The following is a 72,089-nucleotide window of genomic DNA, read 5'->3' as shown; positions in this document are numbered from 1 at the left end:
CATGTAAAGCAGCTCATGAGATTATTGTATTGAGGTACATGGGAGAGAGATGAACCACATAGCTACAGCGAAGCCCTCGGCCTCGGGGATGGATTACTCCCTCCTCATCATGGAGGCGGCGATGGCGGTGAAGATGGCGGTGGAGACGGCGGTGGAGACGGCTCCGGGGGCAATTCCCCGTCCCGGCAGGGTGCCGGAACAGAGACTTCGTCCCCCGAATTGGAGTTTCGCGATGTGGCGGCGCCCCGGAGTCTTTACGGAGGTTCGTCTTTTCCGTCGATGTTTTTAGGTCACGACGGCTTAAATAGGCGAAGAATCGGAGTCGGAGGGGCCACGGGGTGGTGCCACCATAGGGGGCGCGCCCCCTTTGGGCCGCGCGGCCGGGTGGTGTGGGCCCCCACGGCACCCCTCCGAGCTCTTCTCCGGTGCTCCGGAAGCTTCCGGGAATTATAAGGCCTTCGGTCTTGATTTCGTCCGATTCAGAAAATATTTCTTTACTAGGATTTCTGAAACCAAAAACAGCGAGAAAACAGCAACTGGCCTTTCGGCATCTCGTCAATAGGTTAGTTCCGAAAAACACATAAAAATGATATAAAGTGTGAACAAAACATGTTGGTATTGTCATAAAACAAGCATGGAACATCCGAAATTATAGATACGTTGGAGACGTATCGGCATCCCCAAGCTTAGTTCCTACTCGTCCTCGAGTAGGTAAACGATAAAAGATAATTTCCGAGGTGACATGCTACCAACATAATCTTAATCATACTATTGTAAAGCATATGAGATGAATGCAGCGATTCAAAACGAGTGTTAATGCAATGAGTAAACAATTGAATCATATAGCAAAGACTTTTCATGAATAGTACTTTCAAGACAAGCATCAATAAGTCTTGCATAAGAGTTACTCATAAAGCAATAAATTCAAAGTAAAGACATTGAAGCAACACAGCGGAAGATAAAGTTTAAGCAGTTGCTTTCAACTTGTAACATGTATATCTCATGGATAGTTGTCAATGCAAAGCAATATAACAAGTGCAATAAGCAAGTATGTAAGAATCAATGCACAGTTAACACAAGTGTTTGCTTCTTGAGGTGGAGAGAAATAGGTGAACCGACTCAACATAAAAGTAAAAAGAATGGTCCTTCAAAGAGGAAAGCATCGATTGCTATATTTGTGCTAGAGCTTTTATTTTGAAAACATGAAACAATTTTGTCAACGGTAGTAATAAAGCATATGAGTTATGTACATTATATCTTACAAGTTGCAAGTCTCATGCATAGTATACTAATAGTGCCCGCACCTTGTCCTAATTAACTTGGACTACCGGATCTTTGCAATGCACATGTTTTGACCAAGTGTCACAATGGGGTACCTCCATGCCGCCCGTACAAAGGTCTAAGGAGAAAGCTCGCATTTTGGATTTCTCGCTTTTGATTATTCTCGACTTAGACATCCATACCGGGACAACATGGACAACAGATAATGGACTCCTCTTTAATGCATAAGCATGTGGCAACAATTATTATTCTCATATGAGATTGAGGATATATGTCCAAACTGAAACTTCCACCATGAATCATGGCTTTAGTTAGCGGCCCAAAGTTCTTCTCTAACAATATGCATGCTCCAACCATGAAGGTGGTAGATCTCTCTTGCTTCGGACAAGACGGACATGCATAGCAACTCACATGATATCCAACAAAGAATAGTTGATGGCGTCCCCGAAACATGGTTATCGCACAACAAGCAACTTAATAAGAGATAAAGTGCATAAGTACATATTCAATACCACAATAGTTTTTAAGCTATTTGTCCCATGAGCTATATATTGCAAAGGTGAATGATGGAATTTTAAAGGTAGCACTCAAGCAATTTACTTTGGAATGGCGGAAAAATACCATGTAGTAGGTAGGTATGGTGGACACAAATGGCATAGTGGTTGGCTCAAGTATTTTGGATGCATGAGAAGTATTCCCTCTCGATACGAGGCTTAGGTTAGCAAGGTTGTTTGAAGCAAATACAAGCACGAACTAGTACAGCAAAACTCACATAAAAGACATATTACAAGCATTATAAGACTATACATCATCTTCCTTGTTGTTCAAACACCTCACTAGAAAATATCTAGACTTTAGAGAAACCACTCATGCAAACCAAATTTTAACAAGCTCTATGTATTTCTTCATTAATTGGTACAAAGTATATGATGCAAGAGCTTAAACATGAGCACAACAATTGCCAAGTATCACATTACCGAAGACATTATAGCAATTACTACATGTAGCATTTTCCAATTCCAACCATATAACAATTTAACGAAGAGGAAACTTCGCCATGAACACTAAAAGATAAAGCGAAGAACACATGTGTTCATATGAACCAGCGAGCATGTCTCTCTCCCACACAAGCATTTATTCAAACAAAAACAAAAACAAAAGCACACAGACGCTTCAAGTAAAGTACATAAGAGTTGGCCGAATAAAAATATAGTTTCAAGAGAAGGAACCTGATAATTTGTCGATGAAGAAGGGGATGCCTTGGGCATCCCCAAGCTTAGACGCTTGAGTCTTCTTAGAATATGCAGGGGTGAACCACCGGGGCATCCCCAAGCTTAGAGCTTTCACTCTCCTTGATCATAGTATATCATCCTCCTCTCTTGACCCTTGAAAACTTCTTCCACACCAAACTTTAAGCAAACTCATTAGAGGGTTAGTGCATAATCAAAAACTCACATGTTCAGAGGTGACACAATCATTCTTAACACTTCTGGAAATTTCTCAAAGCTACTGGAAGGTAATGGAACAAAGAAATCCACCCAACACAGCGAAAGAAGCAATGCGAAATAAAAGGCAGAATCTGTCAAAAACAGAACAGTCCGTAAAGACGAATTTTAAAATGGCACCAGACTTGCTCAAATGGAAAAACTCAAAACTAATGAAAGTTGCGTACATATCTGAGGATCACTCACGTAAATTGGCATAATTTTCTGAGTTACCTACAGAGAATTAGACCCAGATTCGTGACAGACTGAAATGCTGTTTACTGCGCAGCAATCCAAATCTAGCATCAACTTTACCATAGAGACTTTACTTGGCACAACAAAACATAAAACTAAGATAAGGAGAGGTTGCTACAGTAGTAAAAAACTTCCAAGACACAAATATAAAATAAAGTACTGTAGCAAAATAACACATGGGTTATCTCCCAAGAAGTTCTTTCTTTATAGCCATTAAGATGGGCTCAGCAGTTTTAATGTTGCGCTCGCAAGAGATAGTATGTGAAGCAAAAGAGAGCATCCAGAGGCAAATTCAAAACACATTTAAGTCTAACATGCTTCCTATGCATAGGAATCTTGTAAATAAATGAATTCATGAAGAACAAAGTGACAATCATAGGAAGATAAAACAAGTGTAGCTTCAAAAATTTCAGCACATAGAGAGGCATTTTAGTAACATGAAAATTTCTACAACCATATTTTCCTCTCTCATAATAACTTTCAGTAGCATCATTGATGAAATCCACAATATAACCATCACTTAAAACATTCTTATCATGGTTCATATGCATAGAAGTATCATTAAATTTGGCATAAGAAGAGTTATTCTCATTAATAGTAATTGGAGTGAGATTATTATCAAGAATTTGAACATGGTAAACAAATTGCATATTAAGGGAATTGTTTTTAGTAATCCAATCATGACTATGACAAGTTTCATAAGGATAGTTAGAACCTATATCATAGCATTCTTTATAATAATCATCAGAGATCGGGAGCACAGTGTCATCGTAGGAAATAGAATAGTTATCTTTCACAGTCGGTTTATCTGTGTCCACACCATCATTGTTATTAGAAGGAGATGTATCAAGAACATAATGACCAGTAGCTAAAGGATTTTCAAACTCCTCTTCCCCAAGATTTGAGCTTTCTATATCATTATGGGAGGAAGCATGGATAGTACTGACACTATGACAATTATTATCATCATTTTCAGAATTAGTTTCCCAGAGATTTGTAATATCAAAAGTAGTGTGCTCATTCAAATCATGATCGCTAATGTATGTAAAGGGCATAGGAAGATCATCGTATTCAGATTCATTGTCACAATAATCATTAGGAGCAACATACTTACGGTTACCTAGCGTTATCTCATTCACGCGGGGATACGCCGTTACCTCTTTCTTTTTATTCTCCTTCTTCTTCTTCTTCGCTCCCTTCTTCTTCTTCTTCTTCTCTTCCTTCTCCTCGTTCCCTTTTTTAGGAGGAAGAGGCTTGAAGGGTGGCTTGTCCGCATAACCTGATTTACTTTCGGAAACAATAGAAGAAACTTGGGAGGATCCCTCCTTTTCATTAATTAGTTGAAAACACACAGCGGTCCTATCATATTTTGGCAAGGTGTCATCTTCTAAAATATTTTGTATGCAAGTATTTGTATGGCTATTATCAATGCAATAAGAAAAACACCCATGCGAGGACATCATCAACATCAAGATCACTCATATGTAACAAAGAGATTTTTCTCGACAGTTCTTCACACCCCAAAAATAAAGTAAGTTCATCATGCTGATTAGGAGTAATTTCATCATCACAATACAAATTTGCAGCACTCATTGGGTTCAAATTATCATTGGAGGAGCATTGAAAATTAAAATGACCCACTTCATGGCAAACTTCACAAATAAAAGGATAGAGGGCACAAACTTTTTTACCAAGATCATCTAGAGCCCTAAACCACTTTCTAGTTTTTTCATTAGCATGATGGATACAATATTCATCTTTGATTTGATTAATTCCACAAGGTCTATGTATTCCACAAAAATTAACATGCTTATAGGAAATAACATTCCTAGGAGTTTGAGCATGCTTATTACAATAATTAACAACAATTTCATTCTTCATGCAAGCCTCTTTAAAAGGTTCATGATACTTATCAAAATTCTTTTTAGGCAATTCAAAATGAGAAGCAAAGGATTTATAAAGATTTGCAGCAACTTGAGAGTCAAGACCATAAGTAGCACTAATATTTCGAAATTTATCGGTAACCATAAAAGTTTCAATGCATTCATAATCATAATTTATACCTGACTCTTTACCTTTGTCATTCTCCCAATCTTCGAGCGTTCTCCTTAATCCGATCAAGAAGGTCCCTTTTAAACTCTTCTTTGTTGCGCGTGAATGATCCGGAACAAGTAGCATCCAGCAAGGTCTTATCTTGAAAAGAAAGTCTTGCATAGAAATTATCAATGATGATATTACCTGGAAGCTCATGATTGGGGCATTTGAGCATTAAAGACTTCAATCTCTCCCATGCTTGGGCAATACTCTCTCCATCATGAGGCCAGAAATTATATATTCGGTTTCGGTCTTTGTGAATTTCACTTGGAGGATAGAATTTAGAATAAAATAGAGGCACAATATCCTTCCAATCAAGAGAATGCTCATCTTTTAGCGAGTTTATGCCAATGCGCCGCTTTACCAGACAACGACATAGAGAATAATTTCTTCTTCACTTCATCCATAGAGATACCTGCGCACTTGAATAACCCGCATAATTCATGCAAAAACAGTAAATGATCTCCAGGATGCACAGTTCCATCCCCTTCATAGCGGTTATCCATAACACGTTCAATAATCTTCATAGGTATTTTATATGGAATACTTTCAGTAGGTGCATTTAAAATATCACAAGCATCATTAGAGTTATCGCATATGGGAGATAAAGTGTTATCGAGCAAATTTTCTCACCTAAAGATGGGAAGCTAAAAAGTTCACAAAAACTAGCTTCCCCAAGCTTAGACTTCTCCATAGCATTAGCCAGTAATTGCATTCATACTAATAACATCGCTACTAGCATGCAAATGAGGTTCCATTGGTTTTTTAATGTTTGCACCAAACAATTATAAATCAGGAAAAAGATTAAAAAGCTCACTAAATTTTTTGTTGTTTTCCATTACGCCTAACTAGTGTAAACAAGAAACAAAAAGATGCAATTGCAGGATCTAAAGGAAATAGCTTCGAGCACAAACACAATGGCGCAAGAAAAGTATTGTTACTGGAACCGGAGTATGAGTGCCTTTTTACCTTTCCTCCCCGGCAACGGCGCCAGAAAATAGCTTGATGTCTACGTTCCCCTCCTTTCCCGTAGACGATGTTGGGCCCCCAAGAGCGAGAGGTTTGTAGAACAGCAGCAAGTTTTCCCTTAAGTGGATCACCCAAGGTTTATCGAACTCAGGGAGGAAGAGGTCAAAGATATCCCTCTCATGCAACCCTGCAACCACAAAGCAAGAAGTCTCTTGTGTCCCCAACAGCCAACACACCTAATAGGTGCACTAGTTCGGCGAAGAGATAGTGAAATACAGGTGGTATGAATAAATATGAGCAGTAGTAACGGCGTGTAGTTGATGTTGGTAATATGGTAGCAGTAGTAACGCAGCAGTAGTAACGCGATAAATCGAGTAAACAAGCAGCGATAGCGATATTTAGGAACAAGGCCTAGGGATTACACTTTCACTAGTGGACACTCTCAACATTGATCACATAACAGAATAGATAAATGCATACTCTACACTTTTGTTGGATGATGAACACATTGCGTAGGATTACACGAACCCTCAATGCCGGAGTTAACAAGCTCCACAATAATGCTCATGTTTTAGTAACCTTTAGTGTAAGATAGATCAACGGACTAAACCAAGTACTAGCATAGCATGCACACTCGTCACCTTCATGCATATGTAGGAGGAATAGATCACATCAATATTATCATAGCAATAGTTAACTTCGCAATCTACAAGAGATCATGATCATAGCATAAACCAAGTACTAACACGGTGCACACACTGTCGTCTTTACACACGTGCAGGAGGAATAGAACTACTTTAATAACATCACTAGAGTAGCACATATATGAATTGTGATACAAAACTCATATGAATCTCAATCATGTAAAGCAGCTCATGAGATTATTGTATTGAGGTACATGGGAGAGAGATGAACCACATAGCTACAGCGAAGCCCTCAGCCTCGGGGATGGATTACTCCCTCCTCATCATGGAGGCAGCGATGGCGGTGAAGATGGCGGTGGAGACGGCGGTGGAGACGGCTCCGGGGGCAATCCCCGTCCCGGCAGGGTGCCGGAACGGAGACTTCGTCCCCGAATTGGAGTTTCGCGATGTGGCGGCGCCCACGGAGTCTTTCTGGAGGTTCGTCTTTTCTGTCGATGTTTTTAGGTCACGACGGCTTAAATAGGCGAAGAGTCGGAGTCGGAGGGGCCACGGGGTGGTGCCACCATAGGGGGGCACGCCCCCCCTTTGGGCCGCGCGGCCAGGTGGTGTGGGCCCCCCTGGCACCCCTCCGACTCTTCTCCGGTGCTCCGGAAGCTTCCGGGAATTATAAGGCCTTCGGTCTTGATTTCGTTCGATTCCGAAAATATTTCTTTACTAGGATTTCTGAAACCAAAAACAGCAGAAAACAGCAAGCGGCCTTTCGGCATCTCGTCAATAGGTTAGTTCCGAAAAACACATAAAAATGATATAAAGTGTGAACAAAACATGTTGGTATTGTCATAAAACAAGCATGGAACATCAGAAATTATAGATACGTTGGAGACGTATCACAGTGCACAGTGGCGAAGTCTTCAACAGAATCGGAATACATAGCGGCTTCAGAGGCTTCATCAGAAGCGGTATGGATGAAGAGGTTCATAGTTGAGCTTGGTGTGGTTCCTAGTGCATTGGACCCACTAGTCATCTATTGTGACAACATGGGTGCCATCACCAATGCACAAGAACCAAGGTCACACAAGAGGCTGAAACATATCAAGCTGCGTTATCATTCGATTCGCGAGTACATCAAAGATGGAGACGTAAAGATTTGCAAAGTACACATTGATCTGAATGTAGCAGATCCGTTGACTAAAGCTCTCCCTAGGGCAAAGCATGACCAACACCAAAATGCCATGGGTGTTAGGTACCTTACAATGTAATCTAGATTATTGACTCTAGTGCAAGTGGGAGACTGTTGGAGATATGCCCAAGAGGCAATAATAAAGTTGTTATTATATATCTTTGTGTTTATGATAAATGTTTATATACCATGCTATAATTGTATCAACCGAAACATTGATACATGTGTGTTATGTAAACAACAATGAGTCCCTAGTAAGCCTCTTGTATAACTAGCTTGTTGATTAATAGATGATCATAGTTTCATGATCATGAACATTGGATGTTATTAATAACAAGGTTATGTCATTATGTGAATGATGTAATGGACACACCCAATTAAGCATAGCATAAGATCACGTCATTAAGTTATTTGCTATAAGTTTTCGATACATAGTTACCTAGTCCTTTCGACCATGAGATCATGTAAATCACTTATACCGGAAAGGTACTTTGATTACATCAAACTCCACTGCGTAAATGGGTGGTTATAAAGGTGGGATTAAGTATCCGGAAAGTATGAGTTGAGGCATATGGATCAACAGTGGGATTTGTCCATCCCGATGACGGATAGATATACTCTGGGCCCTCTCGGTGGAACGTCGTCTAATTAGCTTGCAAGCATATGAATGGTTCATAAGAGACTACATACCACGGTACGAGTAAAGAGTACTTGTCGAGAGACGAGGTTGAACAAGGTATAGAGATACCGATGATCAAACCTCGGACAAGTAAAATATCGCGTGACAAAGGGAATCGGTATCGTATGTGAATGGTTCATTCGATCACTAAGTCATCGTTGAATATGTGGGAGCTATTATGGATCTCCAGATCCCGCTATTGGTTATTGGTCGGAGAGAGGTCTCAACCATGTCCGCATAGTTCGCGAACCGTAGGGTGACACACTTAAGGTTTGATGTCGTTTAAGTAGATATGGAATATGGAATGGAGTTCGAAGTTTTGTTCGGAGTCTCGGATGGGATCCAGGACATCACGAGGAGTTTTGGAATGGTCCGGAGAATAAGATTCATATATAGTAAGTCATATTCCAAGTTTGGAAATGATCCGGTGCATTTATGGAAGTTTCTAGAAAGTTCTAGAAAAGTCCGGAAGAAATCACTATGGAAGGCGGAGTCCCGAAGGGACTCCACCTAGCATGGCCGGCCAACCCTAGGGGGTGGAGTCCCAGGTAGACTCCACCAAAGGTGGCCGGCCACCCCCCCTCATGGAAAGGTGGGAATCCCACCTCAAGTGGGAATCCCACCTTGGGTAGGTTTCATGTCATATGGAAGGTTTTGGTTTGGGGTCTTATTCGAAGACTTGTAGACCAACTCTTGGGGGTTCCACCTATAAAAAGAGGGACAAGGGGAGGGGGCCGGCCACCCTAAGACCACAAGCTGGCCACACCCCCCTTGGCCGGCGCCCCACTCTCCCAAACCCTAGCCGCCCCTCCTCCACCACCTCTCCCGCATACGCTTAGCGAAGCTCCGCCGGAGATCTCCATCGACACCGCCACCACGCCGTCGTGCTGCCGGGATTCCAAGGAGGATCTACTAATTCCGCTGCCCGCTGGAACGGGGAGAAGGACATCGTCTTCATCAACACCGAACGTGTGACCGAGTACGGTGGTGCTGCCCGATTGTGGCACCGTCAAGATCTTCTACGCGCTTTTGAAAGCGGCAAGTGATCATCTTCTGCAACAACGAGATCTAATCTCGTAGGCTTTGGAAATCTTCAAGGGTTAGTCTCGTTCATCCCCTCGTTGCTACCGTCTTCTAGATTGCATCTTGGCTTGGATTGCGTTCTCGCGGTAGGAAATTTTTTGTTTTCTATGCTACGAATCCCTACACTTCTGTCCCCCGGATCTTCTCTTCAGCGGCGGCGGAGCTACATGAATTTTCGTGGACGGAGGCTAGTATATTTAGGGTTTTCAGGTCGGGAGGCATTTATAGGCGGAAGTGCGAGGTCAGTGGAGGCCAGGGGCCCCCAGACCACCCCTAGGTGCGGCCAGGGCCTAGGCCTAGTCTGGCCGCCCAGTGGTGCCTCCTCGCTTCTTCTCTTGACTTTGTCTTCGTTACGGAAAAATAAGATCTTCGGCTTTTGTTTTATCCAATTTCGAGAATTATTCCGGTACAACTTTTCTGAAATACAAAACAACAGAAAATAGGGAACTGACATTGTGGCATCTTGTCAATAGGTTAGTGCCGGAAGATGCATAAAAGTGGCACAAAGTATAAACAAAACATATAGCAATTGATATTAAACAAGCATGGAGCATCAAAAATTATAGATACGTTTGCAACGTATCAGCATCCCCAAGCTTAGCTCCTGCTCGTCCTCGAGTAGGTAAGTGATAACAAAAATAATTTTTGAGGTGACATGCAGTCAACCCAATCTTGATCAAATTATTGTCAAAGCATTGTGAGCTGGGATCATAGTACTCTCAACATAGACATGATAAATATTAGTCTAACAATAGAAGTTAGCAACTATGTTACAACATGAAAAGTAACTCAAACAAAGGATCATGGATAATTGTGCACTGAAAGCAACTGTTTTTTTATGAGCATAGAGAAAACATAACAAAGTGGTACTCAGCTTGTCCTTTATGAAGTAGCAAAACATAAATGCTAGGACACTTTTAAAGTTCAAAGGGTGACTAGATACAAGTAATTTGAGAACAAGCAACATCATAATCATGAATCAATCAATAATAAATTTTGGGACTATGCATATTATACTCAGAATGACAAGTATGCTCTCTTAGTGGTGCATAAAGCAAGAAGATAAAGACTCAACATCAAAGTAAAAGAAGGGCCTTGCGTAGAGGGAAACAAGATTACTCGTGTGCTAGAGCTTTTTATTTTGAATGCAATAGGAGTGTTGAAAAAAAATATTTTGAGAGGTATGCATGTCTATATCAACGAATGGCATCAAACAATCTATCATCCTTTCATATAGCGACCTCAAGAGCGGCTCTCATGTAGTTCTCCATTGCACACCATTATTTAGGATCTCTCTAGTACATAATGTGCAAAGCATTATTTGTTTATTTGTTTATTTTATATTTTATTTGGGATGGGTACCCAGTTGCCTTGCTCTTTTTGCAATATTAAGGACCAACACATTATTCATGCTAGTTACGAAATGAAGTCATGAAAAGACAATAAACCATTCAATACTTCCTCATGAGCTAAATCAAAACACAAAACATGTAGTATTGTTGAAGGTTTAATGGTAGCACAAGCAATTCACTTTGGAGTGACGGTGAAATACCACATATAGGTTTGTATGGTGGACACAGTTGGCACTTTGGCTTTTGGTGGTTGGATGCACGAGTAGAGCTCATACTCACTACAGGCGAAGGCTAGCAAAAGACTGGCATCGACAAACTAAGAGAGCAATAATGGCCATATCAAAGCATAAAGTGATATTACAAGTCAAAAACTAAATGATCATAGAGACTTTAGGTGACTGGTTTGTAGTCATAACATGGTGTAAGCATGTGCCAAGTCAACCCAATAAAGTATCGAAGGAGAATACCATAATATTATGCTTTGTATGATGAAAACAACACATGATTCTTTCAATGGCACATTATGCACTCTCAGCTATTTGAGACAAGTCATGCTACATCAATAACTACTAATCATATGATAAGAATAACATCCAACATGACATGCTAAAGTCTATGCGACAGTCTAAACAAACTTCCTTTTGCACCACTATAAGCATGAAACATTTTACTCGTCTCCAACACCAATCAACTTATTTGAAACAACTTTCATAGATAATAATCAATAAATACCAGAGAGCTAATCATACATAAATAAAGAAAACTAACAAGCTCTGAACAAAATAAGAATAGAAAACGAAGAGCTAAATGCAGTACTAGCAAACTAGAATATGCGCAGAACAATAAGAGGGAAAACTAGAGTGTTACATGCAATGAAAACGGAGTGTGTCTCTCTCCCACACAAGAATTCTAGGATCCAACCATGTGCTACAGCAAATAAAACAAAATAAAACTAAAAACAAAAATAAATACGCTCCAAGAACAACACATAGCATATGAAGCAATAAAAATTTAGCGTATAGAAAGATGACCTGATGCTTTGTTGATGAAGAGGGGATGCCTTGGGCTGAAAATTTTCTCCTCAATAGTAGGTGAACTGAAAATAACATAATCATCATTGTAATCATCATATATTGGAGGCATAGTATCATCATAGCAAATTTACTCCTCTAAAGCTAGGGAACTAAAAAGATCATTTTCATAAAAACTAGCTTCCCCAAGCTTAGGTTTTTCCATAGCATTAGCAATAATGGTGTTTAAAGAATTTATACTAATAAACTTGCTATTAGCATGCTGATGGTGCTCCGGTGATGGCGCCAGACAATCTTGGTGGCGGTTGTTGTGGAAGCGGTTGGGAAACCCCAAGAGGAAGGTGTGATGAGCACAACAGCAAGTTTTCCCTCAGTAAGAAACCAAGGTTTAATCGACCACTAGGAAAAAAGCTTGACTTCTAAAGGTGTTGCTAGCTGACTAGTGGCAGGGCGCACTACCGGCGTCAGCAACAACGTGGAACCTGCACACAACACAACCAAAGTACTTTGCCTCAACTTACAGTGAGGTTGTCAATCTCACTGGTTTGTTGAACACAAAGGATTAGATGTATCGAGTGGAAAGAGATGTTTGCAGTAATTAAAAGAGAACAGCGCTTTGTAGTAAGTAACAGAACAGGATTGCAGTGGTTGAATTTATCAGTGTAAAGAAAAGGACCGGGGTCCACATTTCACTAGAGGTGTATCTCCATAAAGATAAATAACATGTTGGGTGAACAAATTACAGCTGGGCAATTGACAGAATATCGACCATACATGACAAGATGATTACTATGAGATTCGTTTGGGCATTACAACATAATACATAGATCGTAATCCAACTGCGTCTATGACTAATAATCCACCTTCCGGTTATCGTCCGAACCCCTTCCAGTATTAAGTTGCAGGCAACAAATTATCGCATTAAGCAATGTGTGTAAAGTAAACAACAGAATTACCCCCGGATAAAACATTGTTGTTTTCTCCCTAATAGCAACAACACATCTACAATCTTAGAAGTTATTGTCACTCTTTCAAAAAACTAGAGGCATGAACCTACTATCGGGCATAAATACCCCCTCTTGGAGTCACAAGCATCTACTTGGCCAGAGTATCTACTAGCAACCGAGAGCATGCAAGATCACAAATAACATATGACATGAATATATAATCGACCTCAACATAGTATACACTATTCATCGGATCCCAGCCAATACAACATGTAGCATTACATAAAGATGATCTTGATCATGTATGGCAGCTCACAAGATCTAAACATGAGGCACAAATTGGAGAAGACAACCATCTAGCTACTGGTACGAACCCATAGTCCAGGGATGAACTACTTACGCATCACTTCGGAGGCGGGCATGGCGATGTAGATGCCTCCGGCGATGATTTCCCCCTCCGAAGGGTGCCGGGAAGAGCTTGAGAACCCTCCCGAGCTAGGGTCTGCAATGGCGGCCGCGATGGAACTTCTCGTGGATGGAGGCTCGGGTATTCAGGGTTTTCCCAAGATCGTGATTAAATAGGCGGAGGGGCGATGTCGGTGGCCACCTGGGTGGGCCACACCATGCCTTGGCATGGGCCCATGCCTGGCCACGCCAAGGGGTGGCTTGGCCCCCCCGTGGCTCCTCTTCGTCTCTCCTTCGGACTCTGTCTTTGTTATGGTAAAATATTGACTTCGACTTTTGTTTCGTCCAATTCCGAGAATATTTCCTGTACAAATTTTCTGAGATACAAAAACTACAGAAAACAGGGGACTGGCACTGTGGCATCTTGTTAATAGGTTAGTGCCGGAAAATGTATAAAAGTGCAACGAAGTATGAGCAAAACTTATATGAATTGGTGTAAAACAATCATGGAGCATCAAAAATTATAGATAGTTTGAGACGTATCACATGCAAATAAAGTTCCATAGGTTTTTTTTAATTTTCTCTTCAAACACATCATGTCCTAACTCAAGATAAATACTATAAAGCTCTCTAATTTTTTGTTGTTGTTTTCCATTAAGCCTAGCTAATCAAAATAAGAACAAGAAATAAAAAGATATAATTGCAGAATCTAAAGGAAATAACTTCGAGCACTCACCAGCAACTAAAAAACTTAGAAGCCAGAGGATGTGAGTACCTTTTACCTTACCTCCACGGCAACGGCGCCATAAAAGAGCTTGATGTCTACGCACGCTTCTATTCTTGTAGACAGTGTTGGGCCTCCAAGTGTAGAGGTTTGTAGAACATCAACAAGTTTCCCTTCAGTGGATCACCCTAGGTTTATCGAACTCAGGGAGGTAGAGGTCAAAGATATCCCTCTCAAGCAACCCTGCAATTACGATACAAAAAGTCTCTTGTGTCCCCAACACATCCAATTGAAAGGACGAGATGCCGCCTAGAGGAGGGGTAAATAGGCGTTTAAAAACTCTTACGGATTTGGCTTGTAAGAATGCGGAATTAAACTAACGTTTATTTTACAAGCAAAAACCCTAAATATGCCAGGCTCAACTAAGTGCAACAACAACAACTAGAGCTAAGCAAGATAGGCACAATATATATATGAACAACAAGTGATAGCAAGATATAATAAATACTTAAAGCTCGGTGGCTATCACAAGGGAAAGTAAACTCGGGTATAGAAATAACCGAGGCACGCGGAGACGAAGATGTATTCCCCTGTTCCCTTCCTTTGCAAGAAGGTACGTCACGTTTGGAGAGGTGGGGATCCGACGAAGTATTTCCCAATGCCACGAAGGCTCACCTTATTCTCCGAGCCTATCCCACGAAGTAATAGCCCCTTTCCTTATGGTAAGCTTTTCCTCCACTCCGGAGATGGCAAGCTCCACAACCACTTCACAAGCTCCACGAAGGAGAAGTCCGAGCCCCTTCACAATCTTCCACGAAGGAGGAACCGGGACACCAACCAAGCCAACTAGAGGTCACCCTCCAAGAGTAACAAGCTCACGGTCTCTCACTCGAACTAATCGTGCTGGAGAGGTCAACACTATGCAATGATGCAAAGCAAGAACACCAAAGGTGTTCAAATCCTTCACACTCAAATCCCACCAAAGCAACAAATGCTAGGATGAGATTAGAGAGGAAGAACAATGGAGGAAATCAACAAATGACTCCAAGATCTAGATCCAAAGGTTCCCCTCACTTAGAGGAGAAACGGATTGGTGGGGATTGTAGATCTAGATCTCCTCTCTTAGATCCCTCAAGAATGAGCAAGAATCATGGGGGAAACAAGAGATAGGGCAAGTTCTTCAAAGTCAACAATGGAGGAGAGAGAGTGGAAGAACTTACCTAGCCCAAGGTGGAAGAAGGCCTATTTATAGCCTAGGGAAAAATAGAGCCGTTGGGGAGAAAATTGGGCAGAAAAACGACCCAGCCGGCCAGCCAGCCGGTCCACTGGCCCGGGTGCCGGATAGGCCGACGCACAAGCCGGCAGTGCCGGCTGACAGGCCGGACTGGGCAGGCAGGCCGCACAGCAGCAAAAAGGGCCCAACCGGTGGGGGGCTGGTCGACCGGGCGCTAGGCTGGCCGGTCCGGCGGCCACCGGGCGGGGTGCCGGACATGGGCCGGGAAACCCCCTGAAGTGGGCCGGTGTGCACAAACCCAGCAGTCGGTGTGCACTGGACGGGCCGGTGGCAGGCTCGGCGGGACTGGGAAGTGGACCAGAAACCGCAGGACCCCTGAAAGTCCAAAACCTTTTTATTTTTCTTTTTAAATAGAAAATGCTCCCAAACTCCGATTGACATGAAACCAATTTCGTTGTAAAGATAATGTTGGAAATATTGAGACTCGTCACAGAATATTTTAGATGATTTTAGAGAGGGAGTATCCCAACGTCAAGAAACGGTAAGGACGTCCAAACTCGAAAACGCAATAGAAGATGCATGCGGATTCCATTTTCGATGAACTTGGGCTTGTTGAAAAGCTAGCAACAAACAACCCGCTTGATCTTGATGACAACGCTTCAATTTCCATCAAGATGGAGTGCATCACTTGATCATTGTTGTTTCGTGAAGACTCATGATTTGCTCCCCCATACGCCATTATGGGATAGATTCATTAAGCACATCTTCGCATGTCCATTATCATTAAATGGGCGGCAAGCTTCAAGCATGTAATCCTCTTGAGATGCTCAACTTGAACTTGCCCAACTCAACCTTGATGACGATCACCACTTGATGTCATCCTCTCATGGGCTATATGAGATCTCACTTTTGATGTATGCCCATGGAAAGATACCTAACCCACATAGACAACACAAGAGCACATATATGATGGGTTAGTTCATAAAAAATAATTGACGAGGCTTACCATACCACACGACTTTACGTGGCACATTCTTCATGCTTCATGTGTTGACCAAACTTGAATCTATCCTTCACTCTTTGTATTGGTAAACCTTGTATCTTCGCATGCTCTATCATACTATCTTGAGGTGTATAAAGAACTCTTCATTTGTTTGCATGCTCTAAATCTTAGTCAACCCTAGCTCAACTTATGAGTCTATCATGACACCGACTTAGAGCCATATCTTGAATTCTTCACTTGGAATCAAGCACTCAAGATCTTGATCATTCATTGCTTATCACATAAGCTAGAGCATGGCTAATATTGATTTTTACATAGGAACTCCATCTTCATTTCTTCTTCTTGATCATATTGCCAATACTCAAGGTATATCTTTTATCTTCATGGCATCTGTACTTGAATCCCTACAAGTATTACCTATGGAATATTCCTTCATATAAACTCAATGAAAACATTAGTCCGTAGGGGTTGTCATTAATTACCAAAACCACACATAGGGGCAATGTAACCTTACACCAATACACTTGTCAGGTGTATAGGTGCACTAGTTCGGCGAAGAGATAGTGAAATACAAGTAATATGGATGATTGTAAGTAGTAATTGCAATCTGAAATAAAAATGGCAGCAAGCAAACATGTAGCAGAACTGGTTGTAAACGGTGTTTCGATGCTTGGAAACAAGGCCTAGGGATCATCTTTCACTAGTGGACACTCTCAACAATGATACCATAATTGAATACATAGATATTATCACTTCACCACGCTACTCTAAATCACTCTCGGTTTGATAATAAACACAAATTCACTGCGTAGGGTTGCATAAGCATTCCTTAAAGTACGCATTCCCAATCTATGGACACCCCACGCTGTCACTTTGAGCATACAAAGATGATACTAACTAGACACCATAATTCATAAGTATTTTTGTAAATTAAGCTTACGAAATAAACACGGTGTGCACACTGTCACCTTCACATCGTTGGACATGGTGTTCCCGGAGATCACATAATAAAACCACTTGAGTATCACAATAGTTGAAGAATAGCATCTACTTATTCAACTATAATACAAAGCTCATGATCACATAAAGATCATACATGGAGAGATAGATAGACCACATAGCTACTGGTAAAGCCCTTAGCCTCGGGGGAGAACTACTCACTCCTCATCATGGGAGTCAGCAACGGCGATGAAGATGGCGGTGGAGTCGATGGAGATGGCTCCGGGGGCAATTCCACATCCCGGCAGGGTGCCGGAATAGAGACTTCTGTCTCCCGGATCTTGTCTTCGGCGGCGGCGGAGCTACAAAAATTTTCGTGGACGGAGGCTTGTATATTTAGGGTTTTCACGTCGGGAGGCACTTATAGGCGGAAGGGCAAGGTCGGTGGAGGCCAGGGGCCCCAGACCACCCCTAGGTGCGGCCTGGGCCTGGGCCTAGGCCTCGCCTAGGCCTGGTCTGGCCGCCCTGTGGCGCCACCTCGTCTCTCCTCTGGACTTCATCTTCGTTACAGAAAAAGAAGATATACGGCTTTTATTTCATCCAATTCCGAGAATATTTTCTGTACAACTCTTATGAAATACAAAACAACAGAAAACATGGAACTGACACTGTGGCATCTTGTCAATAGGTTAGTGCCGAAAAATGCATAAAAATGCCACAAAATGTAAACAAAACATATAGCAATTGGTGTAAAATAAGCATGGAGAATAAAAAATTATAGATATGTTTGCAACGTTTCAGGCTCCACATGTCGCCCACTTGCCCCGTCTACCGCGTTACCGTAGTCGTCCTCTAGAGAAGCGAATCCCTGGCGGGAGACGGCATCGAGACACGAGAGAGGATTTTCTAACGGAGCCGGTTCCTACCGGTCATCATCCGACCAGTAGTGGCTTCATGTTTCGTGCTGATTTGTTCTAATTTATTACCCTTTTAAATGCGATATGGTATACCTACGATATTTATTAGATATGAACAAAATTGTACTGAAATTTTGGTATTTCAACCATATTATACACTAGATGATAGGCGAGCTTCGCCCCGCCGCCTGCATGACGCTAGTTAATAGTGTTATACTTGGGAGCGCTTTAATTTGTGTCACAGCCAGACAATTTTAGCGACAGTGTCAATGACCGCACTCCATGTCTCCATTCCTTCCAGCTGGATAACTAAAAGACAGATTAGAATGAATGGGGCAGTGTTGGTCTTGTTATATTGATGATTGTGACCTAGATATGACTCAACTTGTGAAGAAAAACATCGACACTTTCTTTCGAGCATGTGCAAGAACCTAGCAAGTGAAAAAAAATCACATCAACAAATATAGTTGAAGAATTCACAATATTTAATCAAATGTATCAGAATATTAAATAAAAAATCACATCAGCAAATATAGTTTAAGAATTAAGAATATTAAATAAAAAAATCACATCAGCAAATACAACCGGTGTCCAATGTACCCCCACACGAAAAGAATCTAGTACAACAAGTTCTTTTAGAAAGACAAGAAAAGTGGATCGGAAGAAAGAACCTTCCACCGAAGCTCCCTTAGAACCATGCATTTTGAACATAAGAGGATGGAATAGATTGGTTATATGATTGCAAGCTTGTTTGTCCATATCTCCAGTAAAAACTGAAATAGTATACTCCATCAGCAATTAAAGCAGGTGCAACACCAGCAGAAAGGTCTGAAGGTCTGATAATCCTGTAACGGAAATTATCGAACTTCAGAAATTTATGGTTGCAAAACTAATAAAACCGGTTGCTAAAAAAACAAAAACATGCCACCGGCTGTTGATCTGAATGGTTAGACATGTAATAACATGTTTAACAGAGATACAATGACATAACAAAATCATCTATACAGACTACTGATGCGCTCTTTTTTTGCTGAAGATGAGGATTTGTACTTGACTATATATCACTTCACAGGAACGTGATTAGTTGGAGCTGCTCTAAAATTCGTAGAAGCGGGACTTGGCGTGACAATTCCAAAATTCGTTCCTGACAGGAATCGAACTCCGATCGTTGGGGTGCGCCACTGCGACCCCAACCACTGGGCTAAGCCCACGTCGTCTGCTCTAGAATAACTTAAAACAATCACACATGTGAAGTACCACTCACATATCAACCTTAAATACCGGCATGATGGAAATAGGCTGTTTATAATGATCAATAAGAAATCATGCTAACCAAAGGGAAAATAACAAAATTATTTTCATGCTGACCAAAGGAGTAGAACTCACACAAAATTGTTGTCATGAGTGTTAGAAGGGGCAAAGGATCAATATAATCTCGAAAGATAACCTTCATCCATGCTTCTTTTGTGTATTTCGTAATAAATACATGAATCGTTACTTTCTAGCTTCAGTCACTTAGCAAAGTCTCAGTAAAATACCACCAGGGTAGAAATTTAAATTCGTGCTTTTTTTCCTTCAATTCCTACTGGTACAGAAAAGCTAAGTAACACTTGTAGCCACTGTTATATGCCAATAATAATGTAGTGTGGGCATTTAAGAATAATGAAAATCAGAGGTAGACTACAATAATAAAAAACAAAGTGCATGTATATGTCCACATAAAATGAATGTAATATCTACCCAAGGAATCTTGAGGCGAAAATACATCAAATCATGTAAGAACTGGACAGATGGCATATACTGGTATCACAATAATACTTCATCAGGCAGTTACACTGAAAACGAATTGCACATCCGAGAATCTGCATTCAACCATCCATTCAAGTAACAGAGTCTAGATGAAACCTTGAATTTATAACGTTTTATTGTATGGGAGCTACAACACATCATACTAAAGTAACATTATGTACCTGCTTTTTTATTTTTATATTTCTGAATTGCATGAGCAGCTCCCCTTCTGTATCTATACGGCTGAAGCAGACTGAACAGTTAGAAACAAACAATGGCAATTCAGAAAATTCAGAAACTTCAAAGAGAGAAGAATGGATCATAGATGGACAAGTGTTCGGCCATTCTCTTTGCGAGAATCGTGGGACTCGTAGCTAGAAACACAAGAACCTGCAACTCAAAACATGGTTTATGAGTAAATCCGGCATAGAACAATCAGCTCTTTAGAGCATCCCCACTCGTTGGCGCTCTCCACACCCAAATCCGGCGAAATTTTCGTCCGGATTGGATGAAGATTTGGCGTGGGGAGCGCCGAAGTTCCAGCCGTCCCCCGGCAGGAAACCCCCAACCTCGACCATTTGACATATTTCAAACAAATTCAACATAAAATTTAACAAGTTCGGCAAACAAGAGTACGAAAATTGCTGAAACAAATTCGGCGATAATCAGTACAATGTTTAACAAGTGCTGAAACAAATGAAGCACACAATTTCACAATTTTTCAAACAAATTAAGACAGACTAGTTGGCGTCGGCGTTGGCGTTGCCTCGGAGCCTCCATATGTGCTCCACCAGATCATCTTGCAGCAGTTGATGCATTGTAGAGTCTCGAATCTCCTGGCGCATAGCAAAGAAGGCGGCCCATGATGGAGGCACCTGGTGATTAGGCTGTGCAAGAGGACCCTCTCTCTCATATGGTGCTTCTTGCTCAGCCAGAGGAACCGGATGCTTTCGCTCATCTTCAATAATCATATTGTGTAGGCACACACAACAGTTCATCACCTCCCACATCTGATCTTTGGACCAAGTCATAGCGGGGAACCGGACGACAGCAAATCTCTGGCTGGAGGACACCAAATGCTCGCTCGACGTCTTTTCGGCAAGCTTCTTGTTTCTTGACAAACTCGCAAAGTTTGGGGGTGCCAGGGTTGGAGATAGCTTCACAAATGTTGCCCACTTTGGATAGATACCGTCTGCAAGGTAGTATCCTTTGTTGTAGTGCCGACCATTGATCACATAGTCCACCGGAGGAGCATGACCCTCAACAAGCTTGGAAAAGACCGGGGAGCAGTTTAGGACGTTGATGTCATTGTTGGATCCAGGCATACCAAAGAAAGAGTGCCAAATCCAAAGATCATGGGTAGCCACCGCTTCAAGTATCACAGTGCAGCCTTTTTGTGACCCTTGTACATTCCCTGCCACGCAAACGGACAGTTCTTCCATTGCCAATGCATGCAGTCAATGCTTCCAAGCATCCCCGGAAAACCCCTAGCTTCATTTGTTGCAAGGATCCTCTGAGTGTCTTCGACCGTGGGTGATCTCAAGAAATAGTCCCCGAACACTCGCTATGACGGCCCTGCAGTAACCGGTAGAAACAATCAAGGGCGGTGGACTCCGCCATCCGAAGATAGTCATCTGCAGTATCACCGGGAGCTCCATACGCCAAAGCATCCTCATAGCCACTATGCACTTCGCAGTGACGAAAATCCAACCAAACCAAGTGCAATCCGCCTTGCATCCGAAGTAGGGATCAAAGTGGCGGATGGCATACACAATTTGCAGAAATAGCTTTCTGCTCATCCCGAAACGACGCCGGAAAACACTCTCACCGTGCAATGGATTGTCGGCGAAGTAGTCGGCGTACAACATGCAGTAGCCCTCCATTCGCTGTCTCGGCTTGCACTTCCGGCGACCTCGTGCCGACCCACCACGTCGACGAGTTGCCAGTCCGGCGTACATGCTTGCCAAGCAACCAAGGATCATCATGTGCTCGTCGTCTTGGGCGGCTGCTGCCATCTCTTCTTGCATAAGCTCGACGAACATCTGCTCCTCCTCTTCATCCGAGTCCATGGCCGGCGAGGCAAATGGATGAACACCTGACGGGCGTGGTCGAGGCAACCCGAGCCGCGAGCGACGACGAGCAAGCAGGCCGGAAAACAGGCCGACGGAAGAGCAGCCAGATAGGCCGTCGTCCAAAGAAGGCGGAATATAGGCAGGTGGGGAAGGAGGGGCGGCGGAATCTGGGCAACAAGCCGGCGGGGTGGTGCCGGCGGCGAGAGAGATACGAGGGGTGGGGGAGATTTTGAGCGACGTGGCGGTGGGGTTCGTGCGTCGAGTCACCGACGGATCGGGCCCTTCCCCGCTTTTCACTCGTCCGGAGTCCCCGAGCGCCCCCGGGGGCCGGGGGTGGCGTGGCTCGCCGGATGGATGAAGGGCCAAATCCGGACGAAAACGAGGAACCGGGGGCGCGACTGGGCCGAATTTCGCCGTCCGGATGGAAAAAACGCTCGCCGGGGGCCTCGACGGGGGCACGAGTGGAGATGCTCTTAGGGATCAACAACACTAGAAGAAGACCAAACAACCGGAGGCGCTGTCCGCTTCACTCCACTCCGCAGGCATGTACCAGCGGTGACATCATCTATTAGAAGAACGACTCTGCTGCATGAAGGATGAGATCCACACGCTCCAGCTTGCAGGTGACATGGAGCAAGCAGGCACCATATGCAACGGCAACTCGACATGGTGCACTTCAAAGTGAGCCAAGGGATGTCCGCGGTGGACTACATCCCCTCGGAGGTGGTCGAACAGTGCACTCCTCAACAACTCATCAACGCCCGTCCAGCCTCGAATCCCACAGTTCAACTCCCCCCATCGGCGCCCTCGCGACACTGCACGCAAGACCCGGCCGAGCGCCACTACCCCGCCCACGAGCGCAGCGGCCTAGCTGCATCCTGAGTCGGCGCCCCAAAGAGTCAAGGTACTGCCGCACGCCGCTCGCCATGGAATCAAAGATGCGCCGGTGTAGATCAAGCTCCACCCTGAGCGCGCTAATGGTCCGTCCTGGCCCCTGCTGAGAGACCGTCACCAGTTCGGGTGAAGACGAGGAGATAAAAGGAGAAAAGGAAAAAAAAATAAACAAATGCAGAAAGGGGAAATATCAGGAAGAATTAACACACCACGGGTAACCCCGCCGGCCGAACGAACATGCGAAGAAAACCCGCCGGAGAAACGCCCCGTCCAAACCAAATCGCAGAAGCAAGAACCATAGTACGGCAACAGGCAAGATCCCCCAGTGGAGAGAAAGGACCGGCCAAAATCGAGAGCAGGCAAGATCTAACAGCGGAGAGAGAGGAGCGGCCAGAATCGAAGAGCACAGCTGCCGTCGGCCAGGAAGAACACCAGAAATTGTTCTAATGCGCTTGGTCAAACCGCCTACTCACCAGGCACCGATGGAAAGAGTACCCCAACTCAACAGTCAACACGTGGCGGGCATGTAGCAGCGGGCCAGGCCCATACAGCGGCACGCGCACCGACCTGGCCCACACAGCGACGTTCGGCGCCGTCCAATCGCTGAGAACGCACGGAATGTAACAGCCTTAACTTGTTTAGATAATGTATTCCACACATATTTTAATTATTATAGTTCTTTCTCTAAATTATTATATTATATGAACATAATACACACTAGATATAGAAAGGGGACCCACGAATCGCGAATAAGTGAATGGTAGATGTCTATCTAGCAGTTACCAGTTGCGTTTTTTTCGAAATGGGGATGTGCCCCAGCCTTTGCATCAAAAAGATGCATACGGCTGCTTTTTTACCTTATTCAAGTTCAGTTTTAACCTTATTACAACTCAAGTCTCATGTCTAGTTATATGAAAATCAACCAACGAAAGAAAAATAAAGCAATAGACAAAGCAGCATCACAAAGTGATCCTATGATCAAGCTGCCACCCACACCGGGTGAAGAAATCTCGTGCTACCGTCGCCAGTCGGTTGCAACCATACTCCATGACATCCCGCTGCTCCTCTATAAGACCACATACAGATCCAGTGAATAACCATAGGGAGAACCTGCAAGAAAGGTTGTTTTGTCAGTTTGTTAAAAACAGTATTATTGCGCATATTTCAAATAGCCCAAAGAACAAATCCTTCTTGGCAATACCGCTTAACCAATTACAAAAGATATTTGTAATTTTTTCTTGGATGGGGGGCAAACTGAAAGTCATAAAACTAATGCGCCATATGATTTTAGCTAAGGGGCATTCAAAAAACAAGTGTTGGATAGATTCATCTTTGTCACAAAAAACGCATTTCTTACAGCCTTGCCATTTCCACTTAACGAGATTATATTTTGTTAAAGTAACTTTATGATGTAGGAACCACATAAAAATCTTGATTTTTAGTGGCACTTTTATCTTTCAAATATACTTTCTATGGTACATTGTGTCATCTTCTAACAAATCAAGATACATTGATTTGACGGTAAAAACACCCAAATTTGTAAGATTCCAAATGAAAACATCCTTATCCTCAGATAATTGAGATAATTGAACATGCATTAAACGATGCACTAGCTCTAACCAAAGCGCCCACTTGTTGGGTGTTAGAGTCCTCCGAAATATTATCCGGAGTGGTTGATTTTGTAGGACATTAGCCACCGTAACTTGTTTTCGGTCAACTATATTATAAAGAGCCGGATATTTCTGAGCTAAAGAAAAGTCACCTAGCCAGCTATCTTCCCAAAACATAGTATCTTTGCCATGTCCAACTTTAAACGATCCCCAGCTGAAAAAATCTTCTTTAACTTTCATTAAACCTTTCCAAAAGGGTGAATCAAAGGGTTTAGCTGTAACCTGCGATAAGGTTTTAGAATTTAGGTATTGGTTTCGCAATAATTCCTGCCATACCCCATCTTCGTTGATTAATTTAAACAACCATTTACTAAGGAGACACATGTTTTTTAACTCTTAAACTTCAATCCCTGTCGTTGCCTAATCGACGGTACCTCGGAGGAGGGATCCTCACGAGGGGGAGAAGAAGTAGGGGCCATAGGGAGGAGTGCACACGGGACGGTGGTACGCGATTTACCCAGCTTCGGAACACCTGCACGATGACAGGGCCTACTGCTGCTTGTCTGGAATTATCTGGGCGCTTTCGTGTTGTTACAATGAGTTGTGGTTGTGCCTCTAGGGCTCCCGGGATCCGGCTTATAAAGGCGCACGGATCTAGGGTTTACATGGAGAGTCCTAGCCGGAATACAAGTTGCCTAACTACAGTACAATGTCTTGCCGTGTATGTCAAGGATCCGCCTTCCTCTAAGAACGTGCTGGATCCGGATACTTCATGGGCCGTCACGGATCCGGCATCCTTCGTAGGTCGGTTAAGATCCGGCTTCCTGTTCCTGGGCTGGACTTCATCCTTCGGGATCTACAACAATCGGGCCGCCCGATGGGCCACATGCCTCATCACCAACTATGGGCCACCCGGGCTTGCCGGATCTAGGCCATGCCGTTGATATACCCATAAAATATACCCACAACAGTAGCCCCTGAAGTTCTCCGAGATTCATCATTCCTCCGACTTCATTAGTTTGGATCCGAAGAGAATCTCGAAGAGCTTCAAAACTTTTACTTGTTTCCGGGTTCATCTGCTCGGAAATCCTTTGTCTTCGGAATTGGTAAAGCAACGGAGATTCCGCTTTCCCCGTGCACAACTTCCTTATTTCCCGCGCTAAATTTTCGAAGATGCAAATCTTTAGCCGGAAATTTCGGGAGCGCATGGTTAAGTTACCTCCACGTCGTTTTACCGCACTTGACCTAAGACACGTGTCATCCATCCGACGGTTCGACCGTTCCGTTTCCACCGTTGGATCCGAATCCCGAATCTCCGCGCGTGGTCTATAAATACCCCGCGGCTCGGTAATTCCTCATTCTTTCACCGCACCTCACCACTTCATCTTCCTCCTCGCGCCGCGCCGCCCGACGGATCTTAACTCCGGCGAACCTTCCTCACGGGAGCTTCGCGCGCCGCCGTCCCAAGCCCCTCCTCGAACCAAGATTGCTACGGTTGTTCGGGAAATCGACTCCGCCGCCGATTCGTGGTCATCGGAGGCTCGAAACCTCTAGTTCGGCGATTTCCACCTCGCCGGAGCTTTGCCGGACCGCCGCGCCATTGACGGTACGTGCACCGGCCTCGTAGAAGAAGAAGTAGTCGTAGTGTAGATTTTCCGGTTACTCAACTTAGCTCGCATGGGTGCAGCCGGAAGCATGCCTCATGGTTCTCCTCACTGCACTGGTAGTTCTCCGAGTAGCCCGGATCCCAGTGCCGTGGAACCAATTTGCCCGGATCCCATCGCGTATCTACCACCATATGTTTCCGACATTAGGCTTGCTCAACCATTCTCCGCCTCTTCCAGTACTTTACTAGGCCGGATTCCAACAGCTCAAGAACTCGAAGAAGAGCTACAAGGCCAAGCTAGAATGGCAGCCAAGGTACAAGAAGCGGAAAACAAGAGGGCCTCCAAGGCCCGGAGTCGTGAAGGGGTGAGGGGTCAATGGTGGCCCTGCGAGACCACAGACGCGGAGCTCAGAGAGCTCCAAAACGAAGGCATGATCTCCGAGCATTGGAGCTTCACGCGCGATTCCGACGTCCCCAAGCCCGACACGGATGAACGTGTCATGACAAAGGCGTGGGTTGAGCGCGGCTTGTCGCTCCCTTGTTCGGAGTTCTTCCTCTCCGTCCTCGACACCTATGGGCTCCAGCCCCATAATATTTGCCCCAACTCCTACCTTCTGCTCTCAAACTTCGCAACTCTTTGCGAGGGGCATCTTGGGATCCGACCCGATGTCAAACTATGGCAGTTCTTTTTCCGAGTGAAGAAGGAGACGAAGGACAAAGCCATGCTAAACTGCGGAAGTATGACATTCATGCTCCGCTCCGGCCGTATGTATCCGCCTCATGATTCCCACGAATCCGTCCGGTACTGGAACGCCGGATGGTTCTATGTGAAGAATGCGCCAGTTCCGAGCGTCCACGATGGACTTCCGCCCTTCGGCAACAAGCCTCCGGAAGAATTGGCGAGCTGGAGCTTCATCCCCACGCTTTCCCAAACACCAATACTGGAGAAGGCCGCACGGAGGATTTCCTGGTTAGTTCACGATGTACTAACCGGAGCCCAGCTCACCCTCAGCTGGTTTACCCGGAGGATCCAGCCTTTGCGCTACAACGCACGCCTGATGTGCGCTTATACTGGGGCGGACGATCTCCTCCGGGTCACTCGCCACGATCTTCCGGCTGACTCTCTCAAGAGGAGATTCAAGACGTTGGTGAAGATAGCCCGAGGCCATCCGGTCCCGAAACTGATTAAGGATATCAGCACACATGACAAATGTCCTCCGGTAAGCACTTATTCCTTCGCATTTCTTTAACTTCTCATATTTTCTAAGTGTTTAACTTGTTTTGCTCACCCTTCTCGCAGCTCGATACTTTGGCGGAAGAGAACCTGCGCACCATACTCCGAGTTCCCGTTAGCGGTGAATCGGCGGAAGAGGATCCGGAGGACCCTGAGGAGGAAGAGGAGCGAGTGCCCCGAAAGGCTGCCCCTCGACCTTCAAAGCGTTCCCGCGCCAAAGTCTCCGGCTCCGACGCCGGAGCTAGCGGCGAGGCTTCCGCCAAGAAACCCAGGGTAACCAAGCCTCCCCCGCTCGACTCCAGAAAGGCGGAGCGCAAGAGCCTTAAAATGCTTTCGACAGCAGGAAGGCCCTCGCGTCCCAACATTCCAGGCGCAGCGTAAGTTTCCGAGTAATGCGCGTCATTTATCTTGGTAAGCTGTGTTATGTATACTTTTCCTTTGCTTGCTTGCAGGAATCCGAACCCCACCACCACGCGGGCCAACGTTCAGGAGCATATTACCAAGTATATGCATAAGAAATCTCCTGCCATTGGTCCCTCGACGCCAGCTCTGCCAAGCGCTCCACAAGCTTCCCCACAGCCTTCTCCTCCTCCCGCGGATCAATCTCCAGCTCCTGCTGCATCCACTCCACCGGAAGTAATTCCGGTTAGTAGCGACAGAGCGGGCGGAGATGATTCCGGTGGCAAGGGCCCCGTGCACGACGAAACTGAAGGACAAAACCAGGAGGAAGCAGAAGTCAATTCCTCCGGCAAAGCTGAAGCCGCCGCTGGTGACATGGTTGTTTTCCCTAAGAATTTTGGGGATCCGGCTGACCTGACTTCCACCCCCAAAGCCTACGCCACGAAGTTTTTTAACAAACTTTCAGAGGCGGAAAAGTGGGAGCTGGAGCAGGATTTGCTCAACGCTATGCTGAACAATGCCTGGGGTAAACCAGACGTTGAGACGTCGGAAATCCAGGACTTCAAGAAAGATGTTGGCCATTTCCTCGACAAGCTTGTTTGCAAGCAAAAGGTAACTCCCCAGTAGCCCCCAAGTATTTGGGCGGAAACTATAGTAGTTAGCGTCTGAATACTTTAGAGAAGACTTAAACTGAAAGAAGATTTAAATGTCGTGGTAGCCCCCAAGCATGATGGCAGAAATTTTCCAGCGTCAATGCTTTAGAAAGACTTAGCCATGAAATATATATGTGGAACTTACTCCGGCACTCACTGGACTTTCAGGAACAGAAGGCTCTTCATTACGAGCTACACAAGAATATTGCGCTTCAGCGCCGTGTTACCATTAGCCAGGCGGAGAAGATCCAACGTGTCCAAACAGAGAATGCGGATCTGAAGAAGAAGCTGTCAGAAGCTCAAGGTTGGTTTCCGACACTCATTTCCTGTGGGTTATTTTTCCGCATCTCCGACCTGACGTTTTACTAACGCTGAGTAGGTGCATCCTCATCCCTCGCTGCAGCTTCCTCTGAACTAGAAACTCTGCGTGGCTCACAGAAGAATCTGGAGGCGAGGCTCGCAGAGGCAGAACAGAAGCTTGCTGAGAAGAACTCGGAGCTCACTCGAAAGGCGGGTGAGTTCGAGCTTAAAAGAAAGACTGACAGTGACACCATCCAGAAACAGCAGAAAGAGCTTGGTGGGCTCCGAAAATATATGGAGACAGCAGAGAGCTGCTGGGACCTGCTCAATTCCGACGTCATGGGTATGTCCTCGAAACTCATATGATAGCATATGTTGCGTGTAACTTGCTGTACTTATCAAAACTTGCGTCTTCCAGATCCACTCGGATATGATGAGGAACGTCGGAGCCAGTTCCCGCGCGATGACCTGCTACAGCTAGCCGGTGAAGACTGCAAGGATCTCATCTCCGCCTCCAGGAAAATCTGTCACAACCTCAACATCAAGAAGAGCCGAACCTGCGATGTGCGCAAGCTCATCAAGAGGATGGATTTGCTTCCGGAGCTGGTTGTGGACCTGCAATCTTCTTCAGCACGGGGTGCAGCTGCCATGTCCTTGGCAATGTGCTTAGCGCATAATCCGAATTTGAATCTGGACCGGGTCACTTCTGGCGTTCCTCCGGATGCGGATGTCAATGCGCTTCTTGACGCAGTCAGTGGCTATGATACGCGCATTGCTCGGAGGATTCGGCACGATGAATTTTATGAGAAGGTGGTTCTTCCTGCCGACGAGCCTCTCGAAGCTGAGCTTCTGAAGGAGCGCGAAGCGGAAACCAGGCCCGCCCAATCCGGAAGCCAGTATACATGGACAAGCTCGAAGGACCAAGGTGGCGCTGCTTCTCCGACTGCAGCTGAAGCAGAAGAAGATGAAGATGTCTCTTCGCCCGCCAAAGACGCAGAGAAGGAAGCTCCAACTGACGCAGAAGAAGGTGATGCCAACGTGGAAACTTCTCCGGCTAAGGAGAAGTAAAAACTTAGTCCTGCAGAAAAAACAATGCATCATTTTGGCCCTGGGAGGGTTTGTAATATAACTTTAAATTCTTAAGTAGCTAGGGACGAAACAGTTATGCATGGGCGGAAACAATTATCCTGCTATCCTTTAATATTATTTGCATGTTTCGTTTTGTTGGAAAGCAAGTGCTGATTTCTATGTTTTCCGGCTTACTCGCTTGACCTTCCGCGAGCCGGAAGACCTTTAGCCGGAAACGCTCGCCAGCGGCGACGAAGCCCAATGGCAATCCGTCAATAACCGCGGAAACAAGCCCCCGGTCAAGGTGCCAGAAATCGCTACTAGGAATCCACGAATTCGCAACAGAAAATATTTCCACCAGAAAACTTAAGCTTACGTCCTAAGGGACGATTTTTGAAAATCACAACTTTCATACACACCTAGGCGGAAATATCCAGCTCGCGGTTTTAGTCGGAAAACATACACGATCTAAAAATGAACAAGTAAAGGAGGTAAATGACTCATAGAGTGAACCAAAAGCTTTATTTCATTGATCATGTATAATATTGTTACAAAGTATGTAATTCTACGCTAAGTGTGGAAAGGACGTAGCTGTGCAATGTTCCAAGGACGTTCTGTTTCATCGTAAATGTCATCCGGATTCTCCTGTTTGCGTTTCCGGTGCCAATTGGCAGGTCTGTCCTTTAGCTCTCGGAAATCGACGAGGTAGTACGATCCGTTGTGAAGCACTTTGCTAACGACGAAGGGTCCTTCCCATGGAGATTGCAACTTATGATCTTTCACTTGACGAAGGCGGAGGACCAAGTCTCCGGCCATGAACGAGCGATTCCGAACTCGACGACTATGGTAGCGTCGGAGCTTCTGCTGGTAAATGGTGGAACGTTGATCTGCTAAATTCCGAGCTTCTTCGATCAGGTCTACAGATAGCTGTCTGACCTCGTCAGCAGTTTCTTCGTTGTAGGCGGAGACTCGCGGTGAATCATGGATGATATCGGAGGGGAGCACAACTTCGGATCCGTATACCAGGAAGAACGGAGTGAATCCTGTTGACCTGTTGGGGGTAGTTCGTAAACTCCACAGGACGGAGTCCAACTCCTCAGCCAGGCCCGGCTGCGCGACGCAGCGGTTCTTCAAGGCGTGGTTTTATTCCGGATAAAAGGAGTCCGTTGGCTCTTTCGACCTGACCATTGGACTGTGGATGAGCCACGTATGCCAGGTCTAGCCGGATCCCAACGTCATGACAATAATCCTTCAGTTCTCCTTGCGCGAAGTTTGTGCCATTGTCTGTGATTATGCTGTGCGGGATGCCGAATCTCGTCACGAGGCTGCAGACGAATTTGAGTGCCGTAGCACCATCGGATTTTCTCACTGGCTTTGCCTCGATCCATTTACTGAATTTATCAATAGCGACCAGGAGGTACTCAAAACCACCAGGAGATGATTTTTTTAGTTTACCAACCATATCGAGCCCCCAGACCGCAAATGGCCAGGTGATAGGGATGGTCTTCAGCTCTTGGGCTGGAGCGTTTGGTTGAGTAGCGTAGTACTGGCAACCTCGGCAAGTTTTTACCAACTTATCAGCATCTTCTTTAGCTGTGAGCCAGTAAAATCCAAGCCGAAAGGCTTTTGCAACGAGTGATCTGGGAGCGGCGTGATGCCCGCAATCCCCAGCATGGATCTCTCTGAGTATCTCAATACCATCTTGATTATAGATGCATTTGAGAAATACCCCGGTTGCACTTCGTTTATAGAGCTGTCCATCAACTATTGTGTAGGATCTTGCTCGTCTGACGATCTGTCGTGCGAGGACCTCGTCCTCTGGCAACTTCTGATCGATGAGGTAGTCCAGGAAAGGCTGCGTCCAGGCCAGAATGATAGCCAACACTTCTCTAGCCGGAGATACTGCCACATCTGGGTTCTCCAGGTTAGCGCCCTTCACCGAGGGTATCCGTAGATGCTCCAGGAAAATACCAGGCGGAATTGGCTTTCTGCCGGATCCGAGCTTGGATAGCATGTCTGCCGCTGCGTTGTCGTCTCTCCTGACGTACTTGACTTCGTATCCGAGGAAGCACTTGGCGATCTCGTCAACTTCATCTCTGTAAGCCGCCATGACGGAGTTTCTGGCGTTCCAGGTTCCGGCTACTTGCTGTGCCACCAGGTCGGAATCTCCGCAGCAAATAATGTGCTTGATCCCTATCTCCTTAGCGATGCGCAGTCCGTGTAGTAGATCCTCGTATTCCGCCATGTTGTTTGTAGCTTCAAAGTGGATCTGCAGAACGTACTACAGTTCTTCTCCGGTAGGGGACTTCAGGGTGACTCCTCCTGAGCCTTGATGCTGCTTGGATCCATCGAAGTGCATGACCGATGTTTCTGGTTCCGGCTCCAGATTTATATCCGGAGCTTCTGTCCATTCTGCAACAAAATCCGCCAAGACTTGGGATTTGACCGTTGTCCTGGCTTTGTAGCTGATGTCAAAGGCAGATAGTTCAATGCCCCATTTTGCTGTGCGCCCTGTTGCGTCAGCGTTATTGAGAATCATTGACAGCGGAGTTTTGCTCACGATCATTATCGGATGCTCCTGGAAGTAGTGTCTCGGCTTCCTCGCTCCCCGAGAATACTCCATAGGCTAGCTTTTGAAAGTGAGGGTATCTTTGTTTGGATTCCGTCAGCACTTCGCTGATGTAGTAGACTGGTCTTTGGACTCCATACTCATGTCCTTCTTCCTGTCGTTCCACCACGATGACGAGGCTGATGACTCTGTTGGTAGCCGCCAGGTAAAGGAGCATAGGCTCTGACTCTCCTGGTGCTGCTAGGATGGGTGGGGAGGTGAGTATTTCCTTCAACCCTTGAAGCGCTGCATCTGCTGCCTCGTCCCAGACAAATTTGTCTGTCTTCTTCAATAACTTGTACAGGGGTAGTGCCTTCTCGCCAAGACGGCTAACAAACCTGCTGATTGCTGCAACACAACCAGTTAGTCGCTGCACATCTTTGAGACAAGTTGGTCTTTTGATGCACAAGATTGCCTTGATTTTCTCCGGGTTAACTTCAATGCCCCTATTAGAGACGATGAAGCCAAGGAGTTTTCCGGCTGGAACGCCAAAGACGCATTTCAGCGGATTTAACATCATCTTGTACCGTCGGAGATTCTCAAAGGTTTACGTAAGGTCGCCGATCAAGTCGGATCCTTTCCGGGTCATGACCGCGATGTCGTCGACGTAGGCGTGTACGTTCCGGCCAATTTGGTCCTTCAAGCACCGCTGCATCGTACGTTGGTAGGTGGCACCTGCATTTTCAAGCCAAAGGGCATAGTAACATAGCAAGTAAGTGCCAAATGGGGTGATGAACGAGGTCGCCTTTTGGTCGGACTTCTTCATCCGGATCTGATGATACCCGGAATATGCGTCAAGAAAACACAGAAGTTCCGCCCCTGCCGTCGAATCAATGACTTGGTCAATGCGCGGCGGGGAAATGGATCCTTCGGACAATGCTTGTTCAAGCCGGAGTAATCGATGCACATTCTTAGTATTTCAGAATTCTTTTTGGGTACAAGGACGGGATTTGCGACCCAATCGAGTGTGGATAACTTCTATTACAAAACCTGCCTCTAGTAACTTTGCTAATTCCATTCCTATGGCGCGGCGCTTCTTATCTCCAAAGCGTCGCATAGCTTGCTTCACCGGTTTAGCCCCGGGTTTATGTTGAGGTAGTGCTCGGCGAGTTCCCTTGGTACTCCGGACATGTCGAAGGTTGCCATGCGAAGATATCCATGTTAGCGCGGAGGAAATCGACGAGCGCGTCTTCCTATTTGGGGTCCATGTTGGCTCCGACTGAGACCTGCTTGGTAGCGTCATCTTCCTTGAAGTTGACTTTCTTGGTCTCTATCGCGGCCTTGAAGGAGTTTTTCTGTTCGGAGATCTGCTTCTTGGTGGTTTGCATCTCAGTCGGATCCACCGCGGCTCTGTAGCCTTGCAGCTCCTCTCCAGATATCACAGACTCTGCGAAGGCGGCTTCGCCTAACTCGCATTCATGAGCCTTCTTGTAGTCTCCGGATAGGGTAATCATACCTTTTGGACCCGGAATCTTGAGCTTGTTGTAGATGTAGCACGCTCTTGCGTGGAACTTGTGGTAGGTGGGCCTGCCGAAGATAACGTGGTAGGAACTCTTGAAGGGCACGACCTCAAACGTGATTATCTCTTCGCGAAAGTTATTGATGTCGCCGAAGGCCACGGGAAGTCTAATGCTGCCAAGGGAATTCGCCTTTTTACCCGGAACCACACCATGAAATTCAGTGGTGCTGTGTTTAAGATGCTCCCTTGTAAGGTTCATCCGCTCCAGAGTCTCCAGGTACATGATGTTCAAGCTGGCTCCGCCATCCATGAGGCACTTGGAGAAGTCATACCCGTCAATGCGGGGACTTACAACCAAGGCGTAGCATTCTTTTGGCACAATGGTAGGGTCATCCTGCCTATCAAATGTGCACGGGACTTCCGACCACCTGACATACTGCGGCACAGCCGGAACTGTGGCGTTCGGGATCCGGAAGCCGACTTGGTGGCGCGGATCGTTGGGGTTCCGAGGAAGGTGTGGTACGCGCCCACACTCTTTTTCTCGAAGGGGTTGGATTTACCTGCGGACCCTACTTTGGGATCCGGCGAGTTATCATCTTCGTCCATCGCCTCAGAACTGTCCTCCTCCTTGTCCTTGTTCTTGCCCTTGCCTCCTTTGCCGCGTGGGCGGTGCTTCCGGGCTCTTCCGCCTCCTGGACCTCCCCGTTGGAAAGCAATGGCAACCATCTCGGATCCGCCACTCTTCTGGTCATCAGGTGGGTTTTTCCGCTTAGTGCCGCTGGTGTTACCGTTGTCACGGTTCTTCTTTTGCTGATGCAGGGGAATTCCTGTAGCTGCTAGATCTCCGCCTGCGTCGTCATCGGCGGCAGTATGATCGGCGGCGATGGTGATCATGTCATCCAACGTCAGTTTGTTTGCATTGACCAAGCAGGTTAGTTTGTGCCGCAGCAGTCCTCCTCGCTGCAAGCCACCAATGAAGGCGTGCATTGCTGTGCGGTTGTCGACGTTCTCGCACTCGTTTCTACATGGCAACCATCGGGTGAAGAAGTTCCTTGATGTTTCACCCTTCTTCTGGATACACGCCTGTAAGTCGCTTGTTGTGGCAGGTCTTTTGTAGGTCCCCTGAAGTGCTTTTCGAAGGCGGTCTTCAGGTCGAACCAGCAAAAGATATAATTCTTCTCAAGGTCGCTGAGCCAGATCCGGGCTGGACCTACAAGGTACAACTGAAGCATGCGGCAGGCGATACTAGGGGTTCCTCCGGCAAAGGTTATTGCATTATAGTAATCATCGATCCAGGTATCCGGCCTTTCGGTGCCATCATAGGTCTTCAGGTTTCCGGGTAGCTTGAGGTTCATCCTTGGCGTTGGTTCCTCTCGAATCATCCTGCCGAAGCACTTTGGGCCTATGTAATCAGTTCCGTATTCGTTGAGACGTTCCAGCGCGTCACGCGAGCCGTGGCTGGGGGATTTTGAACGAGAGCGAGATCTCCGGCCACCGCCTCCGCCTCCACCGCTGGGTGGTGGTGAGGGATACCTACGAGGGGGCCGATGTGACCTCTTGCTTCCGCCGTCCGAGTCTCCCCGTCCTTCGCGATGTTGACTCCGGCTTCGATGGCTGCCTTCACCATGGTGCTAGTTGCCTTCGTCGTTCCGGCTTCTACGAGGCTCCGGGTCGCGCTCTTCGTTCCGACTCCTCCTAGGCTCGGGTTCTCGATCGTTGTTCCGGCTCCGGCAGGGTTCCGGCGTACGCTCTCTGTGTCTCGGAGGCTGCACGTTGTCGCGGATGTTGATTCCACCTGGACCGTGAGGCCTGGTGTTTCCGACTGGACTACGGCGGCGAGGGAGTGGAGGACGCGGGTACCCGTTGGGTGGAGGAGAGGGATTCCGGTACTTGTTCCTACCAGTGTACATCGCATCCTTTCCCTTTCTCGGATCCGACGGGGGTGTCTTTGATGGTACGGGGATTGGATTTGGGTGTTCTCCGGTTTTCCTTCTGCGTTCGAGGATCCGGTTCGCGATTCGTCATCGTGATGACGATTGTCGTAGGCGTCCTTCACGCGCGGTAGAGACACAATGCTCCGGGTTGGATTCCAACCTGCGCGAAGTGTCTGCCTTGCTCTGCTGCTTCATTGATGAGGCAACGAGCGTACGGACGTATTCGATGTCAATTTCCTCGGTCTTTTTCTTCAAGATCTCCGCAGCCTTCTTCATGTTATCCTTTGGAGTTGCGAGTGGCTGTTTCTCAGTGGGGGTCGCGAAGGTGATCTTGCGGGGAGGTCGGCCTCCCGCTGAAGCTCGGTGACCTTGTCCTTCCAGTGTTGCTGGAGTTCCTTGACTTTTACCAGTTGTTCGTCAACCTCAAGCTCTCGCTGGTGGAAATTTTCCACGAAGTGCGCGGCCTCTTTCCTCTAATCCAGCATTGCCGTTGCGGTTCTGGCGAACTTCTGGGCTGTTGCCAGCATCTCCTGTCTTTTAGCTTCTAGAGCCTCCGGATCTGCGGCATCGTCAGGGGTTATGGGCTTGTTGAGAATAGCCGAGTGCGCGATTGCCTCCATGCCTGCTTGTTCAACCAGCTCTTCAGGAGACAACACTTCCTTGTGTGGACGCTCCCGCGATAGCGGAGATCCTGCACGGGATGGCTGTGGATCGGAGTAGGTGTTGTCATCCTCTGATTCGCGTTGATCCAGCACCGCCAAGGTTGCAAGGACCTGTTTAGGCTGGGCGGATTCAACTTCGGGCTGATCACCGTATCCGTATTCCTTCACCTTGCGATCGAACTCTTCAGTATCCATGGAGGGGGCATCCCCGGAAATTGGGCTTAGGTTACCCAAGATCGACTCTTCAACCGGGTTTCCGCTTTCTCCGATAGCCTCTTGCTGATCCGGAGCAGCGTTGTTTTCCGGGGCCTCGACCTGCTCGGGACCAGCTCCGGCTTCTTGAGGGGCGGTTCCAGCGGTATGGGCCAAGAAGTGCACGAAGTGACACCTTTGCTTCTCTAACACCTGGGAGACCCAGGCGGATCTGCATTGGTCTTCCACCTTTACTTTCTGCTCAGGGGCGGATTGGTTGGGCTTTGATTTTTTCAGATCTAAGGCGGAATCTTCCTTGGGAAGTTCCTGCGTCTCAGATCGGATCTTCGCGACTGTGTCCCGCTCGGCGGCGGTCGCGTCAGCGCTACTTACCAGTGGGTTTCCGTCGGAATCGACGGTTTCCCCGATGAAGATGTGTATGCCGCCAAGCGGGACGATGGAGAGCTTGACGGGGTCGGTCTTAGCCGGAATCCAGCACTCATCCGGAGGGACGATCGGCAGATTTCCGGCGTAAAGGACGCGCCCCACAGCGATGGTGTCGTCGAAGCTTCCCATGGCGGAACCCTCCCGGTTCCGGCCTCCAGACGCCGCAGGCCCCACGGTGGGCGCCAACTGTCGTTGCCTAATCGACGGTACCTCGGAGGAGGGATCCTCACGAGGGGGAGAAGAAGTAGGGGCCATAGGGCGGAGTGCACACGGGACGGTGGTACGCGATTTACCCAGCTTCGGAACACCCGCACGATGACGGGGCCTACTGCTGCTTGTCTGGAATTATCTGGGCGCTTTCGCGTTGTTACAATGAGTTGTGGTTGTGCCTCTAGGGCTCCCGGGATCCGGCTTATAAAGGCGCACGGATCTAGGGTTTACATGGAGAGTTCTAGCCGGAATACAAGTTGCCTAACTACAGTACAATGTCTTGCCGTGTACGTCGAGGATCCGCCTTCCTCTAAGAACGTGCTGGATCCGGATACTTCATGGGCCGTCACGGATCCGGCATCCTTCGTAGGTCGGTTAAGATCCGGCTTCCTGTTCCTGGGCTGGACTTCATCCTTCAGGATCTACAGCAACTGGGCCGCCCGATGGGCCACATGCCTCATCACCAACTATGGGCCACCCGGGCTTGCCGGATCTAGGCCATGCCGTTGATATACCCATAAAATATACCCACAACAATCCCTAAACCACCCTGGTCCTTCGGTCGGCATATAATGTTCCATCTAGATAACCTATATTTTTGCTTATGCCCATCACTTTGCAAAAAGAAACGTGATCGATAGAAGTCTAGCCTCTTCCTCACCCCCACTGGTATCTCAAAAAAAATGAGAGCATAAACATTGGAAAACTTGTTAGGACAGAATTGATAAGAATTAATCGATCCCCATAAGATAAAAGCTTCCCTATCCAACTACTCAATTTTTTTCGAATATATCCTCAATAGGTTTCCATTCGCTATTTTTTTAATTTCCGAAAGTGAATAGGAATGCCTAAATATTTAAAAGGAAAAAGAACCATTCTCACAATAAAAAATAAACTTGTACTGGTCTACCACCTCGATGGCCTGGCCAAAACAAAAAATCTCACTTTTATTAAAACTGACATACACAATATCAGCTTCATGTTCAACGCCTTTTCTAAATCGTGCTTCATAAAAATAACGGTATCATCCGCATATTGAAGAATAGACACCCAGCCGTCGACTAAATGGGGTATGAGCCCATCCACTGGGCCATCCTCTTTGGCCCTAATGATAATAATGGCTAACATATCAGCGACAATGTTGAAAAGGGCTGGGGATAAAGGGTCTCCTTATCTGAGCCCCTTGCGCGTTTGGAAATAATTCCCAATATCGTCATTTTCTCTAACACCAACACTACCACGACTCACATACCGTTGAATCCATTGACACCACTTCGGGTCAAAGCCTTTCATACGTAAGGCTCGTTGTAGAAATCCCAATTAACTTACAATGTTTGACAAAGTCTATCTGAGATAGCCAACAACCATAGACACTGTCCGCCTCTTGTCTATCAACGAAAAGAGGAGGTTTCCTGAGATGTTGGGCAACATAGATTGTATGCATTGATAGTGGAAGAACTGTCATGTTGGTTGGCAAGGGCAAAGACTAGAGGCAGTTGCATCACATGATCTATGGATTTAGCACTATTTTTTAGGATGTCAGGATCTAACAATGATATCAATATGCTCCAAAGGTTACCAGTATTTGATAGGCTTGCTGAATGCTCCGCTCATCAGGTTTCCTATGAGATCATCAATGGTAATCATGATAACAAAGGCTATTATCTAGCTGATAGCATCTATCCTTCTTGGTCGACCTTTGTTAAGACGGTTTGTAACCCTAAAGATGAGAACTGTAAGAGGTTCGCGAAAGAGCACGATGCTGCTCGAAAAGATGTGGAGCGGGTATTTGGTGTGCTTCAATCATGGTGGGCTATTATTCGGCACCTGGATAGAATCTGTAGCACGGAGAGGGTGTGGGAGGTGATGATAGAATGTGTGATCATGCACAACATGATCGTTTAGGAACAGCGCGATAACATCATCTATGATCAGTGAAATAACTTGTGTTGCCGTGGTAAATCACCACCGGCCCTCATATGTATTTATATGCCAGATAGATAACAAGATATACAATGGTTGTTAGGCTACAACAGCCGATGATTATCTACAGCTCAGCGTGATCAACACGCATGGAACAAACTAACCTAACTACAGATATTCTAGGTTAGTTCACATTCCCCCTCAATCTCACCGACGTACTTGTACTAAGTTGAGATTGGTATACAATTGATCTAGCATGTATTTCGTCGAAGGCTTGGTGAAAGCATCAGCCACTTGATCAGCAGAAGAAACAAAGCGTACGTCAAGGGCTCCTTGTGCAACCTTCTCTCGGACGAAATGGAAATCGACTTCGATATGCTTCGTTCGAGCATGAAATACCGGGTTTGCTGTGAGGTACGTTGCGCCAAGATTGGCGCACCATAGCACCGGTGGTCGATATTGAGGAACATGAAGTTCGCGAAGCAGAGACTGCACCCAAATTGCCTCGGCTGTACCGTTTGCCAATGCTTTATATTCCGCTTCAGTGGATGATCGGGAGACGGTGGGTTGTTTGCGGGCACTCCAAGATATCAAGGTTGGCCCGAAGAACACAGCGAAACCACCAGTCGAGCGGCGATCATCGGCATTGCCGGCCCAATCAGCGTCAGTAAAGACACTCAGAAGCATCGATGGTGACTTGCGAATACGCAGACCAATGTCAGCTGTACCCTTGACATAACGCAATATGCGTTTAACTGCTTCCCAATGTACTGTAGTTGGCTTGGCAAGGTACTGGCATACTTTGTTGACAGCGTAGGAAATGTCTGGCCTTGTAAGTGTGAGGTATTGTAATCCTCCGACTGTACTGCGGTAGTCAAAGACTGAATCACCTAACAGCGGTGTTCCTTGATCAGCAGCAAGCTTGTCTTGAACTGACACACTACAACAGGACAGAGCTTTGGTAACACAATCATGTCACAGATGAAAAACTGTGTTACAAGTAAAAATGGAGTAACACAAGATTTGTGTTACACGTGTGACCAGTAACATATCTTAGTTAAGATCCGAAAAGGTGTTACAAGGATATTACTGTTGTAACATGTAATGTCGTGTTACTCCAAACATGTTACAAATTATAGATTATAGTAACACAAAATTATGTGGTCGTACCAAGTGTTACAACTGTTTTATGAATAAAAGGAGAATATTTTTTTGTTTTAACAAGTTCGGCATCACAACTGCATGCCACACACGCAAGTTTAATATTTTGTTGTCTAGTGAGCTCGAACCAACAAGCAAACATCATACTTTACGGGTTATCCGACCTTCTCAAGTAGGGTTGTCCAATTAAATAAGCCCAACCGATCATTTTGTATTGTGGTTGCAAAACCAGTTTTAGTAAATCAGTTCGAAGTTCGATCACACACACAACATGTCGCGGTGATCTGTGTTTTCTTCCTCCCCAACTGGCCCAATGGCAAAATAACCGGCCTTTATGGATTATCCGGCCTTCTCAAGTAGGATTGTCCAATTAAATATGCCGAACCGACCGGCCCAAGAACGCAATTAGTAGCCATGTGACCGTCTTTACTTATATATAATATATGACTCTAGCAATCAAACCTTTACTTCAGTTTACTTAAGTAGGTCGCTTGTCTTGGTGTAATGCCATCAAGTAATTTTGTCTTCACATTGGTGAAATTCTGAGATTTGCCACTCTAATTATTTTTTTATTCATATTGTTTGCAATGGTGAAAATACGTCTTGTTTCACATATTTAACTAATAATGTTTGTCCGTTTCCGGGTGAATCCGATCTGTATTCGTAGTCCAAAGATATTGGAAAAACCTTGTCATGTCAGTACTTGTTAGTGTATAACGACCTTCGGTATATGTCCATCGTACCCACCATCTATCATATTGTGTTGTGACTTGCGACTAGGTGTTAAAAGATACACCTAGCTTGTCATCGTTTCTTCAACATCAACATGATGTCTCAAGTACTATTTGAATAATAGAAAAAGGTAAATATACTTTTGGATGTATGTAAAAGTTTAGATATCATACGCATGGTAGTTGAAAACTCTACTTTTTTTGAACGCAAAAAAATGCTCTGAATTTTCTATGGTTTTCCAAGGTTCATTTAAATGATTTGGTTACTTTTTATTCTAACAAAATGCTGAACATAGTATGTCTTGTAGGGCCAACATAATGCAGGTCCCAGTAGCAGCCGATGAAGGACAAATAACGATGTGAAAAAGTTAGCTAGATGAAGCGCGCGCGGGCGGTTAAAAATTCTAGTCCTGTACGCGGGGTGCCAAAACAATTGGTTCACTAATTTATCTCTGCATCGGCCGCCATGCGATAAGCTATCCCTAATTCTCCTCGTCCCCTACTCCGTGCGCGCCGCCCCACATCCCCACCATCTTCGTCCCCTCATCAAGCCTCCTCCACCGAATACTAACACGCTGCCGTCTGGATCCGTAGAGTCTTCTCTCCTAGCAGCGCATCGCCGCCAAGATTTCGTCCTCATCTAGACATGGCCTGGATCTCCCTAGTCGGTGCACCAACGACACGGATCTCGGTGAGGAAGGCGCCAACAGTCAACAGGCGGCGGCGGTTTTAATTGGGGCCCAATAATTCGTGGGGATTCAGATCTCCATCAGATATTTCTGCAATGGATTACGGTGAGTCGAAGTCCTTTTTGTTCCTTGTCCATCTGCCATTGCGTGCCTTTGTCACATCTCTGTTTTCCTTCGATGTTGGTATTGCTGGGATGCGAGAACGTTGGAATATAGGACTAGGAGAGCAGGTCGTCCCCTTCTGCGCCCTTATATGCATGTAAGGATTCATCTAGATGTGCCAATCTCCATGCCCGCGTTCAGAACATGTATGTCAAGATGAGCTAGGTGATTATCTCCGTTCACCGCAACTGCTTTTATTTTTCGTAGAAAATTGGAATTTCATTGGCAAGTACGTTTGGGAAATTGCAGTGTCTTCGGCGACCAAAATGTTATTTATAGGTCGGAGACCTATCCTGGAACAGTTCGCCGTGTTGCTAGTTTGTTGTCCTGCGGCCGCCGGACAAGTTCGCTCCACCTCCGTCGTCCCTAGTTCTCTGAACTGCCACCGCTTGACAAAGATACTGTAATCCTTTGTTCTCCTATGTGCCCTCCCTCCCTCATCCTGTCCCGATCCTCATGCGTTCTTTGCTCTGTTTCCTGTCATATGTATCAGAGCCGAGTTCGAAGTGAGATTCTGGTCAAGAGACGTTCTTGTTTTATTTATTGTTTGATTGATTGGTCTACATCGGTCAATTTAATATTGCTAGTGCAAATATTGGTAAATTAATCTCGTTGTTCTCTAGTACTAAGGACATGCAGCATATAGATCTGTCAATTCTATCATGGTTCACAAATTGTTCAAGTGTTCTGATTGGTCAATTTAATCCGCTGGCAATAAAATTGCATATTTAATTGGTATCACTTCCTGTACTGTAAGTATTTATCAGGATATGCATGTTTAGCATTCTCTGTGGTAATTAAGTTGGTTGCTTTTTGTTGCATCATCATTAGGAACAATTCAATTGGAACTCACAAATTCTTCATGACTGCTAGGAAACAACTTCAAGATTCTGACACTTATGGTTTAGTCAAAAAGGTCAACTATCGAAAAGGTATACACATCTTATTATTTTATCATTTCTGGCTATCCACATGGTTCCTGTACATGTTCTCATAAGTTAGCATGCACATTCATTCTGTTTGGTAGCTAACCAATTTAACTCTTCAAAGGTTATATGGATTATCAATTTCTTAGTTAACTTATCTACCATTTTGTACTTGCTTCGGTGTGGTCATTGCTGGTCAACAACATTGTGTTTCCCCCTTTTATTTATTTTGTTATGTTAGCAGTAAATAAAGTTCACTAACGTCAACATGTTCTCATCAATCAAAACAAAATGCTCCAAATTAAAGATGCTACTTATGTGCATCTTAATCAATACATTAACATGGTAGTTTCCATTTACTCACCGAGATTTGTTCTCCATTATCATGCACATGAACTAGTTATTGTTGTGTGTATTCCAAGAAAAGCATGGTTCATCCTTCTAGTTTATGATATTTTTTCTTTTTCAATACATTTTCAAAGTTTCAATTGTGTATCTGTGTTGCTCTTGCAGGAGATATTATAATGGCGTTAAGGATTTTGATGGTTTGGACCGAATTTTCAAGAGGTGGAAGGATCGTGGTTATAATACCAGTAATAAAATGAACTATGTGGGCTCGACAATTCTTTGTGGCAGACGGAGAATCTAATATTTCTTTAAAAATATGGAAGATACTGATGTACTCGTAGAAGATCACATATGCATGAAGATGTACTATAAGTTGTAAAACATGTGCATGTGATTTTTCGTTCAGATTTGTTTCTGTTGTGAATAATGTACTCGGTTGCTCTTACTTTGAGAAGTTATAATATTGATATTTATTTATTGTAATGCATATGTTTATATTTGTATCAGTATCTTGATGTATCCAGTTTATGAGTTTGTTGTGCTTCCATAACTCTTATATTTTATTGGTGCCAAGTATTATAATTTTTTTAATTAAATGAGCATGTGCAATTATTTATTGGATAACTATATTCCATAAATTAAGTTCCTAATTGCATGTGTAATAATAGAAAAATACGTTCATTATGATGCAATACTAACATAATAGTGTTATTGATGGTGCTAACAAATGTGTTATTAATTATGTTACTATTAGTACAATATTATGTTACCACCGATATTCTACACTACACGAAAATGTTACTACTTGTGTTACTATAGTTAAAAAAGTGTGTTACAATGCGTTTGGTAACACATAATTTGCATGTTACTACAACAGAATTTGTAACAGAATTTTGAACATTTGGTAACAATTACTATGTGTGACTTGGGACACCACCTAGTAACACGGCCTAATGGAACACATTCCAAAATCTGTTACTAAATGGCCTAGTAACACTGTTTTGAACTTGTAGTAACACAAGACTGTGTTACCAAAGCTCTGTCCTGTTGTAGTGACATCGGGGTCGAGACAGCCTTGGCCTTGTCCATGTTAGCACGGCAGAGAAGGTCCATAGCATACTTGCCTTGGGATAGAGTCATTCCCCCTGAATCTCGCACCACTTCGATGCCAAGAAAGTAGTGGAGCGGGCCCAAGTCTTTGACAGGAAAAGTTTCACCAAGACGCTGAATGAGAGAGGCTGAGGCGCGAGCACAGGAACTGACGACGACAATGTCATCGACATATACGAGCATGTAGACAGTGACACCAGCCTGATGAAACACAAACAGTGAGGTGTCGGTCTTGGCAGCAACAAAACCGAGCTGATGTAGCAGATCACTGAGGCGAGAGTACCACGCTCGCGGCGATTGCTTGAGGCCATAGATGGACTTGTGCAGTTTGCAGACATAATCTGGATGAGCAGAGTCCTCAAAACCGGGTGGTCGGCGCATATATGCGATCTCCTCCAAAACCCCGTGCAGGAAAGCATTGCTGATGTCAAGCTGCCGAACACACCAGTTGCGAGCCACAGCAAGAGCAAGAACGAGCCGAACTGTGGCATGCTTGACCACGGGACTGTAGGTGTCGAGGTAGTCAAGACCATAACGTTGAGTAAATCCTTGAGCAACCAACCGAGCCTTGTATTTGTCGATGGAACCGTCAGCCTTGTGCTTGAGCTTGAAAACCCAGCGGGAGCCAATAATGTTGCGGCCAGAAGGGGGAGGAACCAGGGTCCAAGTGTTGTTGCGGAGAAGAGCAGCATGCTCGTCTTCCATGGCCTGTCGCCAGCGAGCGTCAGAGAGCGCACGACGATAGGAGGCAGGCTCGGCCGCGAAAGCGCGACGCTTGGGGTCGTACCGAACAGTCCCGTCCGTGGGAACCAGGGGCTTGACGGAGGCGGTGCGCGTGCGTGTCTGCATGGGATGACGCAGCACGGGCGCAGGGTCAACTGCCAGAGGCGACGGTGCGGATGTCGCGGGAGGTGTCGCAGCTGGGGACGGCGTGGCGGCAGGATCCGAAGCCGCGGCAGAAGAACCGTCCGAGGCAGGCTGCTGTGTGTCCGGGGCAGACGAAGTCTCTGCCGCGGCAGGAGAGACTGCATGATCGGATGCAACCGAGCCTGGAGGGCGTGCGAGGAGAGCCCAAGTCAGGAGCAGCAGTGTCATCGCCAGAGTTACCTGCATCAGAGGAACTGCTAGTGGCAGGGGTGTCAGTCAACAATGTCAGATCGTAATTACGCATATGATCATCTTGGATTACTGGCTCGGAACGAGGAAACAAGGAGGGAATTGTGGCAGGTGGGTGAGACGGTGGAGATGGCGGAGAGGTAGGAGACGAGTAAGGGAAGAAGTTCTCGTCAAAAACGACATCTCGAGACACAAAAATGCGGCCGATGGATCGATCCAAACATTTATACCCCTTATGTTGTTGACTATACCCAAGAAAAACGCAAAGGCGAGAGCGATAGGAGAGCTTCCGATTGTTGTAGGGACGCAAATTCGGCCAGCAAGCGCAACCGAAAGCTCGAAGAAAGGAGTAGTCAGGTTGTTCTCCACGGAGGTAGGCAAGAGGGCTAGCGTTTTGGAGATTCTGAGTAGGCATGCGGTTGATCAGGTAGACCGCGGTAAGAAAGGCCTCGTCCCAGAAGCGGATCGGGAGAGAGGAGTGGGCGAGCAAGGCAATGCCTGTCTCCACAATATGCCTGTGTTTCCTTTCTGCAATGCCATTTTGCTTAGATGTATGAGGGCAGGTTAGGCGATGTTGAATGCCAGTACGATCAAAGAAACGAGACAGGCGACGATACTCGCCACCGCCATCAGTTTGAACAGCACGAATTTGAGCCTGAAGTAAGCGCTCAACATGAGTCTGAAAATGATAAAAGGACTGCTCAACATCTGACTTTCGTTTAATAAGATAAATCCAAGTGTAACGACTGAAATCGTCGACAAAACTGACATAATACCTAAACCCTCCCGTAGAACGATGAGCTGGCCCCCACACATCGGAGTGCACAAGCTCGAGAGGGGAACTAGTGACATGAGACGACCTAGAGCAGGGCAACTGGTGCACCTTGGCACGTTGACACGAATCACAAACTAAGGATGGCGACGGTGCGCAAGCGATTTTATTCGACCTAAAAACAGACTCGATGACTTTATTCGATGGGTGCCCCAGCCTGCGATGCCAGTGTTCAGCGGAGAGCGTCGTGCTGGCCAGACCGTGACGGTGGGATGATGGTGGAGAGACGATGTCGCTTGGCACCGGATAGAGGCCGTCCTGGCATCTACCCCGAAGAAGAAGGGCCTTCGTGGCTTGGTCCTTAACATAAAAATGGAAGGGGTAGAATTTAGCATAGGCATTATTGTCAAGTAATAGTTTGTGCACAGATAATAGATTCTTAGACAGGTTAGGAACGCGAAGGATATTTTTGAGATGAATTGGACGAGAAGAACCAGTAATCTGAGAATGACCGATATGGGTAATTGGCGGACCTGCACCGTTGGCGACCTGCACGGAGTCCTTCCCGTGGTAGCGTTCCTCGGAGGCCGAGACGGTCCGGATCGGACGTCGGATGATCCGTCGCGCCCGAATCGAAGTACCAATTGCCGTCGTTGGTGTTGTTGGCGTGGGCGGCGTTGGCATTGCGCGGACGGGGCTCGTCGGGCTGGAAGGCATGGTTGAAGCGGTTGCGGCAGCGCAGGGCGTCGTGGCCGTACTTGCCACACACCTGGCAAGTGGGGCGAGGGCCACCACCTCCGCCCCCGTTCCGGCCACCTCCGTTGCCGCGTCCTCCATTGCGGCCACCATTGCGGCCGCCGCGGTCTCCTCCTTGTCCTCCACGTCCGTCGCCACCACGCTGGCCACCTCCTTGGCCACCATTACGATGGCGGTCGACAGCATTGCCAGAAGCGTGGATCTCCCCGATGGACGCCTGCTGCTCAAGGCGAAGCTCGCACTCGGAAAATAGGCGTAAAAATTGTTGAGCGTCACCGGGTTGTCGCGGGAGGTGATGGAGGCGACGAGGGGCTCGTATTCCGGACCCAGTCCGGCGAGGATATAGCCAAGGATTTCCTCGTCGCTGAGTGGCTTTCCAGCGGAGGCCATGGCGTCAGCGAACCCCTTCATCCGATTGAAGTACTCGGAGGCGGTCATGTCCTTCTTCTTCAGGTTGGAGAGCTGGTAACGCAGTTGCATTACCCTGGCTCGGCTCCGCGAGCCGAACATGGCGTGGAGCGTTTCCCACACGCCGGCCGACGTGGTGATGCGCGTCAGCTGCCCAACAATGTCCTCGGACATGGAGCCGAGGAGGGCGATGAGGACCAGCTGGTCCTGGCGGATACCACCGGAGGAACTCCGGGTTGGCCGTCTCCTTAGCCGCATCGCCGGTGCCCTCGGTGATCGTGGGCGATGGCGCGGCGATGGTGCCGTCGACGTAGCCAAAGAGATGCGCTGCGCGGAGCGCGGGCGCTGCCTGAGTCTTCCAGAGGAGGAAGTTGTCGCGGGTCAGACGAATGGTGATGAGGTTGGTGATGGAGGAGATGGTGACAGTGGTGCCTGACCCGGCGGCGGTGGTGTCCGATGGTCCTGCCATGGCAATCTAGGTTGTAGATGGGATCTCGGCTCTGATACCAAGTGAAATAACTTGTGTTGCCGTGGTAAATCACCACCGGCCCTCATATGTATTTATATGCCAGATAGATAACAAGATATACAATGGTTGTTAGGCTACAACAGCCGATGATTATCTACAGCTCAGCGTGATCAACACGCATGGAACAAACTAACCTAACTACAGATATTCTAGGTTAGTTCACATGATCAAGACTAGGAATTGGAGGGTGAGTTGGTTCAGCCACAGCTCGGAGAAGCGTCTTCGGAACAGTTCTTGCATGTGCATCAGATGTTGCCTGATCAGACCATCCATGACCGTCTTCAAGCCGACTTGATTGAGCATATATGAGTTTATGTGGGAAACCAACCTTGCTAGTCTCATTTCATTTGAATCCTCTTGCTTGTGAAGCTATGTATTTATGTGGTTGTGCACTATTTATATTTATGAATAATATCTATTTTATTTTTTGTTTCATTTTATTGTAAAATGGTCACATTTAAATGCCAAAGGCCAACAGTGTTAGCCAAAATGGCCATCGCTGATCGAATGGGGCGCCCCGCTGGGGGCACTGGCCCAGCCGGCCAGACCGCGATACAAATTATGTCCGCCCGTGATCCATCTGAACCAAGACGGGCCGAATGGGTCACCTCTCTGGAGATGCCCTGATGTAATGAGTTGCTGAAACATTGGACTCTAGGCTTTGTAATCCACGCTGTACAATGTGTTTTAGCTGAAATGAAAATATTAGGCCATTAAAAAAACCTCCAAACCTATCGAGCATGCTTGATCCAAACAAATTTGTTGCAAGATCCTAGTTATTCTCCTCTTCGTATCCTTTTAGTACTAGGTGCTCAAGTGGTGTGTCTGCTTTGTGGTTGTCTTTGCTTAAGGGGATAATGTGGTATGCATTTTATGAGGCCGTTCCATAATCACATGAGGGGCACACTCACTTCTTTGTACATTGAAAGGTATCATGTCTTGAAAATGATATACTATCCTATTTCTGAATTCTCAGCAGTGTAGAACTTGTGGCGACCACCTTTGTGAGCTTAGTAGCGTATTTATATTCCAACTTGGCATCATTTTCTCACACCTAAGCATCTTGTTCTATTTGGAACCATTCGTGTGATAAAAAAAAAATGGGCATTGCTTTCATTTGTCAGGATACCACTGTGCATTGGTCAATTCCATAGGGAGAGTTTATTTCTGGAAGGGCTTTTTAAGCTGTACCTCATGAGTTTTCATCATGTATCAGATTTGCCTCTGTGATGAACTCTACTTCTATGCTGTATCAGTCTGCCTGAACTCAATGATTCCTGATTCATTGTCAATGAGAAACAAATATTGTTTCAGGCACAAGTAGTAATCTAACCCTTATCTGTGATGTCAACTCTAAACATCAAGACTGATTTACATCTCTCGCTGTAGCTGTTCAGTGGTACCTTTATCAGCTTATATGCGTCTGTTCAGTGGTACCTTTATCAGCTTATATGTGTCTGTTCAGTGGTAGTGCCTTACCATAAAGTGTTATGTGGTGTGCCATCGATTTGGTTAGGCTATGTTAGAGCAACTCCAATAGTATAGCCGGTTGTTGGCTATAAGCAAGATGCCATGTCATCTATAGTTAACATGTAGCCAACAAGTACAATAGTTGGCTTTAAGAATGTACTACTTTCTGAATGGATGGCCCACCTTTCATTCACACACCTTGCCTAGGAGCACGTGCTATAGCTAGCTCTTGCATAAGAGCCCACTCACATTCTCTCTCCTCTTCTCTCACCTCCAACTAGACACAAATATATTATTTTAATCCTTGTAGCTAGCTGACTAGATCTTATTGTACTTGCTCTTATGAAGCATTCCCACATCTTGTTGGACTTTTCAACGCTGCCAATAATGAAAACAGTTGCAATGCGAATTTAGGGTACACAGTTTGGTTTACTTGCTTTAAAGCAAAGGCCTTGAACACTAGGCATGCATATCTTATATTCAAAATCACCTCCTCTGTATTCTTATCACTTTGATGAAAATCGGCCAGTTAGAGGCAAGATTTTTCATAAAATAAATATTTTAAGAGAGTGCATAATGAAAAGCAGATGTGAATACAAAGCATCCCTGGTTAGGCACAATCACAAGTAGTTCATTCTACTGGGTGCATAGTTGAGCGTACATGACAAACAATTGACTAACTAAAAATATATACACCTTATGCTATACATGAACTAGTCGATGCTTCGTTGATCGAGGAGTTACAAGCAGTGGTGGACCTAGAAACTTTTTGAAGCCCGGGCAAACTACGGATCAAAATCATCTTATGCACTTTAGTCTGTAGTTTGTCCGGAGAAGAGGGACGCTAGGTCCTCCCATGGTTACAAGAGCCTCTATGGAATCGAATCAGTACACGAGAACGGGTTCATTCTCGAAGAAATCAAAATGTGTCCAAAACATGATTCCAACCTAGCAAGCCAAACCTTCAGTACTATCGACCATCTTCTATTCGCACCTCTTCCACTTCAATCCCACAAGAAACTGATCTGGACGGTAGTGCCACATTGATACTAACTTTTTTGCGAGCCAAGTATATGACCGCAGCAACATAGGCCGCCATGAAAGGGAAGACAAGGGTGCTAATTATTGCTTTAGCAAACCTTGGTAGGTCACTATATACAAGCCAGCTGATGAAGCTATTACAAAAGAAATAAGTATTGATGCTGATGATCACCATAGACAGGATCCATGAGGTTCGTGTGATCTACAGAGTTAAGGTGCAAATCAATGTAAGAACCATGTAGAAAAAATAAACAAACATTAAGTATGATGAGAAACAGTACTTAAGGATGGAGCCCTAACAAACGAACAATTTATGGTATAAAAAGTAACCAATTGTATGCATGATTCAGGTTGTGTCCTAACACATTCCTATCCTCCTCGATTGGCACAGCCTACAACTGTTTCCATCTTACACCTTTTCAGTTCAGGGTATGGTTAGGTGATGATTGGCTGCATAGAGATCAGGGTAGCTAGGTCTTGTGATGAAAATGGGTCAAAGTGGTGCCCAAGTACAATTCTAACAAGAATGTTGTGAAATAATTCTACATTTTATTTAAAAATGGTACTTGGTACTATCTCTTCTAGACTTTTTATTATTGTCGGAATTCCATGTTAATAAGTCATTTTTATTCTACCATGCGCCATCTGGATAATTATCGTGCATTTTTGGTTCTTTTCAGTAAGCACAATCAGATCTAGAGGGTCCATAATTCTTTATTCTAAATATCACTAACACGTATGTAGGACAGGAACCCACCTATCATTAACAAGAGCATTTGTTTTTTAAAACAGGATTCACAGAAACCCTCCTAATCAAATCTTCTTGATGTATTCACACTACACAAGTTATCTTGGTAAGATAATTCCACATGAAAACTTGATTATAAGCATAAGCATAGTATAACTTACAGATATTGAGTTCTTGTAAGGTCCTACCATTGAGGAACAACTACTGAATTTGAGGAGAGGAATGAGAGCAAATGGCAGGACAAAGGATAATATGATCTGTAACACACACACAAAAAACCATTATAAAACATTTGCATATCTTGTACGTTCAATTTTCTGCAATGAGTTGAACTAGAGAAGTCACCGCAGCTATATTGATAAGTTGACGAACTCGTAAAGCACCACCGATGCTACAAATTATGAAAGTAGGCACCACAGTGAGACAGGGAGCAACGAGATATATGATTAACTTTCTCATCCCTGAGAATCCCTGCAAAATTCATGGTAAATGCTTTACACTGAAGGAACATTAGGAGAAATCATGTCAACGAATTAATATAAATATCCTATGTTATTTTCAAAACTTGGGCTTGAATGTATTCCCAGGTTTGACACACTAAGTATATAACATATGAAAAGTTAATAAGTATGTGAGCAATGGTATTTCTATACACACATGCTTTTTTTTTTCTAGTCCACTAGAACTATGGCAACCACAACTTTTTACTGTATAATTTTCAAGCCTCCCCTGCAGCTTCTTAGTCAAACAGAAATTATAGCAAGCATATAACTTTACCTCTATATTCCCGTACCTTAAGTTCAGTTTTAGAATGATTCCGTGGTATGGTATGATATGAGCTCATCTTGTAATAGAACTCGTATGTGCACATTGCAATTCCGTAAGTTCGAGAAAAAAATCGTATGTCCCTAATTATGTTTTATAACAGATATTGTTTTCTTGCATGAATTTATACCACATATGCAAAATCTGTCTATCTATTTATCCATTACTTTACTAAATATGAACTCACTGGAAAATCTCACTTTGATCGGAGACAACAGACACATAAGCCATTTATCCTGTTGGGTTGAACGAGAGCTGATCTAAATTTAGCATATGGAATTCTTGTTGTCCAATATGTATACATGGCACAAAAATCCTGTAATGGCATGATTTTTATCCCGATGCAAGAATTGTTTTAATACTTTTAAATTATAATTCACAAAAAAGATGTCCTTATGGATATCTATTTTTTTTTGGTTCACATCGACTATGGAGTATTTGCATTGGCCTTATTTTCAAAGGAGCTCAAGACAATAGACTGGCCCATGCGGGTGCATGAGTTGGCAACTAGTACATATTAACTTTGCAAACTCTTGCATTCAATAAAACAAATCTACCTGCATAATATATTGGCCTGAATATGTGGTAATCACCGCACAACTTTGTCCAGAAGCTAGTAATGCCAAACAGTACACAACTGATTTTGACCTTCCCAAAACATTCTGCAAAACAAACAGTTGTAATTTACCGTGATGAGTATATTTTTTATTTACACAATTTGTATAATTTGATTCTTTCGAAGTAATTCATCTACATGTATATATTGTGTCTGTTAAAGAGCAAAAGGTGTACATAAGAATGGATTTATATCAATTATGTACTATGCATTTCGTATAACTACAACAGATGTTTCATTATACTTCTAAAATGTAAGGCCAATGATATAATAATGTTTCCAGGAGTATTAACCTTGAATAGTACGAATGCTGACTTCAAAGTAAGACTGCTGCATGTGTCAGTCTCAAGTGAAATATTATCAACACATATAGTTGCAGAGAGCGACACAATGGCAACATTTACGAGTAGGGCAAGAAACAAGGCGAGTGCATTATCTATCAAGAAGAACACCGATGCATCCTGAAAAAAATATTATTGATATTATCATCATGTATTCTGGCAATAAGTAAAAAATAATGTGGATAATATGGAGCCATTTGTAGTTACAAAAACTATAATTTTGTTATAATATTCTCAGTTATGCCACCTTTAGCCAGTAATGGAATTAGCTCGCATTTGTATAGTGCTACTTTTATTATGTTCACTTACTTTATTCTCCAAAATTATACTAGGAATTAGTACAACTCCTTGTTTAGCCAACTTTTGTAAGGTTTACCATAAATACAATTCAAAAGGTTTACCTTAACTGCTTCACATGATGATGGTATGTTTCTTGATATAACCAAAGAAGAATGTAGGAAGAGATTGTGCCTATTATGTTAGAAAATTGAAATCAGTGAAATATATAAATGTCTTTCTAATTTTCATGCTAGACCAAAACCATGTGGTCTGATAGAAATCCATTTGTGGATTAGTCACTTAGCTTTTTTTTTTGGATCCATCATTTAAATGTGCTTTTTATTTCATCATTTAAATGTGTCAAAGATCCTTGGTGGATAGATGTTTAATAGGTGCAGTGAAATATTAGATAATGTTTCTTAGTTAAAACATTGTCTAATATTTCACATAGTCTAAGTAATGGATGTGTTAATTCAACAATAAATATGGATTGACTATTCATGATGTCTCTATTGGCACTCAATTCATAAATATGTAACGTTATGAGTAACAAAGTACACCTATGTGAAATATTAAATTGTTAGAAAATTCTTTCAACAGTAATAACCAACGAGGCAAAAAAAAGGTCTCATACTTACGGCAGAACAAGAGCGCTGATCAGGGCAACTGCATCTGAGATAGCATAATGTCCTCTGAGTCTCGGGACAAATAACCCCTCAAGTAACTCGCTCACTGGAGTATTGACCTGGTTCAACTCTATAAAGAAACACGAGGCCATGACGAGCATAAAAAGTACAATCATGAACTCCATTTTTCGGACCTTAAGAAAAAGAGACACCATACATGTTAGTGAATTTATTATCACACCCATATATATAGAAATGCTATTCAACACCCCTTGTCCATAAAATGTTATTCTACACCTAAGATAATTTTATGTTGTTAAATTCAGCATTTATGTGTGCTATACAAATAATTGCAGTCGTATTGACTCTCAATGAAAACATTAACATAATAAAAATATATGAGTCATCATAGTGTAAAATCACAAAAATTATGTATATTTGTATATCACATAAACAATAAAAAGTTCACACCATGTCTATATTTTCCTACGTTCTTCTCGACTTCTTAGGTAGAACAAAATTACATGACGACATAAAAATCATGTACGAGTTGCCAAGAAACACGGGGGTGTAGGTCAAATAGCGTTTTCCTATGACATAATTAATGTTGGAAGCAATATTTTGTAGTATTATATTTATTTGATAGTTCATAAGTACAAAATATCAGCTTCAAGGCAGAAAAGTGTTAAAGGTGTATGATAATTAATTCAGGGAAACATACCAATTCGTTGCTTACAGAAAACATGTGGTGGTTGTTATGATATTGTTTGCGTACAGAATCAATTACATTTTGGTTATTGCAAGTTCTTGAATGATCAGTCTATTATGTTTTAGAGAGGCACTCAATGTCTTACCCCATAGCTCTGTAATCCTAGAAGTAGGATGATGGTAGCTCCACATATGAGTACACCGGCCCAAAACGGAATGTCAAACAAAATGTTGTATGCTAAAGCAGTTCCTAAAACTGCACAAAGAATAAATAATGTTAACATAGAAACATATAAAAATTTACATTACTTAATAATATATTTAACTTATAAACCAGGTATTGTAGAAAGGACCTCATCCCAACCCTAAATTCTATAAGAAAATATTTCATGTTACAACCCTTGGTTGGTATAACCTGTACACATGTTTTCTAGACCCTTTATGCTTTATTAGTATAACACACTTGAGAAGTTACAAAATCCTGAAACTCTAATAACCACACATTCCGTTTCATGAATTGTGCAGATCGGTGATAGTACTATGTGGGACAACATTTGAGCATGAATTTGTATATTTCTTGTAGGTGTTGCTAAGGGATAAGATGGTTCTTTACCTAAACAAGCCACAAGGATATCTACCGGATCTAAATCCACACCGATTTTCTATATGCATGGTTGAAATATTATATTTGCGCTATTTGCATCTCACGTGACGTGAGTACCCTGGACATCAAATGCAAAGGAGAGAATATCATTTCTAACTAACACAAAAAAATAAACTATACATAAATATCAGTTAACAAGAATTCAAACAAGTGTAAACAAACAAAATACAAGCACCAAGTGATTCAATACCTCCTGGTATAGTGGCAGCAATCACGCCTAGCTCAGCGAAAAACCATAAGCCGTATCTAACATACTTGGGGTATTCACCCATACACAGTTCCGCAAGGTGCCTTCCTAATTATCATTATGCATATATGTTAATCTTCATACCAATTATAACTTCACATCAAGAGCATGCTGATGATAATCTCACCTGTGACGACACCAAGCTTCGCTGCCAACGACTGTATTATCAACACGAAGATGAACCCAAACAAGAGAACCCATAATAACTGAAGATAGACAATATTTAGCTATTCTAGAATGATGACGGAATAGTTTGAAGATTTTGGATAAGTAGATCCAATAACAAAAGATACAGGGAGAAGAATATTTCAAATATTTATACCTCGTATCTGTGACTGTACCCAGCCTGTAAATCAGTTTGCACTGTGTGTTGGGCAAAGTTTAACTATCAGAATTAGTACATTCTCAAAGAAAGCAAAGAAAAAACGTAACCAAAGACTGCAACAAAAACTAATTGTTATCATATTCTTTATGGTTATATCTGGCCATATTTTTCAACAACACCAGACCAATTAGGTTGCAATCCTGACAGTGATGACGATCCAGATGGTTGTCACAAAGCGAGTCGCCAACCTACTGGTGTACTTCTGTGAGTTTATGTGCGGCTGCCAACATAGAGCTAAATACATGGAAACTGGAGAGAGATTTTCAGATCTAACATACATGGTAGATTTTATAGAAATCTGCCATTAAGTGGTATTTGTGTTAGGGTGTGACAGCTCTGCAACATCCTTCTTTAACATAGAATACACTCATTGAAGTGTATTCTAGAGCAGAAGTTGTTGAATCAAAGCCTCTAGTTGCAATGAGTCGCATATGCGCCAATTTTTAGCAAGGGCTTTCCATCGGATTAATAACATAGATGGACATATACATTAGAAAGAGGCATAGGAAACCACATTGAAATTAAGTCAACACAAGGAAAAGAAGAAAGGAACTAGGCTGCTTGGGCTTACAACTGCTAGGATCGAGGTAAGCCATGGAGATGAGAAATCCTGGTCCAACGTGTCCTAGAAATCTCTTCCACCTCGGTCCCTGCTCAAAAGTACAAGTTTAGTGTAGCTGACTGATGGAGTATCATTTTTCTAAGCACCATGACACCTACACGTACCCCACATCCTTTTAGAGATTTTTGGCTAACAAAAAAATATCCAACAATGTAGCACAAAAGGTATATTGACCTAGAAAAACTGAGGTCTAGATGTGCTATTTGAGAGAAAAAAATGGCAAACTTTGAAGAATTATATATTCACATATAATTGCTACCATGTGTAATTTTTGTGTAGGCCACATACTATATGTTCTCCCTAAGATCTTTCTGTGTGAAATAGTCTAATCTTGTAACCCGTTCATCCTTTTTTTGCAGATTTTTTTTTTCATTTTAATAACGGATTTGCTATGTCTCAGTGCTTTTCATTTGCACTTCTCTTTGAACAGCAGTTGAACTTTTCTGAGGTGACGTAAGAAAATCTCACTGAACTGAGACGTACAAACCCTTTTAATAAACGCAAAGTTAGTGAGGGTGTGGGCGTGATGGTGCTCACTCACAACGTTTCCACGAATAAATCATTAGTGATGCCTGATTCTACTTCCACACCAACCATTTAGAGTTTTCACAACAAATACAGTTAATAAGTGAAAACAAATTAAATTTTACAAGTATTAACGTAAGTAGTCGTAGCCACGGCTTTCTCGGCTCGTCTAGTCATTTTAAGTCTTCTATAATGCTTTGAATCGTGTTTGACTTGACCATTGTTGTTGGTGCTCTAGATTTTGGTAGGAGAGTTCTTGGTGAAGCAAGAAGATCCTAGCCGAGCCATTGGGGGCTCTTCGTAAAAGAACCGCTGCACTGAAACAACTAAACCAGACTTGCCTAATTTTCTCAACAAAAGAAAAACTCTTTATAATCTACTATATTTAAAATGCATGACGAGTGAACTCGAAGAATGATAGACATGCCGAAAAATCATGTGGTACGCTAATGATATGATTCTTTTTGTGGAGCATGATCTAAAGAAAATAAGAAGCTTGAGTTTATGCATTCAGAATTTGACAAACTTTCGCGTGTAAACATCAGTTTCTACATGATCATTTTTTTATGATTCGGAGAAGCTCACAAGTCAAAAATTTAACTCTAAGTACACCAAAATGTCCGGTTGTGAGAAAGGCCACTAGGCCAGCTCCCCATTAGATATGGTACATACTATTGATCGCAGCCCGATGGCAAAGCTTTCGTCGGACCACTCAGAAACCGTCCAATTCCCCTACATCCAATGGTTGGGATCATTTTCTTTTGGTAAATACTATTGATCGCAGCCCGATGGCAAAGCTTACCCATTAGATATTTGAGAATCCTAATGTATTATAGAAGATTCTCAAATATCAAGTGGAATATTATTGAGGAATCGCTTGGAGAAAGAGTGAGCATTTGGAAAGGAAACTACTCTCTGTCCGTGGTTGTTTAGTCCTGGTCAATTCAATGCTCAACAATATGATGATGTATATATTATCTTGTTCCAAGTACTTAAAGGAGTAATCCAAAGAATGAACTATTTTCGCTCAAGATTTTTTTGGCAAGGAGACAACAAGAAAAAAGTATCGATTTGTGTGGATGGAACGTATGTGTCGTCGTCCAAAAGACTAAGGGCCTCGGCACTCAGGATCTCGAGGCTAAAACTTCTGCCCTACTTAATAAATATTTTTTCAAGTATATACAAAGGCAGGGTATGGAAAAAACCTTCCGAGAAAAAATACGTAGGATTGAAAGGGATCTCCCAGCTTTACTGGAAACCGGGAGTTCTTACTTTTGGGATCTTCTAATGGCCATGTAATTTTTGAAATAAAAAAGAGAAATTATATGATGGAATCTACATGGGAATGGTAAATTCCTCATGGAGTCCATGTACAAAGGACAGTCCATGTTAATGCGCAAATAATTAACAATAAACACATTCGGAAAATTTATCATTAAAAATTAAATGGTGTCTTCTTTAAGATATTATTCTAACCAAATACAACCTTGCAAAACGCAACTAGCAACCATAATAAAGCAGTGTACAGGGAAGTACCCCTATGGCTAGAGGTACATAGGACACCGGGTATTGAGTGATTTTTTTCGATATATTTCATGCATATATAAGAATTATTTGTGAATAAGATGAGGACACCTTGAAGTTTTTTCTATATGTCCAGTTGTCCACTCGTGGTAGCACAGAGTATTGATTTTATTTGTCATGGCGAGAATATAAAATATATATTCTTCAAGTGCAACTGCGTCTTCTATATGGACCTATGATCAGTTATTACAGTGGCTTCGAACTTGTATATTTTTTTTCGATAAAGGGAATATACTAATATCAAAAGATACCAATTACACCCAGCCTCTGTAACAACGCACCACCCTAATGGCACTACGGATGCACACAGCCAAAAAAGAAAAAGAAAACTAAGAAATAAAAGTCCCGCTACAGTATCTCGAGCCTAACAACAGCAATACATCCACCGCCAAGATAATACCTGAAATACAGACTCTTCAAAAAACGACGCCTCCAAGAAGGGAACAATGCTCTAACACCGTCGTCGCCCGATCAAAGATCTTAGGTTTTCACCCTGAAGATAGTCCCCGCTCTCAAAACAATGCCTCCAATAAGGTCATTGCCAGGCACAACCAGTTAAGGCCAGACCTTGGGTTTTCACCCTGAAAGGTAGGACTCTGAACTTCACCTGTGTTGTCGCCCCCACTTTCATACCGCTGCTGTGAAGCCCGTAACACCAAGCAAGTCCCTCAACAGCGTGGAGACTTGAACATCCCTTAGCTAGTCCTCCCCTCCGGCCTTCATGAAATTCTCTTCTTCCGACTTTCATCATGGATCCATAGTCACTTGATGTCAACACAGAAAAAGAGCTTCGCGTCGCTCCCTCCAGAACCAAACGGTCGAAATAAAAGCATGGGTCGCACGACCGAATACCACCGATCCAGCAAACTCCAGGCAAAAACACTGTTACATTCTCCGGCGGAGCCTTCCGGAACTCAACACTCCGGCCAGCTCACGAGTCCAGGCCTCCGGTAGATCCTCCTCTTCACACAAGAGAGGCCCTAGGACCGCTGCCTTTATTCAGGTCGGACCCCCACGTCGGCGACCACCCTGGGCTGGCCACTCCAACCCTCCACCGGCGACACCATCGCCGGCTTCCGAGCACCTCCATCTCGCCGCCGGAACGCGGTGATAGATCAAAAGATCCACCACCACCAACCGCAGGCCGATCCTCTCCGGCGAAGAAGAGGGTCACCTCCACCGTCGAACCCAAGGCTGCTGCCCCGGGCGTCCTCGTACCGCGGGAGAACCCCAAGATCATCGCCCCTCACTGGCGAGAGGCGGAGGGAAAGGCGATGTCCGCCACCACCAGCCACCACCACCGGCATGCCGCCGATGGGAGGCGGGGAGGCCGCAGCCCGCAGCTGGATCGTCCCCAGGAGGGTCGCCGCCACCCCTCCAACCTCGTCCGACCGCCGCCGCCCCGGAAGGCGGAAGGGCCGCCGCCGCGCGAGAGACTCCATGGCCGCCGTTCCCGACGCGTCACGAGGGTAGGCCCCCGCCGCCGCCACGCCCCGAGATCTTTGCCCCGGCGGCGCTGCAGGCGGCGGCGGCGGCGGGAGGGTTGGGAGGCGGTATATGTTGAAAAAATATGGATAGCTTCGAACTTGTATATGGACCTATGACAACTGTTTTCAAGCTATAGAACACAAGAATAGAATCATAATACGGCTGAAAGCGGTTACCTTATTATTATCGCTATGGCTATGTAAAAATAACATTGTTTTAATGCTATAAAGTCATCTTCTTTGCAGCTTATCTTCCAACTCACACCGGCCGTGGTTTATTCTTAGCAGACTGGACCCCCATTCGTTATGTATGGCGATGTGCTCGTGACACGAACAGGTGGCAAAGAATATTTTCACCCCACATTGATGGTAGTAGCATAGTATACGGATCGGCACACTACTCTTAGCATTTTCAGTCACGTATGTACTTTTGTAATTCTTCTTCTACGGATGTGCGGTCTTACTCTGCAGAAGCTGGGTGTGACCTCGCTGCTTGTATCGGGTTTGATATGAAGGTTGCTGGCTTGGTGATGCGGCTGGCGGCGGGGGTGACCCGACGGCTGCGGATCCGGCTTCTTCGTTGGCGCGGTCGTGCCTGGTGGTGGCCGGTGGGTCCTCTGCGCCACTTCCTCCCGACTGCTCACATTGGTGGCCTACTTCGGTGTTGGGGGTGGCGGCAGACGATTCGTCGACGAGTCTGCGGTCAGTGGTGGCCTCTTCTTCCGCTGATGAGGTCGACCGGCGGGCGGCGGCGTGAAGGCCTGCTGATCTGCTTAATAAAGGTAGTTGTCCTAGGTTTTCTCTTGTGCGAGGATGGAGATCATTCTGAGGCCAGTCCTTCTTCATCTGGCCGGAGCAATGGGTTCCGGAAGTCTCCACCGGAGAATGTAAGTGCATTTATGCCTGGAGTTTGCTGGATCGGGTGGAATTCGGTCGTGCGCACCCATGCTTTTATTCCGACAGTTTGATTCTGCAGGGAGCGGCGCGAAACTCTATTCTTTGTTGCCATCAAGTGAAATTTTGGTCCACGGTGAAGACAAAGAGGCGGAGAATGTCATGAAAGCCGGATTGGAGGACTAGCAATGGAGGTTCGAGTCTTTGCGCTGATGTTCTGGGTTTCACAGCGGCAATATGCAAGTCGGGGCGGTAACACAGATGAAGTTCAGAGTCTTACCTTTCAGGATAAAAATCCAAGGTCTGATCTTAATTGGTTGTGCCTGACAATGACCTTGTTGAAGGCATTGTTTTGAGAGCGGGTACTATCTTTAGGGTGAAAACTTAAGATCTTTGATCGGGCGACGATGGCGCTTGTGCACTGTTTTCTTCTTGGAGTCGTCGCTTTTGAAGAGCCTGAAGTTCAGGTGTTGTCTCTTTCACAAAAAAAAAAAGTTCAGGTGTTGTCTTCGTGGTGGATGTATTGTTGTTGTTAGGGCCGTAGCGGGATTTTTGTTTTCTTAAGAGTTATTCTTCTTTTTGTGATTGTGTATATCCGTACTGTCATTAAGGTATTGCGTTGTTGCAGAGGCTAGATGTAATTGGTATCACTTGATATTAATATATATTTTTTATCGAAAAAACTAGGATTCTAGTACGACTGATTTATCTTATTACCTCCGTTTCGGTTTAACAGGCACGCACGCAGTTTAAGATAAACTTTGACCATTGATTTGGTCAACAAAATATAATTTTTATGTCTATAAACTATATATCGTTAGATTCGTATGCAAAAAAGTTTTCCACTGATATAATTTTTGTGCCATATATTTCATATTTTAGTGACTAAAATAATGGTCAAAGTAATTTCTTAAACTACGTGCGCGCCTGTTAATCTGAGACGGAAGGAGTACCATGGACAATTGATACCAGTTATCACTAGAGGTATGCATACACGTTAGGATAGTGCTTTTTTTTCTTCTAAGATTCACATTAGCATAGTGCTGATGTGGCGGACAATCTTTTATGAGCTAAGACTGCCAAGTGGGGCTTTATATAGTCCTGTTGAATATCTTAAGGTACAAATGTGTAACGCCCGTTAAAGACTGCGACGTGCTAATATTAACTGTTGGACGGCCTAGTGGGGTTGAAATTTTGACTTTTGAGCAGAACAAATGAGCCGCTCCAATCAGGAATGAGGATTAGCATAACAGTAAGAATATGAGACCTATGAGACACATCTGTTCATGGTTTCTTAACCAATAACCAAGAACGAACACCTGCTTAAATTTCACACTACTTGTGGTCGTCGTTTTAGCCAGTCTTCATGTGCGCTGATCATCATGGAACCAATGAATTCATTTGGCCAACTGATGCGGCAAAACAAAAGCTACTCCTACTACTGCAACTGCAACTGTACTAATTCGAGCAAACATAAATTAACCATCAGAGGACTAATTGGCCGCTAATTAGCGCGTCTCCAATCTTAGAACAGCCAATTAACTTGGATATATACCCTGCGATTGCTTGTTTCTGCACGCAGAACGGGGAAGGCAAACGGAGAGGGGATCACGCGAGAGAGAACGTTTACCTGCTGCGCGCCGCTGTTCGCATCATCGTCGTGTTGCCCGGAAGAAGAAGCGACGGCCGCCGCCGCCGTAGCGGCCACCTCTATATCGTCATCGCCGGCTGCGACGGCCGCGACCCTTCCGCTGCCCACCTTGTGCTGCGAGCCGTGGTCCCTCCCGATGCTTCTCCCCTCCTCCATTTCTCGTCTCGCGGCCGTGGGAGGCGCTCACCGTGCTAGCATTTGACTTTGCTCCAATGGAGGTTTGCAGTCCAATCCAAGATGTAAGTTGCAGGCGCTACAGGTCAACCGTACCGTACGCTCTCTTCGCACAAATGTAATTCCACTCTGTGCTGGAGTAGTATATGAAATGATATCACATCATATTATCATATGGATTTGGTGCGACGCACGCATCCGGCCAGATGGAAGTCGTCTCTCGGGCAAGAGGAAGGATCGTTCTTATCATCAGTAGTTTAATGGCTGTTTCGGACGTACGCTTCTTAATTAGTTAACTGGTTTGTACGGCGTGATGGGATTTGCTTCGACTTTGGGGCAAGATTGACGTTAGAGGTGAATGCGTGAGGTTGACGGGGGCGCGTCGGTCAGATAGCCAGGCCGCACAACTGGCTCGCGGTTCACATCTCGCCCAAGGACCGCCGAGCGTACAGCCGTACATGTGATAAATGGTTTCCGGACAGGTCGGTGTGCGGTGCGCATCCTTCCCTCCCTACCGGCCAGCAGCACAGACAGCTTTGGTGTACGGCAGCGCCGATTGACACTTTGACAGACACGCCCTAGATGTCGAAATCTTGGATTAGCTATAAAGTGAACTGGCGGAGATTGCAGAAAAGTAAGCTAGCGGAGATTGCGTCATCTATTGCAATAATCAATTTTCTGCTGATCCGCTACGAAACTATGTGATTCTCATTTTTTTAGACAAGCAAGATTGCAGTCTTTGGAGTCAAGAAAGAGGAAACAGGAAAGGGTGGCAAACCTGTGTAATCAATGTCTCCTGTTTGAGTAATTTTTGGATAAATGGCTCGAAAAGCCCAACTTTAAATTAGTAAAGCCTTCAACCGATAGGATATAAGTTACTGATTACAAAGGCTTAAACAAACTTATCTTTGTCATGGGCTAATACCTATGGTGAAATGGTTGCGTATGAGCATGCCAAAAGAGTTCAGTGGGCTCAGCTTGGTTGAAAGCAAAGCCAAGACCACTTCTTTTGTGCTTATGCTTATAGAAAACCCAGCTTATGAATTTTGGTGGGGAAAAACTCCGATGGGAAGAAGCTTGTAGAAACTGTTCTTCTCCTTCTTTTGGGCTTATAGAATTTGTTTTGTTCAAACCTGTAATGTCTATAATGCTCTTGGATTTGATATGTGCGCAATATTGGATGATAATCAATCACAAGCATGGAGAAATCATACGCACATTTCAAACCATGGTCAACATATGTAAATTTCAAGTGTTGGGCATGATAAAAAAAAAAGTGTTGGACATAGTCATCAAATTTTAGTCAACAAAATCGATCAGTAGCATGGAGGCAGGGCTCGTGGCGAACAATAGCTTGGAGGTCGAGCGGGGCAGGTCAGCGCGGGTTGGAGCAAACGTGTTCCACCGGTGGTGATGCAGATGAACGGGTCGGGCCAAGAGGGGCGCCATATCTGGGAGCGGTGGGGATGGCGGCACCGGCAGTGTGGGCGGTGGTGCAGCTACGTCGATAGTATTGAACCCTAGCAGGCAGGCATGGCTCGACGCAGGGATGCGGGGAGAGGTGTGCGGTGAATTTTTTGTGTATTTGGTGGCAGGCGGTTTGGTCAGGAGGAGTGGGATTCTGATGTAAAGTGTATTGAACCAAAGGGACAAATTCACATACCCCTTCGGTTCCTGAGCTTGAAGTTCTGAAAACTGCTCTCAGGTTTTTGAAATTATACTACGTGTTCGCGGTGAAATTTAGCCTATGTTAAGCCGAACACTTCATTTTGGCTTGAGAGGTTTTGCACCAAGAAGCTGCTCTATAAGCCCAAAAGAAGTCAGCTCTAAAAATACTTCCGCCCCCTTACTGGCAGATGGTCACTTCTCCTGCTGTTGTCTGGATATTTGGGCCAGAGGTTAGGCACCCCGAATGATCTGGCCTTGTGTTTCTTTATAGATTCGCAACACCTTTTCCTTTAGGACATTTGGATAAGGGGGCGGATGATCCGGCCTCTTGGGAGCAACAAGTTGTAACTTCTTTTTTTCCGGAAGCTCATCAGTAAAGAACTTCGAGGTTAAGCGTGCTTGGCCCGGAGTAATTTGAGGATGGGTGACCGACCGGAAAGTAGTTCCCGGGTGCGCACGAGTGAGGACAAAGTGCGCAGGAAAGACATGTGTTGGTGTGTGGGGATAGTCTAGAGATCCTAGAGAGCTGCCAGGGGTAACATGTCCGGCCAGGGGTGGGCTGCGCGGTTACACGGGCGTGTGCGGGTCAGGGGTTCGGGCATGTGGTGCATGGCTGGTGTGTCCCGTCGTGGCACACGACATGGCACATGTGCCAGCACTGGACACGGAGACGTGTGCCAAGAGGGGACGTTCCTAGCCTGGGGCTGATCGACGAGGGCATCGATCTTCTAAGGGGTGATGAGTGTGACATCTTGGCATAGGGCTTAATAGGATTGATAGGATACTCATACCAACAAGTTGCAACTTCTTTTCCAGAAGCTCATCAGCAAAGAACTTTGAGGTTAAGTGTGCTTGGCCCGGAGTAATTTGAGGATGGGTGACCGACCGAGAAGTAGTTCCCGGGTGCGCATGAGTGAGGACAAAGTGCGCGGGAAAGACATGTGTTGGTGTGTGGGGATAGTCTAGAGATCTTAGAGAGCTGCCAGGGGTAACAGGCCCGGCCAGGGGTAGTCGGGGTGTTACATTAGTGTGACATCCTGTCCTAGGGGCTTAATAGGATTGATAGAATACTCATACCAACAAGTTGCAACTTCTTTTTCAGAAGCTAATCTCCAAAGAACTCTGAGGTTAAGCGTGCTTGGCCCAGAGCGATTTGAGGATGGGTGACCGACCGGAAAGTACTTCCCGGGTATGCACGAGTGAGGACAAAGTGCGCAGGAAAGACTGTGTTAGTCTGTGGGGCTACTCTTGAGATCCTAAAGAGCTGTCAGGGGTGACATGCCCAGTCGGGCGGTGGCCAGGGTGTTACATTTGGTATCAGAGCTGACCTTCGCGGTTACACGGGCGTGTGCGGGTCAGGGGTTCGGGCATGTGGCGCATGGCTGGTGTGGCCCGTCGTGGCACACGTCATGGCACATGTGCCGACACTGGATGTTCCTGGCCTGGGGCTGATCGACGAGGGTGTCGATCTTCTAAGGGGGAAGGAGTGTGACATCCTGGCCTGGGGCTTAATAGGATTGATAGAATACTCATACCAACAAGTTGCAACTTCTTTTCCGGAAGCTCATCTCCAAAGAACTCCGAGGTTAAGTGTGCTTGGCCCGAAGCGATTTGAGGATGGGTGACCGACCGGGAAGTAAGGGTGACCGACCGGGAAGTACTTCCCTGGTGCGCATGAGTGAGGACAAAGTGCAGGAAAGACATGTGTTGGTCTGTGGGGCTAGTCTTGAGATCCTAAAGAGCTGACAGGGGTGACATGCCCAGTCGGGGGGTGGCCGGGGTGTTACATTTAACAATAGAATTACCCTTAGATAAAACATTGTTGTTTCCTCCCTAGTAGCAACAACACATCTACAATCTTAGACGTTATTGTCTTGGAGTCAAAAGCATTTACTTGGCCAGAGTATCTACTAGCAACGGAGAGCAACATATGACAAGTATATAATCGATCTCAACGTAGTATAAATATTCATCGGATCCCAGCAAACACAACATGTAGCATTACATAAAGATGATCTTGATCATGATAGGCAGCTCACAAGATCTAAACATGAGGCAAAAATTGGAGAATACAACCATCTAGCTACTGCTATGGACCCATAATCCAGGGCTGAACTAGTCACGCATCACTTCGGAGGCGGGCATGGTGATGTAGAGGCCTCCGGTGATGATCTCCCTCTCCGACAGAGTGCTAGGAAGAGCTTCAGAACACTCCCGAGCTAGGGTCTGCGATGGAGGCCGCAACGAAATTTTTCGTGCATGGAGGCTCTGGTGTTTAGGTTTTTCCCAAAATCGTGAATAAATAGGCAGAAGGGCGAGTTCGGTGGCCGCCTGGGGGCCCACACCACCCCTTGGCGTGGGCCCACCCTTGGTCGGGAAATGGGGTGGGCTGGCCGTCCTATGGCGCCTCTTCGTCCCCCTTCTGGACTCTGTCTTCATTACAGAAAGATAAGATTTTCGGCTTTTATTTCGTCAAATTCCAAGAATATTTCTTGTACAACTTTTCTGAAATACAAAACAGCAGAAAACTGAGAACTGGCATTGTGGCATCTTGTTAATAGGTTACTGCCGGAAAATGTATAAAAGTGCAACGAAGTGTAAGCAAAACATATATAAATTGATGTAAAAAAGATGGAGCATCAAAAATTATAGATACGTTTGCAATGTATCAGCATCCCCAAGCTTAACTCCGGCTCGTCCTCGAGTCGATAAGTGATAACAAAAATAATTTTTGAGGTGACATAAAAGCCAACACAATCTTGATCAAGTTATTGTAAAGCATTGTGAGTTGGGATCAAAGTACTCTAAACATAGGCATGATGGACATAATTCTAACAATAGAACTTAGCAACTATGTCATAACATGAGAAGTAACTCAAACAGAGGATCATGAATAATTATGCATTGAAAGCAATTGTTTGTTTATGAGCATAGAGAAAACATAGCAAAGTGGTACTCATCTCATGTCCTTTATGAAGTAGCAAAATATAAATGCCAGTTCACCTTTTAAAGTTCAAAGGGTAACTGGATACAAGTAATTTGAGAACAAGCAATATCATAATCATGAATCAATCAATAATAAATTTTGGGACTATGCACATTATACTAAGAATGACAACTATGCTCTCTTAACTGGTGCATAAAGCAAGAAGATGAAGACTCAACATAAAAGTAAAAGAGAGGTCCTTCGTAGAAGGAAGCAAGATTAACAAGTTTTATAAACCTTCCAAAAAGTATGGTACTGATTAGTTTTGAGCTCTCATTACCCCTATCATAAGTATCTTGAAGGTTAAAGTTAATGTGAGGGCACATATGAGTTATATGCTTGAAAAATCACAAGTTGAAAACATCATGCCCCTTGAATACGAGTACCTAAACTTCATGCTACTCATCTTAGGTCCCAAATAAGTTCTTGTCATTGTAAGCATACATGTATCATTGAGAACGCCAACGGGGTACCTCCTGCCCCCCTAATATAGGAGTACTCCTACCTATATATAGGAGCATTCACATACCAAAATGACAAGACAAACATACAATGAGCATCTCATCAATCTTTTTATTTACTATGGGCAGAGCTTTTTATTGAAGATGCGTCATAGAATACTCACTATGGTTCGCTGTAAATTTCCACCATGAATGATGCATGGCTTAAGTTGGCCGCCTAGGCGTTTCTCTAACATATATACAAACTCCATGGACTTACAAGTTTTCATTTTATTTCGCACTGTTAGGCATCCATAAACAAAAGAATATGATATCAACTAAATAGGAATAAATGCAATGTTGAAAGCGTGCTCCATAAAAGCATGGTTGTGCTAACTCCTAACTTGTAATTTGCAAGCATATAATTTTCATAAGATAGTCACAATGGCTCAAGTTTATTAGGTGCAATAAAGTAAATGTGCCATCAAGTTCGTGAGAGCTTTACTAACTAGTTTTCTCATGACAAAATTTAATTTGGAAGATAAATAAAAACATGATGAATATACTTGAAATAGCAATGATGCTAATAGGTAGATATGGTGGACACTTTTGGCAAACTTTGGTTTTTGGTGGTTGGATGCACAAGTAGAGCTCATACTCAGTACATGCGAAGGCTAGCAAAACAATAGTTTGCGACCAACTAAGAGAGCAATAATGGCCATATATAATCATGCATAGCAACAAATATATTATTAATCAAAGCATAAAAGTGATATTACAAGTCAAAAACTAAATGATCATAGAGGCTTTAGTTGACTGGTTGTAGTCATAACATGATGTGAACATGTGGCAAGTCAACCCAATAAAGCATCAAAGGAGAATACCACAATATTATGCTTTGTATGATGGAAACAACACATGATTCTTTCAATGCTACATTATGCACTCTCAGCTATTTGAGACAAGTCATGCTACAACAATAAATACTAATCATATAAAAAGAATAACATCCAACATGACATGCTAAAGTCTATGCCACAGTCTAGACAAGCTTCCTTTTGCATCACTATAAGCATGAAACATTTTTCTTGTCTCCAACACCAATCAACTTATTTGAAACAAATCTCATAGATGAAAATCAATATGGACCAGAGATCTAATCATACATAAATAAAGAAAACTAACAAGCTCTGAACAAAATAAGAATGGAAAACCAAGAGCAAAACGCAGTACTAGCAAATTAGAACACTCGCAGAACAATAGAAGTGAAAACTAGAGCGTTCTATGCAATTAAAACGGAGTGTGTCATTCTCCAAAAAAAAAATGTTGGGATCCAACCATATGCTACATCAAACAAAACAAAACAAAACTATAAAAAAACGCTCTAATAACAATACATAGCATATGAAGCAATAAAAATATAGCTCATAGAAAGATGACCTGATGCATAGCTTTAGCTTTTGTCCATACTTCATCTCATTACATCATTCTTCTCTCCCTACACTCGAAAACTTCCTTCATACAAAACTTCACACAATTCTTATTAGCAGCATTAGTACAATCAAAATAATAAATCCACTTGGGTTCAGTTCTAACATATATCAAACACATATTAACTTCCAAGACATATATCAAACACATATTAACATATATAGCAATAAAAATATAGCGCATAGAAAGATGACCTGATGGAGGCGCGTGTGTTTAGGTTTTTCCCGAGATCGTGAATAAATAGGCGAAAGGGCGAGGTCAGTGGCCGCCTGGGGGGACCACACCACCCCTTGTCGCGGGCCCACCCTTGGCCGCGCCATGGGGTGGTCTGGCCGCCCTGTGGCGCCTCTTCGCCCCCCTCTGGACTCTGTCTTCGTTACGGAAAAATAAGATCTTCGGCTTTTGTTTCGTCCAATTGCGAAAATATTTCTTGTACAATATTTCTGAAATAAAAAATAGCAGAAAACATGGAACTATCACTATGGCATCTTGTTAACAGGTTAGTGCCAGAAAATGTATAAAAGTGAAATGAAGTGTAAGCAAAACATATATAAATAGATGTAAAACAAGCATGGAGCATCAAAAATTATAGATACGTTTGCAACGTATCATACATCACATCTATCTCTTCGTTGTGCTCCTCACCTTCACCATTGTGAAATACTTGATAGGATTGGAAGAGGAGGTTGACAAGCCAACCTCGAAGAGCATCATTGTTGCCACCACTTGGTGAGATGTTGCGATGAAAGGAGCGAAGAAGAATGTCATAAAGTGGTAGGAGATTCTTCGCAAGTCCAGGAGAATCATCTTCCCTATAGAGAGGGGCAAACTTGTTCTTGTCGGGCTACACTCCATGCTCATGCATCTTCAAGCCATCATCATTTGAGGCCCTTCCACTAAAGGGGTACCCAAGCACCGCGGAAAACGTACGGAAGTTGGATTTGTAGCGCTTGTTGCCGGTCATCCAATGAATGCCACCTTCATTGAATTTGCCAAAGTAGAGGGTGGCATAGAATTGTTGGTCAAGTTAGCACTTGAGAACCATTGGAACCCTTCATATTGAAGCGCTTGAGCATATCTTGGATGTATTTGTCTTGGTTGAAAAAGGTGCCATTTGGAGTTTTTTGATCTCAAACCCAAGAAATAACTTGAGTTCACCCATCATTGACTTAAACATGTCTGTCATCAACTTAGCAAATTTCTCATTAAACACATTGTTAGTCGACCCAAAGATGATATCGTCAACATAGAGTTGGCACACGAAAAGCTCCCTGTTAACCCTCATAGTAAAAAGAGTGGGGTTGATTCTCCCCACCTCGAACCAACGACCTTCTAGTAACTCACGGTGCTCATACCACACATGTGGGGCTTGTTTAAGGCCATATAGAGCTTTCTTTACCCTATAGACATGTTCTGGATGGTGGGGGTCCTCGAACCCGGGTGGTTGCTTGACGTATACTGATGGCGTGTAAGACACACGTCCGTTGGGAACCCCAAGAGGAAGGTGTGATGCGTACAGCAGCAAGTTTTCCCTCAGTAAGAAACCAAGGTTATCGAACCAGTAGGAGTCAAGGAACACGTGAAGGTTGTTGGTGGCGGAGTGTAGTGCGGCGCAACACCGGGGATTGCGGCGCCAACGTGGAACCTGCACAACACAATCAAAGTACTTTGCCCCAACGTAACGAGTGAGGTTGTCAATCTCACCAGACTTGCTGTAAACAAATGATTAAATGTATAGTGTGGAAGATGATGCTTGTTTGCGAAGAACGGTAAAGAACGAGTTTGCGATGGGTTGTATTTCAGATGTAAAGAATGGACCGGGGTCCACGAGTTCACTAGTGGTGTCTCTCCCATAAGATAAATAGCATGTTGGGTGAACAAATTACAGTTGGGCAATTGACAAATAAAGAAGGCATAACAATGCACATACATATATCACGATGAGTACTATGAGATTTAATCGGGGCATTACGACAAAGTACATAGACCGCTATCCGGCATGCATCTATGCCTAAAAGTCCACCTTCGGGTTATCATCCGAACCCCTTCCGGTATTAAGTTGCAAACAACGAGACAATTGCATTAAGTATGGTGCGTAATGTAATCAACACAAATATCCTTAGACAAAGCATTGATGTTTTATCCCTAGTGGCAACAGCACATCCACAACCTTAGAACTTTACGTCACTTGTCCCGGATTCAATGGAGGCATGAACCCACTATCGAGCATAAATACTCCCTCTTGGAGTTACAAGTATCAACTTGGCCAGAGCCTCTACTAGCAACGGAGAGCATGCAAGAACATAAACAACATATATGATAGATTGATAATCAACTTGACATAGTATTCCATATTCATCGGATCCCAACAAACACAACATGTAGCATTACAAATAGATGATCTTGATCATGATAGGCAGCTCACAAGATCTAACATGATAGCACAATGAGGAGAAGACAACCATCTAGCTACTGCTATGGACCCATAGTCCAGGGGTGAACTACTCACACATCAATCCGGAGCGATCATGGTGATGAAGAGTCCTCCGGGAGATGATTCCCCTCTCCGGCGGGGTGCTGGAGGCGATCTCATGAATCCCCGAGATGGGATTGGCGGCGGCGGCGTCTG

The 72,089-nt window shown here is 44.6% G+C and overlaps 2 protein-coding genes across 4 annotated transcripts; one reads left to right on the top strand and one right to left on the bottom strand.

Annotated features, from left to right (window-relative positions):
• The first annotated feature begins 41,672 nt into the window (after positions 1 to 41,672).
• LOC124691840 lies at positions 41,673 to 43,780 on the top strand. 3 transcript variants are annotated; one of them, XM_047225115.1, is made up of 4 exons: positions 41,973 to 42,188; positions 42,273 to 42,426; positions 42,897 to 42,955; positions 43,463 to 43,780. In XM_047225115.1, exons 1-4 carry the CDS (start codon positions 42,137 to 42,139, stop codon positions 43,552 to 43,554), a joined length of 357 nt encoding a protein of 118 aa, XP_047081071.1. In that variant the 5' UTR covers positions 41,973 to 42,136; the 3' UTR covers positions 43,555 to 43,780. The 3 variants fall into 3 exon arrangements, 2 of the variants coding, with proteins under 2 accessions (XP_047081071.1, XP_047081070.1); XM_047225114.1 differs by having other exon boundaries at positions 42,855 to 42,955; XR_006999183.1 differs by lacking the exons at positions 41,973 to 42,188; positions 42,273 to 42,426 and adding an exon at positions 41,673 to 41,966.
• Positions 43,781 to 50,048: 6,268 nt separating this feature from the next.
• LOC124691838 (metal transporter Nramp4-like) lies at positions 50,049 to 63,074 on the bottom strand. The gene is made up of 13 exons (XM_047225113.1): positions 62,681 to 63,074; positions 56,510 to 56,588; positions 55,876 to 55,916; positions 55,681 to 55,759; positions 55,497 to 55,601; positions 54,789 to 54,898; positions 53,947 to 54,128; positions 53,431 to 53,500; positions 52,982 to 53,149; positions 52,630 to 52,734; positions 51,593 to 51,718; positions 51,409 to 51,504; positions 50,049 to 50,701 (listed from the first exon to the last, which is right to left on the bottom strand). Exons 1-13 carry the CDS (start codon positions 62,855 to 62,857, stop codon positions 50,429 to 50,431), a joined length of 1,611 nt encoding a protein of 536 aa, XP_047081069.1. The 5' UTR covers positions 62,858 to 63,074; the 3' UTR covers positions 50,049 to 50,428.
• Positions 63,075 to 72,089: the final 9,015 nt, after the last annotated feature.

This window comes from Lolium rigidum, chromosome 2, assembly GCF_022539505.1.
Source record: "Lolium rigidum isolate FL_2022 chromosome 2, APGP_CSIRO_Lrig_0.1, whole genome shotgun sequence".
NCBI lineage: Eukaryota > Viridiplantae > Streptophyta > Magnoliopsida > Poales > Poaceae > Lolium > Lolium rigidum.
The sequence above is the reverse complement of the archived record's forward strand: the minus strand, read 5'-3'. Positions and strand labels throughout refer to the sequence as shown.

Excerpts from the sequence above, each read along its gene's own strand:
- LOC124691840 (XM_047225114.1), top strand. The coding sequence starts at position 42,137 with ATGTGCCAATCTCCATGCCCGCGTTCAGAACATGTATGTCAAGATGAG. Across the intron at positions 42,189-42,272 it reads TGTATGTCAAGATGAGCTAG|TGTCTTCGGCGACCAAAATG; the intron begins GTGATTATCTCC and ends GGGAAATTGCAG. Across the intron at positions 42,956-43,462 it reads AAAGGTCAACTATCGAAAAG|GAGATATTATAATGGCGTTA; the intron begins GTATACACATCT and ends TTGCTCTTGCAG.
- LOC124691838 (XM_047225113.1), bottom strand. The coding sequence starts at position 62,857 with ATGGAGGAGGGGAGAAGCATCGGGAGGGACCACGGCTCGCAGCACAAG. Across the intron at positions 54,129-54,788 it reads TAGGATTACAGAGCTATGGG|GTCCGAAAAATGGAGTTCAT; the intron begins GTAAGACATTGA and ends CTTTTTCTTAAG. Across the intron at positions 51,505-51,592 it reads AACTTATCAATATAGCTGCG|ATCATATTATCCTTTGTCCT; the intron begins GTGACTTCTCTA and ends TGTGTGTTACAG.